Genomic DNA, 72,089 nt, shown 5'->3' with positions numbered 1-72,089 from the left:
CGTTAGCCCTGTGATTAAAGCTGCTGTTGTGGGAAACGGCCACATGGTGACAGCATTTCTCCATTCCAAATCTGGTTAGTAGGGCAGCAGAGCCTTCCTGAAAGTCGTGTTGCTAGGTTGTAAATTAGAATGGAATGTGCCAGGGAAAACCCCAGTAAGTTTATGTCTCATTGATTGTTGTTCCTGGGTTTAATTTTTTAAATTGGGGTAATGATTAGAATAGTGTTTGTCCTAGGTGGGCACAATCAGGTTCAATTGAACATCATATATATCTATACATGTACAGATCCTCTTCCCATGTAAATTACTATTTATTTTAATAGACTTATTTTATTTATTTATTTATTTTTGACTGAGTTGGATCTTCGTTGCTGCATGTGGGCTGTCTCTCGTTGCGGTGAGCGGGGGCTACTCTCCGTTGCACTGCACGGGCATCTAACTGCAGTGGCTTCTCTTGTTGTGGAGCACGTACTCTAGGCGTGCGGGCTTTAGTAGTTTTGGTGTGTGGGCTCAGTAGTCGTGGCTCGTGGGCTCTAGAGCGCAGGCTCAGTAGTTGTGGTGCACGGGCTTAGTTGCTCTGCGGCATGTGGGATCTTCCCGGACCAGGGATCGACGCCGTGTCCCCTGCATTGCCAGGGGGATTCTTAACCACGGCGCCACCCGGGAAGCCCCCGTGTAATTTATTACAGAGCGTTCAGTAGACCTCCCTTGGTATATGGTCGGTCTTTTTGATATATGTATTTAATATGTATTTGTACACGTATGGTAACCCTAATCTTAATGTATCCATGCCTCCCACCTTTCCTTGTAGATAAACATAGTTTGTTTTCTAAGTCTGTGAGTGTCTTTCTCTGTGGAAATATGTTCATTTGTGTCAGTTGTTAGGTAACACCTAGAAGTGATATCACAGGATATTTGTCATCTGCTTTCCGACTTACCTCATGTTCTCTGATTATCTCTAGGCTCATCTATGTTGCTGCAAAGAGCAGTGTTTCATTCTTTTCTATGCCGAATATTCCACTGTGTACATGGTCCACTTCTTCTTTGTGCATTCATCTGTTGATGGACGTTTTGGTTGCTTCCAACTCTTGGCTATGCTAAGTATTGATGCAGTGCAGGATTGCCAGCCTGTGTCTTTTTGATTCTGGTCTTCTCAAGGGATAGGCCCAGCAGTGGGCCTACTAGATCATATGGTAGCTCAATTTTTACCTTTCAACGCACCTCCATTCTGTTCTCACTACTGGCTGTTACCAGTTGACATCCCACCAGCAACTAGAGGGTACACAGTTCTCTAAAACCCCTTCAGCATTTATTGTTTGTAGATATTTTACTGATAGCATTTTGAGTGTTGGGTGGTGATACCTTTTGTAGTTTGGATTTGCATGCATCTAATACTTCCCTATATTGAGCTTTCACCCATGTCCATTTTCTTTTTTTTTTTAAGTAAAACAGAAAACCTTACCTCTTCAAACCGTTTCCTTGAAAAATTTGCCGTGTTCTGAATTCCTGTGGCCATTACCTACACCAGGACATTTTTTGAGGGCAGGTGTCATTTACAGACCTGTAGTAATTGTGAATATTAAGTGACCATTAGCGCTGGGTTTAAAGCTGCCTTTGCAGGAAACGACCAGAAGGCGGCAGCATTTCTATATTCCCAACTCTGGTTACTAGGGCAACAGGGCCTTCCTGGACGTCCTGGTTGTAGGTTGTAAATTAGAGTGGAATGTGCCAGGGCAAACCCCCCAGAAGTTATGTCCACTAACTTGTTGTTGGTATTCGTAGCTTAATTTTCATTTTTATCAGGGCAAATTTGATTGCAATGTTTTGCTTGTTCCAGGTGTACAGGATCTGTTTCATTGATACATTTATCTTTTCATTTTTGGATCCTGTTCCATATAGGTTATTACAGAATGTTGTGTAGACGTCTCTTGGTGTTCGGTATGTGTTTGGTGATTCTCTCTTTTAAAAGTATTAGCATATGTCTGTTAAACACAATATCCTCCGTTATACATTCCTCACACCTTTCCATCTGGTTCATCACAAGTTTGTTTCCTGAATACGTGAGTGTCCTTCTCTGTGGACATAAGTTGATTAATATCAATTTTTAGATAACACCTATACGTGATATCATAGGATATGTGTCTCTCGCTTTCTGACTTACTTCAAGTTGTGTGATTATCTCTAGCCTCATCTATGGTGCGGCAAACGGCGTTGTTTCTTTCCTTTCTGTGTCTAATATTCCATTGTGTACATTGACCTCTTTTTCGTACATTCATCTGATGATGGACATTTTTGTTGCTTCCATGTCTTGGCTATTGTAACTACTGCTGCAATACACGATTTTCCATCCCGTGTCTTTTTGATTCTGGCCTTCACAGGTGACAGGCCCAATAGTGGGCCTTCCGGATCATATGGTAACTCAATGCTTACCTTGAAATGCACTGCCGTTCTATTCCGATTATTGGCTGTTACCAGTTTACATCCCACTTAGACCTAGAGGTTACGCTATCCTCCACAACTTCTTCAACATCTGTTGTTTGTAGACTTTTTGCTGGTGGTCATTCTCACTGGTGAGAGGTGATACCTTTGGGTAGATTGGATTTGGATGCGTCTAGTAATTCCTGATGTTCAGCTTTTATCAATATCGTTTTTATTTTTTTTAAGAGTGAGTTAAACTTACAACTTCAAATTGCCTTCTTGAAAAGTTTGCCGCGTTTGAATTCTTTTGGCCATTGCCTACCCCAGGACATTTTTGGAGGGCGTGAGTCATTTACACCCCTGCAGTCCTTCTGAATGTTAGTGACCATTAGCAGTGGATTTAAAGCTGCTGTTTGAGGAAACGGCCTTAGGGTGGCGGCATTTCTACGTTACCAACTCTGCTTGCTAGGGAAACAGAACCTTCCTGCAAGTTGTGCTTTTAGGTTGCACATTAGAGTGGAATGTGGCAGGACAAACCCCCATAACTTTTAGCCTCCTTAATTCTTGTTTGTGTCTTTAATTTATAGTGTTTATCAGAGCCAATTTGACTTCAAACTGTCGTTTGTTCTAGGGGTACAGAATCTTGTTCATTTACACATATACATATATCTGTTGATCTTCGTGTCCTTTTCCATGTAGGTTATTACAGAGTGATGAGTAGACCACTCTTGGTATTCCATAGGTCTTTGGTGATTCTATATTTTATATGTATTAGTCTATGTGTGTTAATCCCAATATCCTAATTTCTCCATTCCTCACACCTTTTCATAGGCTTAACCATAAGTTTGTTTTCTCAATCTGAGATTCTCTTTCTCTCTGGCATTATGTTTATTTATATGAATTTTCAGATAACATAAGTGATCTCATAGGACATTTTTCTTTTCATTCTGACTTACTTCACGTTTTGTGGTTATCTCTAGGCTCATCTGTGGTGCTGCAAATGGCATTGTTTTATTTTTTTCATGGCTAATATTCCATTCTGTACATATACCACTTCTTCTTTGTCCATTCATCTGTTTTTGGACCTTTTTTTTTGCTTCCGTGTCTTGGCTATTTAAATATTGCTGCAGTGCACATTTGCCTGCCTCTGTCTTTCCGATTCTGGTGGTCGTAGGTTATAGACCCAGAAGGTGCCCTGCCGGATCATATGGTAGCTCAATTTTTACCTTTTAAAGCACCTGCATTCTGTTTTCATTAGTGCTGTTACCGCTTTACATCCCACCAGCAGCTAGAAGGTATACATTTCTCTAAAACCCCTTCAGCATTTATGGTTTGTAGACTTTTTGTGATTGTCACGTGATAGGTGTGAGGTGAAACCTTTTTGGAGGTTGGATTTTCATGCATCTAATAATTCCTTATACTGAGCTTTGGGTATGTCCTTTTTTTCTTTTTCTTTTTCTTAAAGAGTGAGTACAACTTCCCTCTTCATATTGACTTCTTGAAAATTTTGTCATGTGTTGAATTCTCTTGGCTATTCCCTACCCCAGGGCATATTCTGTGGGCACGTGTCATTTACAGCCCTGCATTCCTGTGAATATTAAGTGACCATAAGCACTGTGTTTAAAGCTGCTGTTGTGGGAAAGAGCCACAAGGCGGCAGCATTATTATGTCCTCAACTCTTGTTACTAGAGCAACAGAGTCTTCCTGGGCGTCGTGTTCCTCGGTTGTAAATTAGAGTGGAATGTGCTCAGACAAACCCTCAGAAGTTTATATCTCCTTACTTATGTTTGTTTTTTAAATTCAGTTTATATCTCTTATCGGAGTAAAATTTTTCTATTTTATTAAATAATTAATTTATTTATTTTTGCCCGTGTTAGGTCTGCGTTTCTGTGCGAGGGCTTTCTATAGCTGTGGCAAGCGGGGCCCACTCTTCATCGTGGTGCGCGGGCCTCTCACTATCGCGGCCTCTCTTGTTGCGGAGCACAGGCTCCAGACGCGCAGGCTCAGTAGTTTTGGCTCACGGGCCTAGTTGCTCCACGGCACGTGGAATCTTCCCATACCAGGGCTCGAACCCGTGTCCCCTGCATTGGCAGGCAGATTCTCAACCACTGCCACACCAGGGAAGCCCCTATCGGAGCAAATTTGATTAGAGTGTTGTGATTGTCTGGCTGTACAGAATCGGGTCAATTATACGTACATATATCTGTTCATCTTCGGATCCTGTTACCATGTTTGTTATTACAGAGTGTTGAGTAGACCTCCCTTGATATTTGGTAGGTGTTTGGTCATTATATATTTTATATGTATTGGTGATTAGATAATTCATATAGTTTATATGTTTATATACATTTAACATACCTTAGTATATGTATGTTACCCCCATAATCCCAATTTATCCGTCTTCCCACCTTTCATTTTGGTTAACCATTCATTTGTTTTCTAAATCTGTGAGCGTCCTTTTCTGTGGAAATATGTTCATTGGTAGCAATCTTAGGATAACATCTATAAATGATGTCATAGGATATTTGTCATTCCCTTTTGACTTATTTAACGTAGTATGATTATCTCTAGGCTCATCTGTAATCCTGAAAGCGGCATTGATCATATTTTTCTGAGGCTAACGTTCCATTCGGTACTTATACCACTTCTTCTTTGTCCATTTCTCTGTTGATGGACATTTTCTTTGCTTGCATGTCTTGGCTATTGTAAATATTGCTGTAGTGCATGTTTTCCTGTCTGTGTCTTTCCGATTCTGGTCTTCTTAGGTTATAGGCCCTTAAGGGGATCGGCCTCATCGTATGGTAGCTCAGTTTTCAGCTTTTAAACGCAGATCCGTTCTGTTCTCATGATTCGCTGTTACCAGTTTACATCCAACCAACAGCATAGTGGGTATGGATTTCTCGAGAAACCCGTCACCATTCATTGTTTGTATACTTTTTACTGATGTCATTTTGAATATTGGGTGGCGGACTCCTTTTGTAGTTTGGATTTGCATCCAACCAATAATTCCTGATATTGAGGTTTTATCCATGTTCTTCTATTTTTGTAAACAAAAGAGTGAGTACAACTTACCTCTTCAAATTGTTTTCTTGAAAACTTTTCCGTGTTGTGAACTTTTTTGACCATTACCTACCCCAGGACATTTTTTGAGGACACGTGTCATTTACAGCCCTACAATTACTGTGAATCTTAAGGGACCGTTAGCCCTGTGATTAAAGCTGCTGTTGTGGGAAACGGCCACATGGTGACAGCATTTCTCCATTCCAAATCTGGTTAGTAGGGCAGCAGAGCCTTCCTGAAAGTCGTGTTGCTAGGTTGTAAATTAGAATGGAATGTGCCAGGGAAAACCCCAGTAAGTTTATGTCTCATTGATTGTTGTTCCTGGGTTTAATTTTTTAAAGTGGGGTAATGATTAGAATAGTGTTTGTCCTAGGTGGGCACAATCAGGTTCAATTGAACATCATATATATCTATACATGTACAGATCCTCTTCCCATGTAAATTACTATTTATTTTAATAGACTTATTTTATTTATTTATTTATTTTTGACTGAGTTGGATCTTCGTTGCTGCATGTGGGCTGTCTCTCGTTGCGGTGAGCGGGGGCTACTCTCCGTTGCACTGCACGGGCATCTAACTGCAGTGGCTTCTCTTGTTGTGGAGCACGTACTCTAGGCGTGCGGGCTTTAGTAGTTTTGGTGTGTGGGCTCAGTAGTCGTGGCTCGTGGGCTCTAGAGCGCAGGCTCAGTAGTTGTGGTGCACGGGCTTAGTTGCTCTGCGGCATGTGGGATCTTCCCGGACCAGGGATCGACGCCGTGTCCCCTGCATTGCCAGGGGGATTCTTAACCACGGCGCCACCCGGGAAGCCCCCGTGTAATTTATTACAGAGCGTTCAGTAGACCTCCCTTGGTATATGGTCGGTCTTTTTGATATATGTATTTAATATGTATTTGTACACGTATGGTAACCCTAATCTTAATGTATCCATGCCTCCCACCTTTCCTTGTAGATAAACATAGTTTGTTTTCTAAGTCTGTGAGTGTCTTTCTCTGTGGAAATATGTTCATTTGTGTCAGTTGTTAGGTAACACCTAGAAGTGATATCACAGGATATTTGTCATCTGCTTTCCGACTTACCTCATGTTCTCTGATTATCTCTAGGCTCATCTATGTTGCTGCAAAGAGCAGTGTTTCATTCTTTTCTATGCCGAATATTCCACTGTGTACATGGTCCACTTCTTCTTTGTGCATTCATCTGTTGATGGACGTTTTGGTTGCTTCCAACTCTTGGCTATGCTAAGTATTGATGCAGTGCAGGATTGCCAGCCTGTGTCTTTTTGATTCTGGTCTTCTCAAGGGATAGGCCCAGCAGTGGGCCTACTAGATCATATGGTAGCTCAATTTTTACCTTTCAACGCACCTCCATTCTGTTCTCACTACTGGCTGTTACCAGTTGACATCCCACCAGCAACTAGAGGGTACACAGTTCTCTAAAACCCCTTCAGCATTTATTGTTTGTAGATATTTTACTGATAGCATTTTGAGTGTTGGGTGGTGATACCTTTTGTAGTTTGGATTTGCATGCATCTAATACTTCCCTATATTGAGCTTTCACCCATGTCCATTTTCTTTTTTTTTTTTAAGTAAAACAGAAAACCTTACCTCTTCAAACCGTTTCCTTGAAAAATTTGCCGTGTTCTGAATTCCTGTGGCCATTACCTACACCAGGACATTTTTTGAGGGCAGGTGTCATTTACAGACCTGTAGTAATTGTGAATATTAAGTGACCATTAGCGCTGGGTTTAAAGCTGCCTTTGCAGGAAACGACCAGAAGGCGGCAGCATTTCTATATTCCCAACTCTGGTTACTAGGGCAACAGGGCCTTCCTGGACGTCCTGGTTGTAGGTTGTAAATTAGAGTGGAATGTGCCAGGGCAAACCCCCCAGAAGTTATGTCCACTAACTTGTTGTTGGTATTCGTAGCTTAATTTTCATTTTTATCAGGGCAAATTTGATTGCAATGTTTTGCTTGTTCCAGGTGTACAGGATCTGTTTCATTGATACATTTATCTTTTCATTTTTGGATCCTGTTCCATATAGGTTATTACAGAATGTTGTGTAGACGTCTCTTGGTGTTCGGTATGTGTTTGGTGATTCTCTCTTTTAAAAGTATTAGCATATGTCTGTTAAACACAATATCCTCCGTTATACATTCCTCACACCTTTCCATCTGGTTCATCACAAGTTTGTTTCCTGAATACGTGAGTGTCCTTCTCTGTGGACATAAGTTGATTAATATCAATTTTTAGATAACACCTATACGTGATATCATAGGATATGTGTCTCTCGCTTTCTGACTTACTTCAAGTTGTGTGATTATCTCTAGCCTCATCTATGGTGCGGCAAACGGCGTTGTTTCTTTCCTTTCTGTGTCTAATATTCCATTGTGTACATTGACCTCTTTTTCGTCCATTCATCTGATGATGGACATTTTTGTTGCTTCCATGTCTTGGCTATTGTAACTACTGCTGCAATACACGATTTTCCATCCCGTGTCTTTTTGATTCTGGCCTTCACAGGTGACAGGCCCAATAGTGGGCCTTCCGGATCATATGGTAACTCAATGCTTACCTTGAAATGCACTGCCGTTCTATTCCGATTATTGGCTGTTACCAGTTTACATCCCACTTAGACCTAGAGGTTACGCTATCCTCCACAACTTCTTCAACATCTGTTGTTTGTAGACTTTTTGCTGGTGGTCATTCTCACTGGTGAGAGGTGATACCTTTGGGTAGATTGGATTTGGATGCGTCTAGTAATTCCTGATGTTCAGCTTTTATCAATATCGTTTTTATTTTTTTTAAGAGTGAGTTAAACTTACAACTTCAAATTGCCTTCTTGAAAAGTTTGCCGCGTTTGAATTCTTTTGGCCATTGCCTACCCCAGGACATTTTTGGAGGGCGTGAGTCATTTACACCCCTGCAGTCCTTCTGAATGTTAGTGACCATTAGCAGTGGATTTAAAGCTGCTGTTTGAGGAAACGGCCTTAGGGTGGCGGCATTTCTACGTTACCAACTCTGCTTGCTAGGGAAACAGAACCTTCCTGCAAGTTGTGCTTTTAGGTTGCACATTAGAGTGGAATGTGGCAGGACAAACCCCCATAACTTTTAGCCTCCTTAATTCTTGTTTGTGTCTTTAATTTATAGTGTTTATCAGAGCCAATTTGACTTCAAACTGTCGTTTGTTCTAGGGGTACAGAATCTTGTTCATTTACACATATACATATATCTGTTGATCTTCGTGTCCTTTTCCATGTAGGTTATTACAGAGTGATGAGTAGACCACTCTTGGTATTCCATAGGTCTTTGGTGATTCTATATTTTATATGTATTAGTCTATGTGTGTTAATCCCAATATCCTAATTTCTCCATTCCTCACACCTTTTCATAGGCTTAACCATAAGTTTGTTTTCTCAATCTGAGATTCTCTTTCTCTCTGGCATTATGTTTATTTATATGAATTTTCAGATAACATAAGTGATCTCATAGGACATTTTTCTTTTCATTCTGACTTACTTCACGTTTTGTGGTTATCTCTAGGCTCATCTGTGGTGCTGCAAATGGCATTGTTTTATTTTTTTCATGGCTAATATTCCATTCTGTACATATACCACTTCTTCTTTGTCCATTCATCTGTTTTTGGACCTTTTTTTTTGCTTCCGTGTCTTGGCTATTTAAATATTGCTGCAGTGCACATTTGCCTGCCTCTGTCTTTCCGATTCTGGTGGTCGTAGGTTATAGACCCAGAAGGTGCCCTGCCGGATCATATGGTAGCTCAAATTTTACCTTTTAAAGCACCTGCATTCTGTTTTCATTAGTGCTGTTACCGCTTTACATCCCACCAGCAGCTAGAAGGTATACATTTCTCTAAAACCCCTTCAGCATTTATGGTTTGTAGACTTTTTGTGATTGTCACGTGATAGGTGTGAGGTGAAACCTTTTTGGAGGTTGGATTTTCATGCATCTAATAATTCCTTATACTGAGCTTTGGGTATGTCCTTTTTTTCTTTTTCTTTTTCTTAAAGAGTGAGTACAACTTCCCTCTTCATATTGACTTCTTGAAAATTTTGTCATGTGTTGAATTCTCTTGGCTATTCCCTACCCCAGGGCATATTCTGTGGGCACGTGTCATTTACAGCCCTGCATTCCTGTGAATATTAAGTGACCATAAGCACTGTGTTTAAAGCTGCTGTTGTGGGAAAGAGCCACAAGGCGGCAGCATTATTATGTCCTCAACTCTTGTTACTAGAGCAACAGAGTCTTCCTGGGCGTCGTGTTCCTCGGTTGTAAATTAGAGTGGAATGTGCTCAGACAAACCCTCAGAAGTTTATATCTCCTTACTTATGTTTGTTTTTTAAATTCAGTTTATATCTCTTATCGGAGTAAAATTTTTCTATTTTATTAAATAATTAATTTATTTATTTTTGCCCGTGTTAGGTCTGCGTTTCTGTGCGAGGGCTTTCTATAGCTGTGGCAAGCGGGGCCCACTCTTCATCGTGGTGCGCGGGCCTCTCACTATCGCGGCCTCTCTTGTTGCGGAGCACAGGCTCCAGACGCGCAGGCTCAGTAGTTTTGGCTCACGGGCCTAGTTGCTCCACGGCACGTGGAATCTTCCCATACCAGGGCTCGAACCCGTGTCCCCTGCATTGGCAGGCAGATTCTCAACCACTGCCACACCAGGGAAGCCCCTATCGGAGCAAATTTGATTAGAGTGTTGTGATTGTCTGGCTGTACAGAATCGGGTCAATTATACGTACATATATCTGTTCATCTTCGGATCCTGTTACCATGTTTGTTATTACAGAGTGTTGAGTAGACCTCCCTTGATATTTGGTAGGTGTTTGGTCATTATATATTTTATATGTATTGGTGATTAGATAATTCATATAGTTTATATGTTTATATACATTTAACATACCTTAGTATATGTATGTTACCCCCATAATCCCAATTTATCCGTCTTCCCACCTTTCATTTTGGTTAACCATTCATTTGTTTTCTAAATCTGTGAGCGTCCTTTTCTGTGGAAATATGTTCATTGGTAGCAATCTTAGGATAACATCTATAAATGATGTCATAGGATATTTGTCATTCCCTTTTGACTTATTTAACGTAGTATGATTATCTCTAGGCTCATCTGTAATCCTGAAAGCGGCATTGATCATATTTTTCTGAGGCTAACGTTCCATTCGGTACTTATACCACTTCTTCTTTGTCCATTTCTCTGTTGATGGACATTTTCTTTGCTTGCATGTCTTGGCTATTGTAAATATTGCTGTAGTGCATGTTTTCCTGTCTGTGTCTTTCCGATTCTGGTCTTCTTAGGTTATAGGCCCTTAAGGGGATCGGCCTCATCGTATGGTAGCTCAGTTTTCAGCTTTTAAACGCAGATCCGTTCTGTTCTCATGATTCGCTGTTACCAGTTTACATCCAACCAACAGCATAGTGGGTATGGATTTCTCGAGAAACCCGTCACCATTCATTGTTTGTATACTTTTTACTGATGTCATTTTGAATATTGGGTGGCGGACTCCTTTTGTAGTTTGGATTTGCATCCAACCAATAATTCCTGATATTGAGGTTTTATCCATGTTCTTCTATTTTTGTAAACAAAAGAGTGAGTACAACTTACCTCTTCAAATTGTTTTCTTGAAAACTTTTCCGTGTTGTGAACTTTTTTGACCATTACCTACCCCAGGACATTTTTTGAGGACACGTGTCATTTACAGCCCTACAATTACTGTGAATCTTAAGGGACCGTTAGCCCTGTGATTAAAGCTGCTGTTGTGGGAAACGGCCACATGGTGACAGCATTTCTCCATTCCAAATCTGGTTAGTAGGGCAGCAGAGCCTTCCTGAAAGTCGTGTTGCTAGGTTGTAAATTAGATGGAATGTGCCAGGGAAAACCCCAGTAAGTTTATGTCTCATTGATTGTTGTTCCTGGGTTTAATTTTTTAAATTGGGGTAATGATTAGAATAGTGTTTGTCACTAGGTGGGCACAATCAGGTTCAATTGAACATCATATATATCTATACATGTACAGATCCTCTTCCCATGTAAATTACTATTTATTTTAATAGACTTATTTTATTTATTTATTTATTTTTGGCTGAGTTGGATCTTCGTTGCTGCATGTGGGCTGTCTCTCGTTGCGGTGAGCGGGGGCTACTCTCCGTTGCGCTGCACGGGCATCTAACTGCAGTGGCTTCTCTTGTTGTGGAGCACGTACTCTAGGCGTGCGGGCTTTAGTAGTTTTGGTGTGTGGGCTCAGTAGTCGTGGCTCGTGGGCTCTAGAGCGCAGGCTCAGTAGTTGTGGTGCACGGGCTTAGTTGCTCTGCGGCATGTGGGATCTTCCCGGACCAGGGATCGACGCCGTGTCCCCTGCATTGCCAGGGGGATTCTTAACCACGGCGCCACCCGGGAAGCCCCCGTGTAAATTATTACAGAGCGTTCAGTAGACCTCCCTTGGTATATGGTCGGTCTTTTTGATATATGTATTTAATATGTATTTGTACACGTATGGTAACCCTAATCTTAATGTATCCATGCCTCCCACCTTTCCTTGTAGATAAACATAGTTTGTTTTCTAAGTCTGTGGGTGTCTTTCTCTGTGGAAATATGTTCATTTCTGTCAGTTGTTAGGTAACACCTAGAAGTGATATCACAGGATAGTTGTCATCTGCTTTCCGACTTACCTCATGTTCTCTGATTATCTCTAGGCTCATCTATGTTGCTGCAAAGAGCAGTGTTTCATTCTTTTCTATGCCGAATATTCCATTGTGTACATGGTCCACTTCTTCTTTGTGCATTCATCTGTTGATGGAAGTTTTGGTTGCTTCCAACTCTTGGCTACGCTAAGTATTGATGCAGTGCAGGATTGCCAGCCTGTGTCTTTTTGATTCTGGTCTTCTCAAGGGATAGGCCCAGCAGTGGGCCTACTAGATCATATGGTAGCTCAATTTTTACCTTTCAACGCACCTCCATTCTGTTCTCACTACTGGCTGTTACCAGTTGACATCCCACCAGCAACTAGAGGGTACACAGTTCTCTAAAACCCCTTCAGCATTTATTGTTTGTAGATATTTTACTGATAGCATTTTGAGTGTTGGGTGGTGATACCTTTTGTAGTTTGGATTTGCATGCATCTAATACTTCCCTATATTGAGCTTTCACCCATGTCCATTTTCTTTTTTTTTTTAAGCAAAACAGAAAAACTTACCTCTTCAAACCGTTTCCTTGAAAAATTTGCCGTGTTCTGAATTCCTGTGGCCATTACCTACACCAGGACATTTTTTGAGGGCAGGTTTCATTTACAGACCTGTAGTAATTGTGAATATTAAGTGACCATTAGCGCTGGGTTTAAAGCTGCCTTTGCAGGAAACGACCACAAGGCGGCAGCATTTCTATATTCCCAACTCTGGTTACTAGGGCAACAGGGCCTTCCTGGATGTCCTGGTTGTAGGTTGTAAATTAGAGTGGAATGTGCCAGGGCAAACCCCCCAGAAGTTATGTCCACTAACTTGTTGTTGGTATTCGTAGCTTAATTTTCATTTTTATCAGGGCAAATTTGATTGCAATGTTTTGCTTGTTCCAGGTGTACAGAATCTGTTTCATTGATACATTTATCTTTTCATTTTTGGATTCTGTTCCTTATAGGTTATTACAGAATGTTGTGTAGACGTCTCTTGGTGTTTGGTATGTGTTTGGTGATTCTCTCTTTTAAAAGTATTAGCATATGTCTGTTAAACACAATATCCTCCGTTATACATTCCTCACACCTTTCCATCTGGTTCATCACAAGTTTGTTTCCTGAATACGTGAGTGTCCTTCTCTGTGGACATAAGTTGATTAATATCAATTTTTAGATAACACCTATACGTGATATCATAGGATATGTGTCTCTCGCTTTCTGACTTACTTCAAGTTGTGTGATTATCTCTAGCCTCATCTATGGTGCGGCAAACGGCGTTGTTTCTTTCCTTTCTGTGTCTAATATTCCATTGTGTACATTGACCTCTTTTTCGTCCATTCATCTGATGATGGACATTTTTGTTGCTTCCATGTCTTGGCTATTGTAACTACTGCTGCAATACACGATTTTCCATCCTGTGTCTTTTTGATTCTGGCCTTCACAGGTGACAGGCCCAATAGTGGGCCTTCCGGATCATATGGTAACTCAATGCTTACCTTGAAATGCACTGCCGTTCTATTCCGATTATTGGCTGTTACCAGTTTACATCCCACTTAGACCTAGAGGTTACGCTATCCTCCACAACTTCTTCAACATCTGTTGTTTGTAGACTTTTTGCTGGTGGTCATTCTCACTGGTGAGAGGTGATACCTTTGGGTAGATTGGATTTGCATGCGTCTAGTAATTCCTGATGTTCAGCTTTTATCAATATCCTTTTTATTTTTTTTAAGGGTGAGTTAAACTTACAACTTCAAATTGCCTTCTTGAAAAGTTTGCCGCGTTTGAATTCTTTTGGCCATTGCCTACCCCAGGACATTTTTGGAGGGCGTGAGTCATTTACACCCCTGCAGTCCTTCTGAATGTTAGTGACCATTAGCAGTGGATTTAAAGCTGCTGTTTGAGGAAACGGCCTTAGGGTGGCGGCATTTCTACGTTACCAACTCTGCTTGCTAGGGAAACAGAACCTTCCTGCATGTTGTGCTTTTAGGTTGCACATTAGAGTGGAATGTGGCAGGACAAACCCCCATAACTTTTAGCCTCCTTAATTCTTGTTTGTGTCTTTAATTTATAGTGTTTATCAGAGCCAATTTGACTTCAAACTGTCGTTTGTTCTAGGGGTACAGAATCTTGTTCATTTACACATATACATATATCTGTTGATCTTCGTGTCCTTTTCCATGTAGGTTATTACAGAGTGATGAGTAGACCACTCTTGGTATTCCATAGGTCTTTTGTGATTCTATATTTTATATGTGTTAGTCTATGTGTGTTAGTCCCAATATCCTAATTTCTCCATTCCTCACACCTTTTCGTAGGCTTAACCGTAAGTTTGTTTTCTCAATCTGAGATTCTCTTTCTCTCTGGCATTATGTTTATTTATATGAATTTTCAGATAACATAAGTGATCTCATAGGACATTTTTCTTTTCATTCTGACTTACTTCACGTTTTGTGGTTATCTCTAGGCTCATCTGTGGTGCTGCAAATGGCATTGTTTTATTTTTTTCATGGCTAATATTCCATTCTGTACATATACCACTTCTTCTTTGTCCATTCATCTGTTTTTGGACCTTTTTTTTTGCTTCCGTGTCTTGGCTATTTAAATATTGCTCCAGTGCACATTTGCCTGCCTCTGTCTTTCCGATTCTGGTGGTCGTAGGTTATAGACCCAGAAGGTGCCCTGCCGGATCATATGGTAGCTCAATTTTTACCTTTTCAAGCACCTGCATTCTGTTTTCATTAGTGCTGTTACCGCTTTACATCCCACCAGCAGCTAGAAGGTATACATTTCTCTAAAACCCCTTCAGCATTTATGCTTTGTAGACTTTTTGTGATTGTCACGTGATAGGTGTGAGGTGAAACCTTTTTGGAGGTTGGATTTTCATGCATCTAATAATTCCTTATACTGAGCTTTGGGTATGTCCTTTTTTTCTTTTTCTTTTTCTTAAAGAGTGAGTACAACTTCCCTCTTCATATTGACTTCTTGAAAATTTTGTCATGTGTTGAATTCTCTTGGCTATTCCCTACCCCAGGGCATATTCTGTGGGCACGTGTCATTTACAGCCCTGCATTCCTGTGAATATTAAGTGACCATAAGCACTGTGTTTAAAGCTGCTGTTGTGGGAAAGAGCCACAAGGCGGCAGCATTATTATGTCCTCAACTCTTGTTACTAGAGCAACAGAGTCTTCCTGGACGTCGTGTTCCTCGGTTGTAAATTAGAGTGGAATGTGCTCAGACAAACGCCCAGAAGTTTATATCTCCTTACTTATGTTTGTTTTTTAAATTCAGTTTATATCTCTTATCGGAGTAAAATTTTTTTATTTTATTAAATAATTAATTTATTTATTTTTGCCCGTGTTAGGTCTGCGTTTCTGTGCGAGGGCTTTCTATAGCTGTGGCAAGCGGGGCCCACTCTTCATCGTGGTGCGCGGGCCTCTCACTATCGCGGCCTCTCTTGTTGCGGAGCACAGGCTCCAGACGCGCAGGCTCAGTAGTTTTGGCTCACGGGCCTAGTTGCTCCGCGGCACGTGGAATCTTCCCATACCAGGGCTCGAACCCGTGTCCCCTGCATTGGCAGGCAGATTCTCAACCACTGCCACACCAGGGAAGCCCCTATCGGAGCAAATTTGATTAGAGTGTTGTGATTGTCTGGCTGTACAGAATCGGGTCAATTATACGTACATATATCTGTTCATCTTCGGATCCTGTTACCATGTATGTTATTACAGAGTGTTGAGTAGACCTCCCTTGATATTTGGTAGGTGTTTGGTCATTATATATTTTATATGTATTGGTGATTAGATAATTCATATAGTTTATATGTTTATATACATTTAACATACCTTAGTATATGTATGTTACCCCCATAATCCCAATTTATCCGTCTTCCCACCTTTCATTTTGGTTAACCATTCGTTTGTTTTCTAAATCTGTGAGCGTCCTTTTCTGTGGAAATATGTTCATTGGTAGCAATCTTAGGATAACATCTATAAATGATGTCATAGTATATTTGTCATTCCCTTTTGACTTACTTAACGTAGTATGATTATTTCTAGGCTCATCTGTAATCCTGAAAGCGGCATTGATCATATTTTTCTGAGGCTAACGTTCCATTCGGTACTTATACCACTTCTTCTTTGTCCATTTCTCTGTTGATGGACATTTTCTTTGCTTGCATGTCTTGGCTATTGTAAATATTGCTGTAGTGCATGTTTTCCTGTCTGTGTCTTTCCGATTCTGGTCTTCTTAGGTTATAGGCCCTTAAGGGGATCGGCCTCATCGTATGGTAGCTCAGTTTTCAGCTTTTAAACGCAGATCCGTTCTGTTCTCATGATTCGCTGTTACCAGTTTACATCCAACCAACAGCATAGTGGGTATGGATTTCTCGACAAACCCGTCACCATTCATTGTTTGTATACTTTTTACTGATGTCATTTTGAATATTGGGTGGCGGACTCCTTTTGTAGTTTGGATTTGCATCCAACCAATAATTCCTGATATTGAGGTTTTATCCATGTTCTTCTATTTTTGTAAACAAAAGAGTGAGTACAACTTACCTCTTCAAATTGTTTTCTTGAAAACTTTTCCGTGTTGTGAACTTTTTTGACCATTACCTACCCCAGGACATTTTTTGAGGACACGTGTCATTTACAGCCCTACAATTACTGTGAATCTTAAGGGACCGTTAGCCCTGTGATTAAAGCTGCTGTTGTGGGAAACGGCCACATGGTGACAGCATTTCTCCATTCCAAATCTGGTTGGTAGGGCAGCAGAGCCTTCCTGAAAGTCGTGTTGCTAGGTTGTAAATTAGAATGGAATGTGCCAGGGAAAACCCCAGTAAGTTTATGTCTCATTGATTGTTGTTCCTGGGTTTAATATTTTAAAGTGGGGTAATGATTAGAATAGTGTTTGTCCTAGGTGGGCACAATCAGGTTCAATTGAACATCATATATATCTATACATGTACAGATCCTCTTCCCATGTAAATTACTATTTATTTTAATAGACTTATTTTATTTATTTATTTATTTTTGGCTGAGTTGGATCTTCGTTGCTGCATGTGGGCTGTCTCTCGTTGCGGTGAGCGGGGGCTACTCTCCGTTGCGCTGCACGGGCATCTAACTGCAGTGGCTTCTCTTGTTGTGGAGCACGTACTCTAGGCGTGCGGGCTTTAGTAGTTTTGGTGTGTGGGCTCAGTAGTCGTGGCTCGTGGGCTCTAGAGCGCAGGCTCAGTAGTTGTGGTGCACGGGCTTAGTTGCTCTGCGGCATGTGGGATCTTCCCGGACCAGGGATCGACGCCGTGTCCCCTGCATTGCCAGGGGGATTCTTAACCACGGCGCCACCCGGGAAGCCCCCGTGTAAATTATTACAGAGCGTTCAGTAGACCTCCCTTGGTATATGGTCGGTCTTTTTGATATATGTATTTAATATGTATTTGTACACGTATGGTAACCCTAATCTTAATGTATCCATGCCTCCCACCTTTCCTTGTAGATAAACATAGTTTGTTTTCTAAGTCTGTGGGTGTCTTTCTCTGTGGAAATATGTTCATTTCTGTCAGTTGTTAGGTAACACCTAGAAGTGATATCACAGGATAGTTGTCATCTGCTTTCCGACTTACCTCATGTTCTCTGATTATCTCTAGGCTCATCTATGTTGCTGCAAAGAGCAGTGTTTCATTCTTTTCTATGCCGAATATTCCATTGTGTACATGGTCCACTTCTTCTTTGTGCATTCATCTGTTGATGGAAGTTTTGGTTGCTTCCAACTCTTGGCTACGCTAAGTATTGATGCAGTGCAGGATTGCCAGCCTGTGTCTTTTTGATTCTGGTCTTCTCAAGGGATAGGCCCAGCAGTGGGCCTACTAGATCATATGGTAGCTCAATTTTTACCTTTCAACGCACCTCCATTCTGTTCTCACTACTGGCTGTTACCAGTTGACATCCCACCAGCAACTAGAGGGTACACAGTTCTCTAAAACCCCTTCAGCATTTATTGTTTGTAGATATTTTACTGATAGCATTTTGAGTGTTGGGTGGTGATACCTTTTGTAGTTTGGATTTGCATGCATCTAATACTTCCCTATATTGAGCTTTCACCCATGTCCATTTTCTTTTTTTTTTTAAGCAAAACAGAAAAACTTACCTCTTCAAACCGTTTCCTTGAAAAATTTGCCGTGTTCTGAATTCCTGTGGCCATTACCTACACCAGGACATTTTTTGAGGGCAGGTTTCATTTACAGACCTGTAGTAATTGTGAATATTAAGTGACCATTAGCGCTGGGTTTAAAGCTGCCTTTGCAGGAAACGACCACAAGGCGGCAGCATTTCTATATTCCCAACTCTGGTTACTAGGGCAACAGGGCCTTCCTGGATGTCCTGGTTGTAGGTTGTAAATTAGAGTGGAATGTGCCAGGGCAAACCCCCCAGAAGTTATGTCCACTAACTTGTTGTTGGTATTCGTAGCTTAATTTTCATTTTTATCAGGGCAAATTTGATTGCAATGTTTTGCTTGTTCCAGGTGTACAGAATCTGTTTCATTGATACATTTATCTTTTCATTTTTGGATTCTGTTCCTTATAGGTTATTACAGAATGTTGTGTAGACGTCTCTTGGTGTTTGGTATGTGTTTGGTGATTCTCTCTTTTAAAAGTATTAGCATATGTCTGTTAAACACAATATCCTCCGTTATACATTCCTCACACCTTTCCATCTGGTTCATCACAAGTTTGTTTCCTGAATACGTGAGTGTCCTTCTCTGTGGACATAAGTTGATTAATATCAATTTTTAGATAACACCTATACGTGATATCATAGGATATGTGTCTCTCGCTTTCTGACTTACTTCAAGTTGTGTGATTATCTCTAGCCTCATCTATGGTGCGGCAAACGGCGTTGTTTCTTTCCTTTCTGTGTCTAATATTCCATTGTGTACATTGACCTCTTTTTCGTCCATTCATCTGATGATGGACATTTTTGTTGCTTCCATGTCTTGGCTATTGTAACTACTGCTGCAATACACGATTTTCCATCCTGTGTCTTTTTGATTCTGGCCTTCACAGGTGACAGGCCCAATAGTGGGCCTTCCGGATCATATGGTAACTCAATGCTTACCTTGAAATGCACTGCCGTTCTATTCCGATTATTGGCTGTTACCAGTTTACATCCCACTTAGACCTAGAGGTTACGCTATCCTCCACAACTTCTTCAACATCTGTTGTTTGTAGACTTTTTGCTGGTGGTCATTCTCACTGGTGAGAGGTGATACCTTTGGGTAGATTGGATTTGCATGCGTCTAGTAATTCCTGATGTTCAGCTTTTATCAATATCCTTTTTATTTTTTTTAAGGGTGAGTTAAACTTACAACTTCAAATTGCCTTCTTGAAAAGTTTGCCGTGTTTGAATTCTTTTGGCCATTGCCTACCCCAGGACATTTTTGGAGGGCGTGAGTCATTTACACCCCTGCAGTCCTTCTGAATGTTAGTGACCATTAGCAGTGGATTTAAAGCTGCTGTTTGAGGAAACGGCCTTAGGGTGGCGGCATTTCTACGTTACCAACTCTGCTTGCTAGGGAAACAGAACCTTCCTGCATGTTGTGCTTTTAGGTTGCACATTAGAGTGGAATGTGGCAGGACAAACCCCCATAACTTTTAGCCTCCTTAATTCTTGTTTGTGTCTTTAATTTATAGTGTTTATCAGAGCCAATTTGACTTCAAACTGTCGTTTGTTCTAGGGGTACAGAATCTTGTTCATTTACACATATACATATATCTGTTGATCTTCGTGTCCTTTTCCATGTAGGTTATTACAGAGTGATGAGTAGACCACTCTTGGTATTCCATAGGTCTTTGGTGATTCTATATTTTATATGTGTTAGTCTATGTGTGTTAGTCCCAATATCCTAATTTCTCCATTCCTCACACCTTTTCGTAGGCTTAACCGTAAGTTTGTTTTCTCAATCTGAGATTCTCTTTCTCTCTGGCATTATGTTTATTTATATGAATTTTCAGATAACATAAGTGATCTCATAGGACATTTTTCTTTTCATTCTGACTTACTTCACGTTTTGTGGTTATCTCTAGGCTCATCTGTGGTGCTGCAAATGGCATTGTTTGATTTTTTCATGGCTAATATTCCATTCTGTACATATACCACTTCTTCTTTGTCCATTCATCTGTTTTTGGACCTTTTTTTTTGCTTCCGTGTCTTGGCTATTTAAATATTGCTCCAGTGCACATTTGCCTGCCTCTGTCTTTCCGATTCTGGTGGTCGTAGGTTATAGACCCAGAAGGTGCCCTGCCGGATCATATGGTAGCTCAATTTTTACCTTTTCAAGCACCTGCATTCTGTTTTCATTAGTGCTGTTACCGCTTTACATCCCACCAGCAGCTAGAAGGTATACATTTCTCTAAAACCCCTTCAGCATTTATGGTTTGTAGACTTTTTGTGATTGTCACGTGATAGGTGTGAGGTGAAACCTTTTTGGAGGTTGGATTTTCATGCATCTAATAATTCCTTATACTGAGCTTTGGGTATGTCCTTTTTTTCTTTTTCTTTTTCTTCAAGAGTGAGTACAACTTCCCTCTTCATATTGACTTCTTGAAAATTTTGTCATGTGTTGAATTCTCTTGGCTATTCCCTACCCCAGGGCATATTCTGTGGGCACGTGTCATTTACAGCCCTGCATTCCTGTGAATATTAAGTGACCATAAGCACTGTGTTTAAAGCTGCTGTTGTGGGAAAGAGCCACAAGGCGGCAGCATTATTATGTCCTCAACTCTTGTTACTAGAGCAACAGAGTCTTCCTGGACGTCGTGTTCCTCGGTTGTAAATTAGAGTGGAATGTGCTCAGACAAACGCCCAGAAGTTTATATCTCCTTACTTATGTTTGTTTTTTAAATTCAGTTTATATCTCTTATCGGAGTAAAATTTTTTTATTTTATTAAATAATTAATTTATTTATTTTTGCCCGTGTTAGGTCTGCGTTTCTGTGCGAGGGCTTTCTATAGCTGTGGCAAGCGGGGCCCACTCTTCATCGTGGTGCGCGGGCCTCTCACTATCGCGGCCTCTCTTGTTGCGGAGCACAGGCTCCAGACGCGCAGGCTCAGTAGTTTTGGCTCACGGGCCTAGTTGCTCCGCGGCACGTGGAATCTTCCCATACCAGGGCTCGAACCCGTGTCCCCTGCATTGGCAGGCAGATTCTCAACCACTGCCACACCAGGGAAGCCCCTATCGGAGCAAATTTGATTAGAGTGTTGTGATTGTCTGGCTGTACAGAATCGGGTCAATTATACGTACATATATCTGTTCATCTTCGGATCCTGTTACCATGTATGTTATTACAGAGTGTTGAGTAGACCTCCCTTGATATTTGGTAGGTGTTTGGTCATTATATATTTTATATGTATTGGTGATTAGATAATTCATATAGTTTATATGTTTATATACATTTAACATACCTTAGTATATGTATGTTACCCCCATAATCCCAATTTATCCGTCTTCCCACCTTTCATTTTGGTTAACCATTCGTTTGTTTTCTAAATCTGTGAGCGTCCTTTTCTGTGGAAATATGTTCATTGGTAGCAATCTTAGGATAACATCTATAAATGATGTCATAGGATATTTGTCATTCCCTTTTGACTTACTTAACGTAGTATGATTATTTCTAGGCTCATCTGTAATCCTGAAAGCGGCATTGATCATATTTTTCTGAGGCTAACGTTCCATTCGGTACTTATACCACTTCTTCTTTGTCCATTTCTCTGTTGATGGACATTTTCTTTGCTTGCATGTCTTGGCTATTGTAAATATTGCTGTAGTGCATGTTTTCCTGTCTGTGTCTTTCCGATTCTGGTCTTCTTAGGTTATAGGCCCTTAAGGGGATCGGCCTCATCGTATGGTAGCTCAGTTTTCAGCTTTTAAACGCAGATCCGTTCTGTTCTCATGATTCGCTGTTACCAGTTTACATCCAACCAACAGCATAGTGGGTATGGATTTCTCGACAAACCCGTCACCATTCATTGTTTGTATACTTTTTACTGATGTCATTTTGAATATTGGGTGGCGGACTCCTTTTGTAGTTTGGATTTGCATCCAACCAATAATTCCTGATATTGAGGTTTTATCCATGTTCTTCTATTTTTGTAAACAAAAGAGTGAGTACAACTTACCTCTTCAAATTGTTTTCTTGAAAACTTTTCCGTGTTGTGAACTTTTTTGACCATTACCTACCCCAGGACATTTTTTGAGGACACGTGTCATTTACAGCCCTACAATTACTGTGAATCTTAAGGGACCGTTAGCCCTGTGATTAAAGCTGCTGTTGTGGGAAACGGCCACATGGTGACAGCATTTCTCCATTCCAAATCTGGTTAGTAGGGCAGCAGAGCCTTCCTGAAAGTCGTGTTGCTAGGTTGTAAATTAGAATGGAATGTGCCAGGGAAAACCCCAGTAAGTTTATGTCTCATTGATTGTTGTTCCTGGGTTTAATTTTTTAAAGTGGGGTAATGATTAGAATAGTGTTTGTCCTAGGTGGGCACAATCAGGTTCAATTGAACATCATATATATCTATACATGTACAGATCCTCTTCCCATGTAAATTACTATTTATTTTAATAGACTTATTTTATTTATTTATTTATTTTTGGCTGAGTTGGATCTTCGTTCCTGCATGTGGGCTGTCTCTCGTTGCGGTGAGCGGGGGCTACTCTCCGTTGCGCTGCACGGGCATCTAACTGCAGTGGCTTCTCTTGTTGTGGAGCACGTACTCTAGGCGTGCGGGCTTTAGTAGTTTTGGTGTGTGGGCTCAGTAGTCGTGGCTCGTGGGCTCTAGAGCGCAGGCTCAGTAGTTGTGGTGCACGGGCTTAGTTGCTCTGCGGCATGTGGGATCTTCCCGGACCAGGGATCGACGCCGTGTCCCCTGCATTGCCAGGGGGATTCTTAACCACGGTGCCACCCGGGAAGCCCCCGTGTAAATTATTACAGAGCGTTCAGTAGACCTCCCTTGGTATATGGTCGGTCTTTTTGATATATGTATTTAATATGTATTTGTACACGTATGGTAACCCTAATCTTAATGTATCCATGCCTCCCACCTTTCCTTGTAGATAAACATAGTTTGTTTTCTAAGTCTGTGAGTGTCTTTCTCTGTGGAAATATGTTCATTTGTGTCAGTTGTTAGGTAACACCTAGAAGTGATATCACAGGATATTTGTCATCTGCTTTCCGACTTACCTCATGTTCTCTGATTATCTCTAGGCTCATCTATGTTGCTGCAAAGAGCAGTGTTTCATTCTTTTCTATGCCGAATATTCCATTGTGTACATGGTCCACTTTTTCTTTATGCATTCATCTGTTGATGGACGTTTTGGTTGCTTCCAACTCTTGGCTACGCTAAATATTGATGCAGTGCAGGATTGCCAGCCTGTGTCTTTTTGATTCTGGTCTTCTCAAGGGATAGGCCCAGCAGTGGGCCTACTAGATCATATGGTAGCTCAATTTTTACCTTTCAACGCACCTCCATTCTGTTCTCACTACTGGCTGTTACCAGTTGACATCCCACCAGCAACTAGAGGGTACACAGTTCTCTAAAACCCCTTCAGCATTTATTGTTTGTAGATATTTTACTGATAGCATTTTGAGTGTTGGGTGGTGAAACCTTTTGTAGTTTGGATTTGCATGCATCTAATACTTCCCTATATTGAGCTTTCACCCATGTCCATTTTCTTTTTTTTTTTTTAAGTAAAACAGAAAACCTTACCTCTTCAAACCGTTTCCTTGAAAAATTTGCCGTGTTCTGAATTCCTGTGGCCATTACCTACACCAGGAAATTTTTTGAGGGCAGGTGTCATTTACAGACCTGTAGTAATTGTGAATATTAAGTGACCATTAGCGCTGGGTTTAAAGCTGCCTTTGCAGGAAACGACCACAAGGCGGCAGCATTTCTATATTCCCAACTCTGGTTACTAGGGCAACAGGGCCTTCCTGGACGTCCTGGTTGTAGGTTGTAAATTAGAGTGGAATGTGCCAGGGCAAACCCCCCAGAAGTTATGTCCACTAACTTGTTGTTGGTATTCGTAGCTTTATTTTCATTTTTATCAGGGCAAATTTGATTGCAATGTTTTGCTTGTTCCAGGTGTACAGGATCTTTTTCATTGATACATTTATCTTTTCATTTTTGGATCCTGTTCCATATAGGTTATTACAGAATGTTGTGTAGACGTCTCTTGGTGTTCGGTATGTGTTTGGTGATTCTCTCTTTTAAAAGTATTAGCATATGTCTGTTAAACACAATATCCTCCGTTATACATTCCTCACACCTTTCCATCTGGTTCATCACAAGTTTGTTTCCTGAATACATGAGTGTCCTTCTCTGTGGACATAAGTTGATTAATATCAATTTTTAGATAACACCTATACGTGATATCATAGGATATGTGTCTCTCGCTTTCTGACTTACTTCAAGTTGTGTGATTATCTCTAGCCTCATCTATGGTGCGGCAAACGGCGTTGTTTCTTTCCTTTCTGTGTCTAATATTCCATTGTGTACATTGACCTCTTTTTCGTCCATTCATCTGATGATGGACATTTTTGTTGCTTCCATGTCTTGGCTATTGTAACTACTGCTGCAATACACGATTTTCCATCCTGTGTCTTTTTGATTCTGGCCTTCACAGGTGACAGGCCCAATAGTGGGCCTTCCGGATCATATGGTAACTCAATGCTTACCTTGAAATGCACTGCCGTTCTATTCCGATTATTGGCTGTTACCAGTTTACATCCCACTTAGACCTAGAGGTTACGCTATCCTCCACAACTTCTTCAACATCTGTTGTTTGTAGACTTTTTGCTGGTGGTCATTCTCACTGGTGAGAGGTGATACCTTTGGGTAGATTGGATTTGCATGCGTCTAGTAATTCCTGATGTTCAGCTTTTATCAATATCCTTTTTATTTTTTTTAAGAGTGAGTTAAACTTACAACTTCAAATTGCCTTCTTGAAAAGTTTGCCGCGTTTGAATTCTTTTGGCCATTGCCTACCCCAGGACATTTTTGGAGGGCGTGAGTCATTTACACCCCTGCAGTCCTTCTGAATGTTAGTGACCATTAGCAGTGGATTTAAAGCTGCTGTTTGAGGAAACGGCCTTAGGGTGGCGGCATTTCTACGTTACCAACTCTGCTTGCTAGGGAAACAGAACCTTCCTGCATGTTGTGCTTTTAGGTTGCACATTAGAGTGGAATGTGGCAGGACAAACCCCCATAACTTTTAGCCTCCTTAATTCTTGTTTGTGTCTTTAATTTATAGTGTTTATCAGAGCCAATTTGACTTCAAACTGTCGTTTGTTCTAGGGGTACAGAATCTTGTTCATTTACACATATACATATATCTGTTGATCTTCGTGTCCTTTTCCATGTAGGTTATTACAGAGTGATGAGTAGACCACTCTTGGTATTCCATAGGTCTTTGGTGATTCTATATTTTATATGTGTTAGTCTATGTGTGTTAATCCCAATATCCTAATTTCTCCATTCCTCACACCTTTTCGTAGGCTTAACCGTAAGTTTGTTTTCTCAATCTGAGATTCTCTTTCTCTCTGGCATTATGTTTATTTATATGAATTTTCAGATAACATAAGTGATCTCATAGGACATTTTTCTTTTCATTCTGACTTACTTCACGTTTTGTGGTTATCTCTAGGCTCATCTGTGGTGCTGCAAATGGCATTGTTTTATTTTTTTCATGGCTAATATTCCATTCTGTACATATACCACTTCTTCTTTGTCCATTCATCTGTTTTTGGACCTTTTTTTTTGCTTCCGTGTCTTGGCTATTTAAATATTGCTCCAGTGCACATTTGCCTGCCTCTGTCTTTCCGATTCTGGTGGTCGTAGGTTATAGACCCAGAAGGTGCCCTGCCGGATCATATGGTAGCTCAATTTTTACCTTTTAAAGCACCTGCATTCTGTTTTCATTAGTGCTGTTACCGCTTTACATCCTACCAGCAGCTAGAAGGTATACATTTCTCTAAAACCCCTTCAGCATTTATGCTTTGTAGACTTTTTGTGATTGTCACGTGATAGGTGTGAGGTGAAACCTTTTTGGAGGTTGGATTTTCATGCATCTAATAATTCCTTATACTGAGCTTTGGGTATGTCCTTTTTTTCTTTTTCTTTTTCTTCAAGAGTGAGTACAACTTCCCTCTTCATATTGACTTCTTGAAAATTTTGTCATGTGTTGAATTCTCTTGGCTATTCCCTACCCCAGGGCATATTCTGTGGGCACGTGTCATTTACAGCCCTGCATTCCTGTGAATATTAAGTGACCATAAGCACTGTGTTTAAAGCTGCTGTTGTGGGAAAGAGCCACAAGGCGGCAGCATTATTATGTCCTCAACTCTTGTTACTAGAGCAACAGAGTCTTCCTGGACGTCGTGTTCCTCGGTTGTAAATTAGAGTGGAATGTGCTCAGACAAACGCCCAGAAGTTTATATCTCCTTACTTATGTTTGTTTTTTAAATTCAGTTTATATCTCTTATCGGAGTAAAATTTTTTTATTTTATTAAATAATTAATTTATTTATTTTTGCCCGTGTTAGGTCTGCGTTTCTGTGCGAGGGCTTTCTATAGCTGTGGCAAGCGGGGCCCACTCTTCATCGTGGTGCGTGGGCCTCTCACTATCGCGGCCTCTCTTGTTGCGGAGCACAGGCTCCAGACGCGCAGGCTCAGTAGTTTTGGCTCACGGGCCTAGTTGCTCCGCGGCACGTGGAATCTTCCCATACCAGGGCTCGAACCCGTGTCCCCTGCGTTGGCAGGCAGATTCTCAACCACTGCCACACCAGGGAAGCCCCTATCGGAGCAAATTTGATTAGAGTGTTGTGATTGTCTGGCTGTACAGAATCGGGTCAATTATACGTACATATATCTGTTCATCTTCGGATCCTGTTACCATGTATGTTATTACAGAGTGTTGAGTAGACCTCCCTTGATATTTGGTAGGTGTTTGGTCATTATATATTTTATATGTATTGGTGATTAGATAATTCATATAGTTTATATGTTTATATACATTTAACATACCTTAGTATATGTATGTTACCCCCATAATCCCAATTTATCCGTCTTCCCACCTTTCATTTTGGTTAACCATTCGTTTGTTTTCTAAATCTGTGAGCGTCCTTTTCTGTGGAAATATGTTCATTGGTAGCAATCTTAGGATAACATCTATAAATGATGTCATAGGATATTTGTCATTCCCTTTTGACTTACTTAACGTAGTATGATTATTTCTAGGCTCATCTGTAATCCTGAAAGCGGCATTGATCATATTTTTCTGAGGCTAACGTTCCATTCGGTACTTATACCACTTCTTCTTTGTCCATTTCTCTGTTGATGGACATTTTCTTTGCTTGCATGTCTTGGCTATTGTAAATATTGCTGTAGTGCATGTTTTCCTGTCTGTGTCTTTCCGATTCTGGTCTTCTTAGGTTATAGGCCCTTAAGGGGATCGGCCTCATCGTATGGTAGCTCAGTTTTCAGCTTTTAAACGCAGATCCGTTCTGTTCTCATGATTCGCTGTTACCAGTTTACATCCAACCAACAGCATAGTGGGTATGGATTTCTCGACAAACCCGTCACCATTCATTGTTTGTATACTTTTTACTGATGTCATTTTGAATATTGGGTGGCGGACTCCTTTTGTAGTTTGGATTTGCATCCAACCAATAATTCCTGATATTGAGGTTTTATCCATGTTCTTCTATTTTTGTAAACAAAAGAGTGAGTACAACTTACCTCTTCAAATTGTTTTCTTGAAAACTTTTCCGTGTTGTGAACTTTTTTGACCATTACCTACCCCAGGACATTTTTTGAGGACACGTGTCATTTACAGCCCTACAATTACTGTGAATCTTAAGGGACCGTTAGCCCTGTGATTAAAGCTGCTGTTGTGGGAAACGGCCACATGGTGACAGCATTTCTCCATTCCAAATCTGGTTAGTAGGGCAGCAGAGCCTTCCTGAAAGTCGTGTTGCTAGGTTGTAAATTAGAATGGAATGTGCCAGGGAAAACCCCAGTAAGTTTATGTCTCATTGATTGTTGTTCCTGGGTTTAATTTTTTAAAGTGGGGTAATGATTAGAATAGTGTTTGTCCTAGGTGGGCACAATCAGGTTCAATTGAACATCATATATATCTATACATGTACAGATCCTCTTCCCATGTAAATTACTATTTATTTTAATAGACTTATTTTATTTATTTATTTATTTTTGGCTGAGTTGGATCTTCGTTGCTGCATGTGGGCTGTCTCTCGTTGCGGTGAGCGGGGGCTACTCTCCGTTGCGCTGCACGGGCATCTAACTGCAGTGGCTTCTCTTGTTGTGGAGCACGTACTCTAGGCGTGTGGGCTTTAGTAGTTTTGGTGTGTGGGCTCAGTAGTCGTGGCTCGTGGGCTCTAGAGCGCAGGCTCAGTAGTTGTGGTGCACGGGCTTAGTTGCTCTGCGGCATGTGGGATCTTCCCGGACCAGGGATCGACGCCGTGTCCCCTGCATTGCCAGGGGGATTCTTAACCACGGCGCCACCCGGGAAGCCCCCGTGTAAATTATTACAGAGCGTTCAGTAGACCTCCCTTGGTATATGGTCGGTCTTTTTGATATATGTATTTAATATGTATTTGTACACGTATGGTAACCCTAATCTTAATGTATCCATGCCTCCCACCCTTCCTTGTAGATAAACATAGTTTGTTTTCTAAGTCTGTGAGTGTCTTTCTCTGTGGAAATATGTTCATTTGTGTCAGTTGTTAGGTAACACCTAGAAGTGATATCACCGGATATTTGTCATCTGCTTTCCGACTTACCTCATGTTCTCTGATTATCTCTAGGCTCATCTATGTTGCTGCAAAGAGCAGTGTTTCATTCTTTTCTATGCCGAATATTCCATTGTGTACATGGTCCACTTCTTCTTTGTGCATTCATCTGTTGATGGACGTTTTGGTTGCTTCCAACTCTTGGCTACGCTAAATATTGATGCAGTGCAGGAATGCCAGCCTGTGTCTTTTTGATTCTGGTCTTCTCAAGGGATAGGCCCAGCAGTGGGCCTACTAGATCATATGGTAGCTCAATTTTTACCTTTCAATGCACCTCCATTCTGTTCTCACTACTGGCTGTTACCAGTTGACATCCCACCAGCAACTAGAGGGTACACAGTTCTCTAAAACCCCTTCAGCATTTATTGTTTGTAGATATTTTACTGATAGCATTTTGAGTGTTGGGTGGTGATACCTTATGTAGTTTGGATTTGCATGCATCTAATACTTCCCTATATTGAGCTTTCACCCATGTCCATTTTCTTGTTTTTTTTTAAGTAAAACAGAAAACCTTACCTCTTCAAACCGTTTCCTTGAAAAATTTGCCGTGTTCTGAATTCCTGTGGCCATTACCTACACCAGGACATTTTTTGAGGGCAGGTGTCATTTACAGACCTGTAGTAATTGTGAATATTAAGTGACCATTAGCGCTGGGTTTAAAGCTGCCTTTGCAGGAAACGACCACAAGGCGGCAGCATTTCTATATTCCCAACTCTGGTTACTAGGGCAACAGGGCCTTCCTGGACGTCCTGGTTGTAGGTTGTAAATTAGAGTGGAATGTGCCAGGGCAAACCCCCCAGAAGTTATGTCCACTAACTTGTTGTTGGTATTCGTAGCTTAATTTTCATTTTTATCAGGGCAAATTTGATTGCAATGTTTTGCTTGTTCCAGGTGTACAGGATCTGTTTCATTGATACATTTATCTTTTCATTTTTGGATCCTGTTCCATATAGGTTATTACAGAATGTTGTGTAGACGTCTCTTGGTGTTTGGTATGTGTTTGGTGATTCTCTCTTTTAAAAGTATTAGCATATGTCTGTTAAACACAATATCCTCCGTTATACATTCCTCACACCTTTCCATCTGGTTCATCACAAGTTTGTTTCCTGAATACGTGAGTGTCCTTCTCTGTGGACATAAGTTGATTAATATCAATTTTTAGATAACACCTATACGTGATATCATAGGATATGTGTCTCTCGCTTTCTGACTTACTTCAAGTTGTGTGATTATCTCTAGCCTCATCTATGGTGCGGCAAACGGCGTTGTTTCTTTCCTTTCTGTGTCTAATATTCCATTGTGTACATTGACCTCTTTTTCGTCCATTCATCTGATGATGGACATTTTTGTTGCTTCCATGTCTTGGCTATTGTAACTACTGCTGCAATACACGATTTTCCATCCTGTGTCTTTTTGATTCTGGCCTTCACAGGTGACAGGCCCAATAGTGGGCCTTCCGGATCATATGGTAACTCAATGCTTACCTTGAAATGCACTGCCGTTCTATTCCGATTATTGGCTGTTACCAGTTTACATCCCACTTAGACCTAGAGGTTACGCTATCCTCCACAACTTCTTCAACATCTGTTGTTTGTAGACTTTTTGCTGGTGGTCATTCTCACTGGTGAGAGGTGATACCTTTGGGTAGATTGGATTTGCATGCGTCTAGTAATTCCTGATGTTCAGCTTTTATCAATATCCTTTTTATTTTTTTTAAGAGTGAGTTAAACTTACAACTTCAAATTGCCTTCTTGAAAAGTTTGCCGCGTTTGAATTCTTTTGGCCATTGCCTACCCCAGGACATTTTTGGAGGGCGTGAGTCATTTACACCCCTGCAGTCCTTCTGAATGTTAGTGACCATTAGCAGTGGATTTAAAGCTGCTGTTTGAGGAAACGGCCTTAGGGTGGCGGCATTTCTACGTTACCAACTCTGCTTGCTAGGGAAACAGAACCTTCCTGCATGTTGTGCTTTTAGGTTGCACATTAGAGTGGAATGTGGCAGGACAAACCCCCATAACTTTTAGCCTCCTTAATTCTTGTTTGTGTCTTTAATTTATAGTGTTTATCAGAGCCAATTTGACTTCAAACTGTCGTTTGTTCTAGGGGTACAGAATCTTGTTCATTTACACATATACATATATCTGTTGATCTTCGTGTCCTTTTCCATGTAGGTTATTACAGAGTGATGAGTAGACCACTCTTGGTATTCCATAGGTCTTTGGTGATTCTATATTTTATATGTGTTAGTCTATGTGTGTTAATCCCAATATCCTAATTTCTCCATTCCTCACACCTTTTCGTAGGCTTAACCGTAAGTTTGTTTTCTCAATCTGAGATTCTCTTTCTCTCTGGCATTATGTTTATTTATATGAATTTTCAGATAACATAAGTGATCTCATAGGACATTTTTCTTTTCATTCTGACTTACTTCACGTTTTGTGGTTATCTCTAGGCTCATCTGTGGTGCTGCAAATGGCATTGTTTTATTTTTTTCATGGCTAATATTCCATTCTGTACATATACCACTTCTTCTTTGTCCATTCATCTGTTTTTGGACCTTTTTTTTTGCTTCCGTGTCTTGGCTATTTAAATATTGCTCCAGTGCACATTTGCCTGCCTCTGTCTTTCCGATTCTGGTGGTCGTAGGTTATAGACCCAGAAGGTGCCCTGCCGGATCATATGGTAGCTCAATTTTTACCTTTTCAAGCACCTGCATTCTGTTTTCATTAGTGCTGTTACCGCTTTACATCCCACCAGCAGCTAGAAGGTATACATTTCTCTAAAACCCCTTCAGCATTTATGGTTTGTAGACTTTTTGTGATTGTCACGTGATAGGTGTGAGGTGAAACCTTTTTGGAGGTTGGATTTTCATGCATCTAATAATTCCTTATACTGAGCTTTGGGTATGTCCTTTTTTTCTTTTTCTTTTTCTTCAAGAGTGAGTACAACTTCCCTCTTCATATTGACTTCTTGAAAATTTTGTCATGTGTTGAATTCTCTTGGCTATTCCCTACCCCAGGGCATATTCTGTGGGCACGTGTCATTTACAGCCCTGCATTCCTGTGAATATTAAGTGACCATAAGCACTGTGTTTAAAGCTGCTGTTGTGGGAAAGAGCCACAAGGCGGCAGCATTATTATGTCCTCAACTCTTGTTACTAGAGCAACAGAGTCTTCCTGGACGTCGTGTTCCTCGGTTGTAAATTAGAGTGGAATGTGCTCAGACAAACGCCCAGAAGTTTATATCTCCTTACTTATGTTTGTTTTTTAAATTCAGTTTATATCTCTTATCGGAGTAAAATTTTTTTATTTTATTAAATAATTAATTTATTTATTTTTGCCCGTGTTAGGTCTGCGTTTCTGTGCGAGGGCTTTCTATAGCTGTGGCAAGCGGGGCCCACTCTTCATCGTGGTGCGCGGGCCTCTCACTATCGCGGCCTCTCTTGTTGCGGAGCACAGGCTCCAGACGCGCAGGCTCAGTAGTTTTGGCTCACGGGCCTAGTTGCTCCGCGGCACGTGGAATCTTCCCATACCAGGGCTCGAACCCGTGTCCCCTGCATTGGCAGGCAGATTCTCAACCACTGCCACACCAGGGAAGCCCCTATCGGAGCAAATTTGATTAGAGTGTTGTGATTGTCTGGCTGTACAGAATCGGGTCAATTATACGTACATATATCTGTTCATCTTCGGATCCTGTTACCATGTATGTTATTACAGAGTGTTGAGTAGACCTCCCTTGATATTTGGTAGGTGTTTGGTCATTATATATTTTATATGTATTGGTGATTAGATAATTCATATAGTTTATATGTTTATATACATTTAACATACCTTAGTATATGTATGTTACCCCCATAATCCCAATTTATCCGTCTTCCCACCTTTCATTTTGGTTAACCATTCGTTTGTTTTCTAAATCTGTGAGCGTCCTTTTCTGTGGAAATATGTTCATTGGTAGCAATCTTAGGATAACATCTATAAATGATGTCATAGGATATTTGTCATTCCCTTTTGACTTACTTAACGTAGTATGATTATTTCTAGGCTCATCTGTAATCCTGAAAGCGGCATTGATCATATTTTTCTGAGGCTAACGTTCCATTCGGTACTTATACCACTTCTTCTTTGTCCATTTCTCTGTTGATGGACATTTTCTTTGCTTGCATGTCTTGGCTATTGTAAATATTGCTGTAGTGCATGTTTTCCTGTCTGTGTCTTTCCGATTCTGGTCTTCTTAGGTTATAGGCCCTTAAGGGGATCGGCCTCATCGTATGGTAGCTCAGTTTTCAGCTTTTAAACGCAGATCCGTTCTGTTCTCATGATTCGCTGTTACCAGTTTACATCCAACCAACAGCATAGTGGGTATGGATTTCTCGAGAAACCCGTCACCATTCATTGTTTGTATACTTTTTACTGATGTCATTTTGAATATTGGGTGGCGGACTCCTTTTGTAGTTTGGATTTGCATCCAACCAATAATTCCTGATATTGAGGTTTTATCCATGTTCTTCTATTTTTGTAAACAAAAGAGTGAGTACAACTTACCTCTTCAAATTGTTTTCTTGAAAACTTTTCCGTGTTGTGAACTTTTTTGACCATTACCTACCCCAGGACATTTTTTGAGGACACGTGTCATTTACAGCCCTACAATTACTGTGAATCTTAAGGGACCGTTAGCCCTGTGATTAAAGCTGCTGTTGTGGGAAACGGCCACATGGTGACAGCATTTCTCCATTCCAAATCTGGTTGGTAGGGCAGCAGAGCCTTCCTGAAAGTCGTGTTGCTAGGTTGTAAATTAGAATGGAATGTGCCAGGGAAAACCCCAGTAAGTTTATGTCTCATTGATTGTTGTTCCTGGGTTTAATATTTTAAAGTGGGGTAATGATTAGAATAGTGTTTGTCCTAGGTGGGCACAATCAGGTTCAATTGAACATCATATATATCTATACATGTACAGATCCTCTTCCCATGTAAATTACTATTTATTTTAATAGACTTATTTTATTTATTTATTTATTTTTGGCTGAGTTGGATCTTCGTTGCTGCATGTGGGCTGTCTCTCGTTGCGGTGAGCGGGGGCTACTCTCCGTTGCGCTGCACGGGCATCTAACTGCAGTGGCTTCTCTTGTTGTGGAGCACGTACTCTAGGCGTGCGGGCTTTAGTAGTTTTGGTGTGTGGGCTCAGTAGTCGTGGCTCGTGGGCTCTAGAGCGCAGGCTCAGTAGTTGTGGTGCACGGGCTTAGTTGCTCTGCGGCATGTGGGATCTTCCCGGACCAGGGATCGACGCCGTGTCCCCTGCATTGCCAGGGGGATTCTTAACCACGGCGCCACCCGGGAAGCCCCCGTGTAAATTATTACAGAGCGTTCAGTAGACCTCCCTTGGTATATGGTCGGTCTTTTTGATATATGTATTTAATATGTATTTGTACACGTATGGTAACCCTAATCTTAATGTATCCATGCCTCCCACCTTTCCTTGTAGATAAACATAGTTTGTTTTCTAAGTCTGTGGGTGTCTTTCTCTGTGGAAATATGTTCATTTCTGTCAGTTGTTAGGTAACACCTAGAAGTGATATCACAGGATAGTTGTCATCTGCTTTCCGACTTACCTCATGTTCTCTGATTATCTCTAGGCTCATCTATGTTGCTGCAAAGAGCAGTGTTTCATTCTTTTCTATGCCGAATATTCCATTGTGTACATGGTCCACTTCTTCTTTGTGCATTCATCTGTTGATGGAAGTTTTGGTTGCTTCCAACTCTTGGCTACGCTAAGTATTGATGCAGTGCAGGATTGCCAGCCTGTGTCTTTTTGATTCTGGTCTTCTCAAGGGATAGGCCCAGCAGTGGGCCTACTAGATCATATGGTAGCTCAATTTTTACCTTTCAACGCACCTCCATTCTGTTCTCACTACTGGCTGTTACCAGTTGACATCCCACCAGCAACTAGAGGGTACACAGTTCTCTAAAACCCCTTCAGCATTTATTGTTTGTAGATATTTTACTGATAGCATTTTGAGTGTTGGGTGGTGATACCTTTTGTAGTTTGGATTTGCATGCATCTAATACTTCCCTATATTGAGCTTTCACCCATGTCCATTTTCTTTTTTTTTTTAAGCAAAACAGAAAAACTTACCTCTTCAAACCGTTTCCTTGAAAAATTTGCCGTGTTCTGAATTCCTGTGGCCATTACCTACACCAGGACATTTTTTGAGGGCAGGTTTCATTTACAGACCTGTAGTAATTGTGAATATTAAGTGACCATTAGCGCTGGGTTTAAAGCTGCCTTTGCAGGAAACGACCACAAGGCGGCAGCATTTCTATATTCCCAACTCTGGTTACTAGGGCAACAGGGCCTTCCTGGATGTCCTGGTTGTAGGTTGTAAATTAGAGTGGAATGTGCCAGGGCAAACCCCCCAGAAGTTATGTCCACTAACTTGTTGTTGGTATTCGTAGCTTAATTTTCATTTTTATCAGGGCAAATTTGATTGCAATGTTTTGCTTGTTCCAGGTGTACAGAATCTGTTTCATTGATACATTTATCTTTTCATTTTTGGATTCTGTTCCTTATAGGTTATTACAGAATGTTGTGTAGACGTCTCTTGGTGTTTGGTATGTGTTTGGTGATTCTCTCTTTTAAAAGTATTAGCATATGTCTGTTAAACACAATATCCTCCGTTATACATTCCTCACACCTTTCCATCTGGTTCATCACAAGTTTGTTTCCTGAATACGTGAGTGTCCTTCTCTGTGGACATAAGTTGATTAATATCAATTTTTAGATAACACCTATACGTGATATCATAGGATATGTGTCTCTCGCTTTCTGACTTACTTCAAGTTGTGTGATTATCTCTAGCCTCATCTATGGTGCGGCAAACGGCGTTGTTTCTTTCCTTTCTGTGTCTAATATTCCATTGTGTACATTGACCTCTTTTTCGTCCATTCATCTGATGATGGACATTTTTGTTGCTTCCATGTCTTGGCTATTGTAACTACTGCTGCAATACACGATTTTCCATCCTGTGTCTTTTTGATTCTGGCCTTCACAGGTGACAGGCCCAATAGTGGGCCTTCCGGATCATATGGTAACTCAATGCTTACCTTGAAATGCACTGCCGTTCTATTCCGATTATTGGCTGTTACCAGTTTACATCCCACTTAGACCTAGAGGTTACGCTATCCTCCACAACTTCTTCAACATCTGTTGTTTGTAGACTTTTTGCTGGTGGTCATTCTCACTGGTGAGAGGTGATACCTTTGGGTAGATTGGATTTGCATGCGTCTAGTAATTCCTGATGTTCAGCTTTTATCAATATCCTTTTTATTTTTTTTAAGGGTGAGTTAAACTTACAACTTCAAATTGCCTTCTTGAAAAGTTTGCCGCGTTTGAATTCTTTTGGCCATTGCCTACCCCAGGACATTTTTGGAGGGCGTGAGTCATTTACACCCCTGCAGTCCTTCTGAATGTTAGTGACCATTAGCAGTGGATTTAAAGCTGCTGTTTGAGGAAACGGCCTTAGGGTGGCGGCATTTCTACGTTACCAACTCTGCTTGCTAGGGAAACAGAACCTTCCTGCATGTTGTGCTTTTAGGTTGCACATTAGAGTGGAATGTGGCAGGACAAACCCCCATAACTTTTAGCCTCCTTAATTCTTGTTTGTGTCTTTAATTTATAGTGTTTATCAGAGCCAATTTGACTTCAAACTGTCGTTTGTTCTAGGGGTACAGAATCTTGTTCATTTACACATATACATATATCTGTTGATCTTCGTGTCCTTTTCCATGTAGGTTATTACAGAGTGATGAGTAGACCACTCTTGGTATTCCATAGGTCTTTTGTGATTCTATATTTTATATGTGTTAGTCTATGTGTGTTAGTCCCAATATCCTAATTTCTCCATTCCTCACACCTTTTCGTAGGCTTAACCGTAAGTTTGTTTTCTCAATCTGAGATTCTCTTTCTCTCTGGCATTATGTTTATTTATATGAATTTTCAGATAACATAAGTGATCTCATAGGACATTTTTCTTTTCATTCTGACTTACTTCACGTTTTGTGGTTATCTCTAGGCTCATCTGTGGTGCTGCAAATGGCATTGTTTTATTTTTTTCATGGCTAATATTCCATTCTGTACATATACCACTTCTTCTTTGTCCATTCATCTGTTTTTGGACCTTTTTTTTTGCTTCCGTGTCTTGGCTATTTAAATATTGCTCCAGTGCACATTTGCCTGCCTCTGTCTTTCCGATTCTGGTGGTCGTAGGTTATAGACCCAGAAGGTGCCCTGCCGGATCATATGGTAGCTCAATTTTTACCTTTTCAAGCACCTGCATTCTGTTTTCATTAGTGCTGTTACCGCTTTACATCCCACCAGCAGCTAGAAGGTATACATTTCTCTAAAACCCCTTCAGCATTTATGGTTTGTAGACTTTTTGTGATTGTCACGTGATAGGTGTGAGGTGAAACCTTTTTGGAGGTTGGATTTTCATGCATCTAATAATTCCTTATACTGAGCTTTGGGTATGTCCTTTTTTTCTTTTTCTTTTTCTTCAAGAGTGAGTACAACTTCCCTCTTCATATTGACTTCTTGAAAATTTTGTCATGTGTTGAATTCTCTTGGCTATTCCCTACCCCAGGGCATATTCTGTGGGCACGTGTCATTTACAGCCCTGCATTCCTGTGAATATTAAGTGACCATAAGCACTGTGTTTAAAGCTGCTGTTGTGGGAAAGAGCCACAAGGCGGCAGCATTATTATGTCCTCAACTCTTGTTACTAGAGCAACAGAGTCTTCCTGGACGTCGTGTTCCTCGGTTGTAAATTAGAGTGGAATGTGCTCAGACAAACGCCCAGAAGTTTATATCTCCTTACTTATGTTTGTTTTTTAAATTCAGTTTATATCTCTTATCGGAGTAAAATTTTTTTATTTTATTAAATAATTAATTTATTTATTTTTGCCCGTGTTAGGTCTGCGTTTCTGTGCGAGGGCTTTCTATAGCTGTGGCAAGCGGGGCCCACTCTTCATCGTGGTGCGCGGGCCTCTCACTATCGCGGCCTCTCTTGTTGCGGAGCACAGGCTCCAGACGCGCAGGCTCAGTAGTTTTGGCTCACGGGCCTAGTTGCTCCGCGGCACGTGGAATCTTCCCATACCAGGGCTCGAACCCGTGTCCCCTGCATTGGCAGGCAGATTCTCAACCACTGCCACACCAGGGAAGCCCCTATCGGAGCAAATTTGATTAGAGTGTTGTGATTGTCTGGCTGTACAGAATCGGGTCAATTATACGTACATATATCTGTTCATCTTCGGATCCTGTTACCATGTATGTTATTACAGAGTGTTGAGTAGACCTCCCTTGATATTTGGTAGGTGTTTGGTCATTATATATTTTATATGTATTGGTGATTAGATAATTCATATAGTTTATATGTTTATATACATTTAACATACCTTAGTATATGTATGTTACCCCCATAATCCCAATTTATCCGTCTTCCCACCTTTCATTTTGGTTAACCATTCGTTTGTTTTCTAAATCTGTGAGCGTCCTTTTCTGTGGAAATATGTTCATTGGTAGCAATCTTAGGATAACATCTATAAATGATGTCATAGGATATTTGTCATTCCCTTTTGACTTACTTAACGTAGTATGATTATTTCTAGGCTCATCTGTAATCCTGAAAGCGGCATTGATCATATTTTTCTGAGGCTAACGTTCCATTCGGTACTTATACCACTTCTTCTTTGTCCATTTCTCTGTTGATGGACATTTTCTTTGCTTGCATGTCTTGGCTATTGTAAATATTGCTGTAGTGCATGTTTTCCTGTCTGTGTCTTTCCGATTCTGGTCTTCTTAGGTTATAGGCCCTTAAGGGGATCGGCCTCATCGTATGGTAGCTCAGTTTTCAGCTTTTAAACGCAGATCCGTTCTGTTCTCATGATTCGCTGTTACCAGTTTACATCCAACCAACAGCATAGTGGGTATGGATTTCTCGAGAAACCCGTCACCATTCATTGTTTGTATACTTTTTACTGATGTCATTTTGAATATTGGGTGGCGGACTCCTTTTGTAGTTTGGATTTGCATCCAACCAATAATTCCTGATATTGAGGTTTTATCCATGTTCTTCTATTTTTGTAAACAAAAGAGTGAGTACAACTTACCTCTTCAAATTGTTTTCTTGAAAACTTTTCCGTGTTGTGAACTTTTTTGACCATTACCTACCCCAGGACATTTTTTGAGGACACGTGTCATTTACAGCCCTACAATTACTGTGAATCTTAAGGGACCGTTAGCCCTGTGATTAAAGCTGCTGTTGTGGGAAACGGCCACATGGTGACAGCATTTCTCCATTCCAAATCTGGTTGGTAGGGCAGCAGAGCCTTCCTGAAAGTCGTGTTGCTAGGTTGTAAATTAGAATGGAATGTGCCAGGGAAAACCCCAGTAAGTTTATGTCTCATTGATTGTTGTTCCTGGGTTTAATATTTTAAAGTGGGGTAATGATTAGAATAGTGTTTGTCCTAGGTGGGCACAATCAGGTTCAATTGAACATCATATATATCTATACATGTACAGATCCTCTTCCCATGTAAATTACTATTTATTTTAATAGACTTATTTTATTTATTTATTTATTTTTGGCTGAGTTGGATCTTCGTTGCTGCATGTGGGCTGTCTCTCGTTGCGGTGAGCGGGGGCTACTCTCCGTTGCGCTGCACGGGCATCTAACTGCAGTGGCTTCTCTTGTTGTGGAGCACGTACTCTAGGCGTGCGGGCTTTAGTAGTTTTGGTGTGTGGGCTCAGTAGTCGTGGCTCGTGGGCTCTAGAGCGCAGGCTCAGTAGTTGTGGTGCACGGGCTTAGTTGCTCTGCGGCATGTGGGATCTTCCCGGACCAGGGATCGACGCCGTGTCCCCTGCATTGCCAGGGGGATTCTTAACCACGGCGCCACCCGGGAAGCCCCCGTGTAAATTATTACAGAGCGTTCAGTAGACCTCCCTTGGTATATGGTCGGTCTTTTTGATATATGTATTTAATATGTATTTGTACACGTATGGTAACCCTAATCTTAATGTATCCATGCCTCCCACCTTTCCTTGTAGATAAACATAGTTTGTTTTCTAAGTCTGTGGGTGTCTTTCTCTGTGGAAATATGTTCATTTCTGTCAGTTGTTAGGTAACACCTAGAAGTGATATCACAGGATAGTTGTCATCTGCTTTCCGACTTACCTCATGTTCTCTGATTATCTCTAGGCTCATCTATGTTGCTGCAAAGAGCAGTGTTTCATTCTTTTCTATGCCGAATATTCCATTGTGTACATGGTCCACTTCTTCTTTGTGCATTCATCTGTTGATGGAAGTTTTGGTTGCTTCCAACTCTTGGCTACGCTAAGTATTGATGCAGTGCAGGATTGCCAGCCTGTGTCTTTTTGATTCTGGTCTTCTCAAGGGATAGGCCCAGCAGTGGGCCTACTAGATCATATGGTAGCTCAATTTTTACCTTTCAACGCACCTCCATTCTGTTCTCACTACTGGCTGTTACCAGTTGACATCCCACCAGCAACTAGAGGGTACACAGTTCTCTAAAACCCCTTCAGCATTTATTGTTTGTAGATATTTTACTGATAGCATTTTGAGTGTTGGGTGGTGATACCTTTTGTAGTTTGGATTTGCATGCATCTAATACTTCCCTATATTGAGCTTTCACCCATGTCCATTTTCTTTTTTTTTTTAAGCAAAACAGAAAAACTTACCTCTTCAAACCGTTTCCTTGAAAAATTTGCCGTGTTCTGAATTCCTGTGGCCATTACCTACACCAGGACATTTTTTGAGGGCAGGTTTCATTTACAGACCTGTAGTAATTGTGAATATTAAGTGACCATTAGCGCTGGGTTTAAAGCTGCCTTTGCAGGAAACGACCACAAGGCGGCAGCATTTCTATATTCCCAACTCTGGTTACTAGGGCAACAGGGCCTTCCTGGATGTCCTGGTTGTAGGTTGTAAATTAGAGTGGAATGTGCCAGGGCAAACCCCCCAGAAGTTATGTCCACTAACTTGTTGTTGGTATTCGTAGCTTAATTTTCATTTTTATCAGGGCAAATTTGATTGCAATGTTTTGCTTGTTCCAGGTGTACAGAATCTGTTTCATTGATACATTTATCTTTTCATTTTTGGATTCTGTTCCTTATAGGTTATTACAGAATGTTGTGTAGACGTCTCTTGGTGTTTGGTATGTGTTTGGTGATTCTCTCTTTTAAAAGTATTAGCATATGTCTGTTAAACACAATATCCTCCGTTATACATTCCTCACACCTTTCCATCTGGTTCATCACAAGTTTGTTTCCTGAATACGTGAGTGTCCTTCTCTGTGGACATAAGTTGATTAATATCAATTTTTAGATAACACCTATACGTGATATCATAGGATATGTGTCTCTCGCTTTCTGACTTACTTCAAGTTGTGTGATTATCTCTAGCCTCATCTATGGTGCGGCAAACGGCGTTGTTTCTTTCCTTTCTGTGTCTAATATTCCATTGTGTACATTGACCTCTTTTTCGTCCATTCATCTGATGATGGACATTTTTGTTGCTTCCATGTCTTGGCTATTGTAACTACTGCTGCAATACACGATTTTCCATCCTGTGTCTTTTTGATTCTGGCCTTCACAGGTGACAGGCCCAATAGTGGGCCTTCCGGATCATATGGTAACTCAATGCTTACCTTGAAATGCACTGCCGTTCTATTCCGATTATTGGCTGTTACCAGTTTACATCCCACTTAGACCTAGAGGTTACGCTATCCTCCACAACTTCTTCAACATCTGTTGTTTGTAGACTTTTTGCTGGTGGTCATTCTCACTGGTGAGAGGTGATACCTTTGGGTAGATTGGATTTGCATGCGTCTAGTAATTCCTGATGTTCAGCTTTTATCAATATCCTTTTTATTTTTTTTAAGGGTGAGTTAAACTTACAACTTCAAATTGCCTTCTTGAAAAGTTTGCCGCGTTTGAATTCTTTTGGCCATTGCCTACCCCAGGACATTTTTGGAGGGCGTGAGTCATTTACACCCCTGCAGTCCTTCTGAATGTTAGTGACCATTAGCAGTGGATTTAAAGCTGCTGTTTGAGGAAACGGCCTTAGGGTGGCGGCATTTCTACGTTACCAACTCTGCTTGCTAGGGAAACAGAACCTTCCTGCATGTTGTGCTTTTAGGTTGCACATTAGAGTGGAATGTGGCAGGACAAACCCCCATAACTTTTAGCCTCCTTAATTCTTGTTTGTGTCTTTAATTTATAGTGTTTATCAGAGCCAATTTGACTTCAAACTGTCGTTTGTTCTAGGGGTACAGAATCTTGTTCATTTACACATATACATATATCTGTTGATCTTCGTGTCCTTTTCCATGTAGGTTATTACAGAGTGATGAGTAGACCACTCTTGGTATTCCATAGGTCTTTTGTGATTCTATATTTTATATGTGTTAGTCTATGTGTGTTAGTCCCAATATCCTAATTTCTCCATTCCTCACACCTTTTCGTAGGCTTAACCGTAAGTTTGTTTTCTCAATCTGAGATTCTCTTTCTCTCTGGCATTATGTTTATTTATATGAATTTTCAGATAACATAAGTGATCTCATAGGACATTTTTCTTTTCATTCTGACTTACTTCACGTTTTGTGGTTATCTCTAGGCTCATCTGTGGTGCTGCAAATGGCATTGTTTTATTTTTTTCATGGCTAATATTCCATTCTGTACATATACCACTTCTTCTTTGTCCATTCATCTGTTTTTGGACCTTTTTTTTTGCTTCCGTGTCTTGGCTATTTAAATATTGCTCCAGTGCACATTTGCCTGCCTCTGTCTTTCCGATTCTGGTGGTCGTAGGTTATAGACCCAGAAGGTGCCCTGCCGGATCATATGGTAGCTCAATTTTTACCTTTTCAAGCACCTGCATTCTGTTTTCATTAGTGCTGTTACCGCTTTACATCCCACCAGCAGCTAGAAGGTATACATTTCTCTAAAACCCCTTCAGCATTTATGGTTTGTAGACTTTTTGTGATTGTCACGTGATAGGTGTGAGGTGAAACCTTTTTGGAGGTTGGATTTTCATGCATCTAATAATTCCTTATACTGAGCTTTGGGTATGTCCTTTTTTTCTTTTTCTTTTTCTTCAAGAGTGAGTACAACTTCCCTCTTCATATTGACTTCTTGAAAATTTTGTCATGTGTTGAATTCTCTTGGCTATTCCCTACCCCAGGGCATATTCTGTGGGCACGTGTCATTTACAGCCCTGCATTCCTGTGAATATTAAGTGACCATAAGCACTGTGTTTAAAGCTGCTGTTGTGGGAAAGAGCCACAAGGCGGCAGCATTATTATGTCCTCAACTCTTGTTACTAGAGCAACAGAGTCTTCCTGGACGTCGTGTTCCTCGGTTGTAAATTAGAGTGGAATGTGCTCAGACAAACGCCCAGAAGTTTATATCTCCTTACTTATGTTTGTTTTTTAAATTCAGTTTATATCTCTTATCGGAGTAAAATTTTTTTATTTTATTAAATAATTAATTTATTTATTTTTGCCCGTGTTAGGTCTGCGTTTCTGTGCGAGGGCTTTCTATAGCTGTGGCAAGCGGGGCCCACTCTTCATCGTGGTGCGCGGGCCTCTCACTATCGCGGCCTCTCTTGTTGCGGAGCACAGGCTCCAGACGCGCAGGCTCAGTAGTTTTGGCTCACGGGCCTAGTTGCTCCGCGGCACGTGGAATCTTCCCATACCAGGGCTCGAACCCGTGTCCCCTGCATTGGCAGGCAGATTCTCAACCACTGCCACACCAGGGAAGCCCCTATCGGAGCAAATTTGATTAGAGTGTTGTGATTGTCTGGCTGTACAGAATCGGGTCAATTATACGTACATATATCTGTTCATCTTCGGATCCTGTTACCATGTATGTTATTACAGAGTGTTGAGTAGACCTCCCTTGATATTTGGTAGGTGTTTGGTCATTATATATTTTATATGTATTGGTGATTAGATAATTCATATAGTTTATATGTTTATATACATTTAACATACCTTAGTATATGTATGTTACCCCCATAATCCCAATTTATCCGTCTTCCCACCTTTCATTTTGGTTAACCATTCGTTTGTTTTCTAAATCTGTGAGCGTCCTTTTCTGTGGAAATATGTTCATTGGTAGCAATCTTAGGATAACATCTATAAATGATGTCATAGGATATTTGTCATTCCCTTTTGACTTACTTAACGTAGTATGATTATTTCTAGGCTCATCTGTAATCCTGAAAGCGGCATTGATCATATTTTTCTGAGGCTAACGTTCCATTCGGTACTTATACCACTTCTTCTTTGTCCATTTCTCTGTTGATGGACATTTTCTTTGCTTGCATGTCTTGGCTATTGTAAATATTGCTGTAGTGCATGTTTTCCTGTCTGTGTCTTTCCGATTCTGGTCTTCTTAGGTTATAGGCCCTTAAGGGGATCGGCCTCATCGTATGGTAGCTCAGTTTTCAGCTTTTAAACGCAGATCCGTTCTGTTCTCATGATTCGCTGTTACCAGTTTACATCCAACCAACAGCATAGTGGGTATGGATTTCTCGACAAACCCGTCACCATTCATTGTTTGTATACTTTTTACTGATGTCATTTTGAATATTGGGTGGCGGACTCCTTTTGTAGTTTGGATTTGCATCCAACCAATAATTCCTGATATTGAGGTTTTATCCATGTTCTTCTATTTTTGTAAACAAAAGAGTGAGTACAACTTACCTCTTCAAATTGTTTTCTTGAAAACTTTTCCGTGTTGTGAACTTTTTTGACCATTACCTACCCCAGGACATTTTTTGAGGACACGTGTCATTTACAGCCCTACAATTACTGTGAATCTTAAGGGACCGTTAGCCCTGTGATTAAAGCTGCTGTTGTGGGAAACGGCCACATGGTGACAGCATTTCTCCATTCCAAATCTGGTTGGTAGGGCAGCAGAGCCTTCCTGAAAGTCGTGTTGCTAGGTTGTAAATTAGAATGGAATGTGCCAGGGAAAACCCCAGTAAGTTTATGTCTCATTGATTGTTGTTCCTGGGTTTAATATTTTAAAGTGGGGTAATGATTAGAATAGTGTTTGTCCTAGGTGGGCACAATCAGGTTCAATTGAACATCATATATATCTATACATGTACAGATCCTCTTCCCATGTAAATTACTATTTATTTTAATAGACTTATTTTATTTATTTATTTATTTTTGGCTGAGTTGGATCTTCGTTGCTGCATGTGGGCTGTCTCTCGTTGCGGTGAGCGGGGGCTACTCTCCGTTGCGCTGCACGGGCATCTAACTGCAGTGGCTTCTCTTGTTGTGGAGCACGTACTCTAGGCGTGCGGGCTTTAGTAGTTTTGGTGTGTGGGCTCAGTAGTCGTGGCTCGTGGGCTCTAGAGCGCAGGCTCAGTAGTTGTGGTGCACGGGCTTAGTTGCTCTGCGGCATGTGGGATCTTCCCGGACCAGGGATCGACGCCGTGTCCCCTGCATTGCCAGGGGGATTCTTAACCACGGCGCCACCCGGGAAGCCCCCGTGTAAATTATTACAGAGCGTTCAGTAGACCTCCCTTGGTATATGGTCGGTCTTTTTGATATATGTATTTAATATGTATTTGTACACGTATGGTAACCCTAATCTTAATGTATCCATGCCTCCCACCTTTCCTTGTAGATAAACATAGTTTGTTTTCTAAGTCTGTGGGTGTCTTTCTCTGTGGAAATATGGTCATTTCTGTCAGTTGTTAGGTAACACCTAGAAGTGATATCACAGGATAGTTGTCATCTGCTTTCCGACTTACCTCATGTTCTCTGATTATCTCTAGGCTCATCTATGTTGCTGCAAAGAGCAGTGTTTCATTCTTTTCTATGCCGAATATTCCATTGTGTACATGGTCCACTTCTTCTTTGTGCATTCATCTGTTGATGGAAGTTTTGGTTGCTTCCAACTCTTGGCTACGCTAAGTATTGATGCAGTGCAGGATTGCCAGCCTGTGTCTTTTTGATTCTGGTCTTCTCAAGGGATAGGCCCAGCAGTGGGCCTACTAGATCATATGGTAGCTCAATTTTTACCTTTCAACGCACCTCCATTCAGTTCTCACTACTGGCTGTTACCAGTTGACATCCCACCAGCAACTAGAGGGTACACAGTTCTCTAAAACCCCTTCAGCATTTATTGTTTGTAGATATTTTACTGATAGCATTTTGAGTGTTGGGTGGTGATACCTTTTGTAGTTTGGATTTGCATGCATCTAATACTTCCCTATATTGAGCTTTCACCCATGTCCATTTTCTTTTTTTTTTTAAGCAAAACAGAAAAACTTACCTCTTCAAACCGTTTCCTTGAAAAATTTGCCGTGTTCTGAATTCCTGTGGCCATTACCTACACCAGGACATTTTTTGAGGGCAGGTTTCATTTACAGACCTGTAGTAATTGTGAATATTAAGTGACCATTAGCGCTGGGTTTAAAGCTGCCTTTGCAGGAAACGACCACAAGGCGGCAGCATTTCTATATTCCCAACTCTGGTTACTAGGGCAACAGGGCCTTCCTGGATGTCCTGGTTGTAGGTTGTAAATTAGAGTGGAATGTGCCAGGGCAAACCCCCCAGAAGTTATGTCCACTAACTTGTTGTTGGTATTCGTAGCTTAATTTTCATTTTTATCAGGGCAAATTTGATTGCAATGTTTTGCTTGTTCCAGGTGTACAGAATCTGTTTCATTGATACATTTATCTTTTCATTTTTGGATTCTGTTCCTTATAGGTTATTACAGAATGTTGTGTAGACGTCTCTTGGTGTTTGGTATGTGTTTGGTGATTCTCTCTTTTAAAAGTATTAGCATATGTCTGTTAAACACAATATCCTCCGTTATACATTCCTCACACCTTTCCATCTGGTTCAACACAAGTTTGTTTCCTGAATACGTGAGTGTCCTTCTCTGTGGACATAAGTTGATTAATATCAATTTTTAGATAACACCTATACGTGATATCATAGGATATGTGTCTCTCGCTTTCTGACTTACTTCAAGTTGTGTGATTATCTCTAGCCTCATCTATGGTGCGGCAAACGGCGTTGTTTCTTTCCTTTCTGTGTCTAATATTCCATTGTGTACATTGACCTCTTTTTCGTCCATTCATCTGATGATGGACATTTTTGTTGCTTCCATGTCTTGGCTATTGTAACTACTGCTGCAATACACGATTTTCCATCCTGTGTCTTTTTGATTCTGGCCTTCACAGGTGACAGGCCCAATAGTGGGCCTTCCGGATCATATGGTAACTCAATGCTTACCTTGAAATGCACTGCCGTTCTATTCCGATTATTGGCTGTTACCAGTTTACATCCCACTTAGACCTAGAGGTTACGCTATCCTCCACAACTTCTTCAACATCTGTTGTTTGTAGACTTTTTGCTGGTGGTCATTCTCACTGGTGAGAGGTGATACCTTTGGGTAGATTGGATTTGCATGCGTCTAGTAATTCCTGATGTTCAGCTTTTATCAATATCCTTTTTATTTTTTTTAAGGGTGAGTTAAACTTACAACTTCAAATTGCCTTCTTGAAAAGTTTGCCGTGTTTGAATTCTTTTGGCCATTGCCTACCCCAGGACATTTTTGGAGGGCGTGAGTCATTTACACCCCTGCAGTCCTTCTGAATGTTAGTGACCATTAGCAGTGGATTTAAAGCTGCTGTTTGAGGAAACGGCCTTAGGGTGGCGGCATTTCTACGTTACCAACTCTGCTTGCTAGGGAAACAGAACCTTCCTGCATGTTGTGCTTTTAGGTTGCACATTAGAGTGGAATGTGGCAGGACAAACCCCCATAACTTTTAGCCTCCTTAATTCTTGTTTGTGTCTTTAATTTATAGTGTTTATCAGAGCCAATTTGACTTCAAACTGTCGTTTGTTCTAGGGGTACAGAATCTTGTTCATTTACACATATACATATATCTGTTGATCTTCGTGTCCTTTTCCATGTAGGTTATTACAGAGTGATGAGTAGACCACTCTTGGTATTCCATAGGTCTTTGGTGATTCTATATTTTATATGTGTTAGTCTATGTGTGTTAGTCCCAATATCCTAATTTCTCCATTCCTCACACCTTTTCGTAGGCTTAACCGTAAGTTTGTTTTCTCAATCTGAGATTCTCTTTCTCTCTGGCATTATGTTTATTTATATGAATTTTCAGATAACATAAGTGATCTCATAGGACATTTTTCTTTTCATTCTGACTTACTTCACGTTTTGTGGTTATCTCTAGGCTCATCTGTGGTGCTGCAAATGGCATTGTTTGATTTTTTCATGGCTAATATTCCATTCTGTACATATACCACTTCTTCTTTGTCCATTCATCTGTTTTTGGACCTTTTTTTTTGCTTCCGTGTCTTGGCTATTTAAATATTGCTCCAGTGCACATTTGCCTGCCTCTGTCTTTCCGATTCTGGTGGTCGTAGGTTATAGACCCAGAAGGTGCCCTGCCGGATCATATGGTAGCTCAATTTTTACCTTTTCAAGCACCTGCATTCTGTTTTCATTAGTGCTGTTACCGCTTTACATCCCACCAGCAGCTAGAAGGTATACATTTCTCTAAAACCCCTTCAGCATTTATGGTTTGTAGACTTTTTGTGATTGTCACGTGATAGGTGTGAGGTGAAACCTTTTTGGAGGTTGGATTTTCATGCATCTAATAATTCCTTATACTGAGCTTTGGGTATGTCCTTTTTTTCTTTTTCTTTTTCTTAAAGAGTGAGTACAACTTCCCTCTTCATATTGACTTCTTGAAAATTTTGTCATGTGTTGAATTCTCTTGGCTATTCCCTACCCCAGGGCATATTCTGTGGGCACGTGTCATTTACAGCCCTGCATTCCTGTGAATATTAAGTGACCATAAGCACTGTGTTTAAAGCTGCTGTTGTGGGAAAGAGCCACAAGGCGGCAGCATTATTATGTCCTCAACTCTTGTTACTAGAGCAACAGAGTCTTCCTGGACGTCGTGTTCCTCGGTTGTAAATTAGAGTGGAATGTGCTCAGACAAACGCCCAGAAGTTTATATCTCCTTACTTATGTTTGTTTTTTAAATTCAGTTTATATCTCTTATCGGAGTAAAATTTTTTTATTTTATTAAATAATTAATTTATTTATTTTTGCCCGTGTTAGGTCTGCGTTTCTGTGCGAGGGCTTTCTATAGCTGTGGCAAGCGGGGCCCACTCTTCATCGTGGTGCGCGGGCCTCTCACTATCGCGGCCTCTCTTGTTGCGGAGCACAGGCTCCAGACGCGCAGGCTCAGTAGTTTTGGCTCACGGGCCTAGTTGCTCCGCGGCACGTGGAATCTTCCCATACCAGGGCTCGAACCCGTGTCCCCTGCATTGGCAGGCAGATTCTCAACCACTGCCACACCAGGGAAGCCCCTATCGGAGCAAATTTGATTAGAGTGTTGTGATTGTCTGGCTGTACAGAATCGGGTCAATTATACGTACATATATCTGTTCATCTTCGGATCCTGTTACCATGTATGTTATTACAGAGTGTTGAGTAGACCTCCCTTGATATTTGGTAGGTGTTTGGTCATTATATATTTTATATGTATTGGTGATTAGATAATTCATATAGTTTATATGTTTATATACATTTAACATACCTTAGTATATGTATGTTACCCCCATAATCCCAATTTATCCGTCTTCCCACCTTTCATTTTGGTTAACCATTCGTTTGTTTTCTAAATCTGTGAGCGTCCTTTTCTGTGGAAATATGTTCATTGGTAGCAATCTTAGGATAACATCTATAAATGATGTCATAGGATATTTGTCATTCCCTTTTGACTTACTTAACGTAGTATGATTATTTCTAGGCTCATCTGTAATCCTGAAAGCGGCATTGATCATATTTTTCTGAGGCTAACGTTCCATTCGGTACTTATACCACTTCTTCTTTGTCCATTTCTCTGTTGATGGACATTTTCTTTGCTTGCATGTCTTGGCTATTGTAAATATTGCTGTAGTGCATGTTTTCCTGTCTGTGTCTTTCCGATTCTGGTCTTCTTAGGTTATAGGCCCTTAAGGGGATCGGCCTCATCGTATGGTAGCTCAGTTTTCAGCTTTTAAACGCAGATCCGTTCTGTTCTCATGATTCGCTGTTACCAGTTTACATCCAACCAACAGCATAGTGGGTATGGATTTCTCGACAAACCCGTCACCATTCATTGTTTGTATACTTTTTACTGATGTCATTTTGAATATTGGGTGGCGGACTCCTTTTGTAGTTTGGATTTGCATCCAACCAATAATTCCTGATATTGAGGTTTTATCCATGTTCTTCTATTTTTGTAAACAAAAGAGTGAGTACAACTTACCTCTTCAAATTGTTTTCTTGAAAACTTTTCCGTGTTGTGAACTTTTTTGACCATTACCTACCCCAGGACATTTTTTGAGGACACGTGTCATTTACAGCCCTACAATTACTGTGAATCTTAAGGGACCGTTAGCCCTGTGATTAAAGCTGCTGTTGTGGGAAACGGCCACATGGTGACAGCATTTCTCCATTCCAAATCTGGTTAGTAGGGCAGCAGAGCCTTCCTGAAAGTCGTGTTGCTAGGTTGTAAATTAGAATGGAATGTGCCCGGGAAAACCCCAGTAAGTTTATGTCTCATTGATTGTTGTTCCTGGGTTTAATTTTTTAAAGTGGGGTAATGATTAGAATAGTGTTTGTCCTAGGTGGGCACAATCAGGTTCAATTGAACATCATATATATCTATACATGTACAGATCCTCTTCCCATGTAAATTACTATTTATTTTAATAGACTTATTTTATTTATTTATTTATTTTTGGCTGAGTTGGATCTTCGTTGCTGCATGTGGGCTGTCTCTCGTTGCGGTGAGCGGGGGCTACTATCCGTTGCGCTGCACGGGCATCTAACTGCAGTGGCTTCTCTTGTTGTGGAGCACGTACTCTAGGCGTGTGGGCTTTAGTAGTTTTGGTGTGTGGGCTCAGTAGTCGTGGCTCGTGGGCTCTAGAGCGCAGGCTCAGTAGTTGTGGTGCACGGGCTTAGTTGCTCTGCGGCATGTGGGATCTTCCCGGACCAGGGATCGACGCCGTGTCCCCTGCATTGCCAGGGGGATTCTTAACCACGGCGCCACCCGGGAAGCCCCCGTGTAAATTATTACAGAGCGTTCAGTAGACCTCCCTTGGTATATGGTCGGTCTTTTTGATATATGTATTTAATATGTATTTGTACACGTATGGTAACCCTAATCTTAATGTATCCATGCCTCCCACCCTTCCTTGTAGATAAACATAGTTTGTTTTCTAAGTCTGTGAGTGTCTTTCTCTGTGGAAATATGTTCATTTGTGTCAGTTGTTAGGTAACACCTAGAAGTGATATCACCGGATATTTGTCATCTGCTTTCCGACTTACCTCATGTTCTCTGATTATCTCTAGGCTCATCTATGTTGCTGCAAAGAGCAGTGTTTCATTCTTTTCTATGCCGAATATTCCATTGTGTACATGGTCCACTTCTTCTTTGTGCATTCATCTGTTGATGGACGTTTTGGTTGCTTCCAACTCTTGGCTACGCTAAATATTGATGCAGTGCAGGAATGCCAGCCTGTGTCTTTTTGATTCTGGTCTTCTCAAGGGATAGGCCCAGCAGTGGGCCTACTAGATCATATGGTAGCTCAATTTTTACCTTTCAATGCACCTCCATTCTGTTCTCACTACTGGCTGTTACCAGTTGACATCCCACCAGCAACTAGAGGGTACACAGTTCTCTAAAACCCCTTCAGCATTTATTGTTTGTAGATATTTTACTGATAGCATTTTGAGTGTTGGGTGGTGATACCTTATGTAGTTTGGATTTGCATGCATCTAATACTTCCCTATATTGAGCTTTCACCCATGTCCATTTTCTTGTTTTTTTTTAAGTAAAACAGAAAACCTTACCTCTTCAAACCGTTTCCTTGAAAAATTTGCCGTGTTCTGAATTCCTGTGGCCATTACCTACACCAGGACATTTTTTGAGGGCAGGTGTCATTTACAGACCTGTAGTAATTGTGAATATTAAGTGACCATTAGCGCTGGGTTTAAAGCTGCCTTTGCAGGAAACGACCACAAGGCGGCAGCATTTCTATATTCCCAACTCTGGTTACTAGGGCAACAGGGCCTTCCTGGACGTCCTGGTTGTAGGTTGTAAATTAGAGTGGAATGTGCCAGGGCAAACCCCCCAGAAGTTATGTCCACTAACTTGTTGTTGGTATTCGTAGCTTAATTTTCATTTTTATCAGGGCAAATTTGATTGCAATGTTTTGCTTGTTCCAGGTGTACAGGATCTGTTTCATTGATACATTTATCTTTTCATTTTTGGATCCTGTTCCATATAGGTTATTACAGAATGTTGTGTAGACGTCTCTTGGTGTTTGGTATGTGTTTGGTGATTCTCTCTTTTAAAAGTATTAGCATATGTCTGTTAAACACAATATCCTCCGTTATACATTCCTCACACCTTTCCATCTGGTTCATCACAAGTTTGTTTCCTGAATACGTGAGTGTCCTTCTCTGTGGACATAAGTTGATTAATATCAATTTTTAGATAACACCTATACGTGATATCATAGGATATGTGTCTCTCGCTTTCTGACTTACTTCAAGTTGTGTGATTATCTCTAGCCTCATCTATGGTGCGGCAAACGGCGTTGTTTCTTTCCTTTCTGTGTCTAATATTCCATTGTGTACATTGACCTCTTTTTCGTCCATTCATCTGATGATGGACATTTTTGTTGCTTCCATGTCTTGGCTATTGTAACTACTGCTGCAATACACGATTTTCCATCCTGTGTCTTTTTGATTCTGGCCTTCACAGGTGACAGGCCCAATAGTGGGCCTTCCGGATCATATGGTAACTCAATGCTTACCTTGAAATGCACTGCCGTTCTATTCCGATTATTGGCTGTTACCAGTTTACATCCCACTTAGACCTAGAGGTTACGCTATCCTCCACAACTTCTTCAACATCTGTTGTTTGTAGACTTTTTGCTGGTGGTCATTCTCACTGGTGAGAGGTGATACCTTTGGGTAGATTGGATTTGCATGCGTCTAGTAATTCCTGATGTTCAGCTTTTATCAATATCCTTTTTATTTTTTTTAAGAGTGAGTTAAACTTACAACTTCAAATTGCCTTCTTGAAAAGTTTGCCGCGTTTGAATTCTTTTGGCCATTGCCTACCCCAGGACATTTTTGGAGGGCGTGAGTCATTTACACCCCTGCAGTCCTTCTGAATGTTAGTGACCATTAGCAGTGGATTTAAAGCTGCTGTTTGAGGAAACGGCCTTAGGGTGGCGGCATTTCTACGTTACCAACTCTGCTTGCTAGGGAAACAGAACCTTCCTGCATGTTGTGCTTTTAGGTTGCACATTAGAGTGGAATGTGGCAGGACAAACCCCCATAACTTTTAGCCTCCTTAATTCTTGTTTGTGTCTTTAATTTATAGTGTTTATCAGAGCCAATTTGACTTCAAACTGTCGTTTGTTCTAGGGGTACAGAATCTTGTTCATTTACACATATACATATATCTGTTGATCTTCGTGTCCTTTTCCATGTAGGTTATTACAGAGTGATGAGTAGACCACTCTTGGTATTCCATAGGTCTTTGGTGATTCTATATTTTATATGTGTTAGTCTATGTGTGTTAATCCCAATATCCTAATTTCTCCATTCCTCACACCTTTTCGTAGGCTTAACCGTAAGTTTGTTTTCTCAATCTGAGATTCTCTTTCTCTCTGGCATTATGTTTATTTATATGAATTTTCAGATAACATAAGTGATCTCATAGGACATTTTTCTTTTCATTCTGACTTACTTCACGTTTTGTGGTTATCTCTAGGCTCATCTGTGGTGCTGCAAATGGCATTGTTTTATTTTTTTCATGGCTAATATTCCATTCTGTACATATACCACTTCTTCTTTGTCCATTCATCTGTTTTTGGACCTTTTTTTTTGCTTCCGTGTCTTGGCTATTTAAATATTGCTCCAGTGCACATTTGCCTGCCTCTGTCTTTCCGATTCTGGTGGTCGTAGGTTATAGACCCAGAAGGTGCCCTGCCGGATCATATGGTAGCTCAATTTTTACCTTTTCAAGCACCTGCATTCTGTTTTCATTAGTGCTGTTACCGCTTTACATCCCACCAGCAGCTAGAAGGTATACATTTCTCTAAAACCCCTTCAGCATTTATGCTTTGTAGACTTTTTGTGATTGTCACGTGATAGGTGTGAGGTGAAACCTTTTTGGAGGTTGGATTTTCATGCATCTAATAATTCCTTATACTGAGCTTTGGGTATGTCCTTTTTTTCTTTTTCTTTTTCTTCAAGAGTGAGTACAACTTCCCTCTTCATATTGACTTCTTGAAAATTTTGTCATGTGTTGAATTCTCTTGGCTATTCCCTACCCCAGGGCATATTCTGTGGGCACGTGTCATTTACAGCCCTGCATTCCTGTGAATATTAAGTGACCATAAGCACTGTGTTTAAAGCTGCTGTTGTGGGAAAGAGCCACAAGGCGGCAGCATTATTATGTCCTCAACTCTTGTTACTAGAGCAACAGAGTCTTCCTGGACGTCGTGTTCCTCGGTTGTAAATTAGAGTGGAATGTGCTCAGACAAACGCCCAGAAGTTTATATCTCCTTACTTATGTTTGTTTTTTAAATTCAGTTTATATCTCTTATCGGAGTAAAATTTTTTTATTTTATTAAATAATTAATTTATTTATTTTTGCCCGTGTTAGGTCTGCGTTTCTGTGCGAGGGCTTTCTATAGCTGTGGCAAGCGGGGCCCACTCTTCATCGTGGTGCGCGGGCCTCTCACTATCGCGGCCTCTCTTGTTGCGGAGCACAGGCTCCAGACGCGCAGGCTCAGTAGTTTTGGCTCACGGGCCTAGTTGCTCCGCGGCACGTGGAATCTTCCCATACCAGGGCTCGAACCCGTGTCCCCTGCATTGGCAGGCAGATTCTCAACCACTGCCACACCAGGGAAGCCCCTATCGGAGCAAATTTGATTAGAGTGTTGTGATTGTCTGGCTGTACAGAATCGGGTCAATTATACGTACATATATCTGTTCATCTTCGGATCCTGTTACCATGTATGTTATTACAGAGTGTTGAGTAGACCTCCCTTGATATTTGGTAGGTGTTTGGTCATTATATATTTTATATGTATTGGTGATTAGATAATTCATATAGTTTATATGTTTATATACATTTAACATACCTTAGTATATGTATGTTACCCCCATAATCCCAATTTATCCGTCTTCCCACCTTTCATTTTGGTTAACCATTCGTTTGTTTTCTAAATCTGTGAGCGTCCTTTTCTGTGGAAATATGTTCATTGGTAGCAATCTTAGGATAACATCTATAAATGATGTCATAGGATATTTGTCATTCCCTTTTGACTTACTTAACGTAGTATGATTATTTCTAGGCTCATCTGTAATCCTGAAAGCGGCATTGATCATATTTTTCTGAGGCTAACGTTCCATTCGGTACTTATACCACTTCTTCTTTGTCCATTTCTCTGTTGATGGACATTTTCTTTGCTTGCATGTCTTGGCTATTGTAAATATTGCTGTAGTGCATGTTTTCCTGTCTGTGTCTTTCCGATTCTGGTCTTCTTAGGTTATAGGCCCTTAAGGGGATCGGCCTCATCGTATGGTAGCTCAGTTTTCAGCTTTTAAACGCAGATCCGTTCTGTTCTCATGATTCGCTGTTACCAGTTTACATCCAACCAACAGCATAGTGGGTATGGATTTCTCGACAAACCCGTCACCATTCATTGTTTGTATACTTTTTACTGATGTCATTTTGAATATTGGGTGGCGGACTCCTTTTCTAGTTTGGATTTGCATCCAACCAATAATTCCTGATATTGAGGTTTTATCCATGTTCTTCTATTTTTGTAAACAAAAGAGTGAGTACAACTTACCTCTTCAAATTGTTTTCTTGAAAACTTTTCCGTGTTGTGAACTTTTTTGACCATTACCTACCCCAGAACATTTTTTGAGGACACGTGTCATTTACAGCCCTACAATTACTGTGAATCTTAAGGGACCGTTAGCCCTGTGATTAAAGCTGCTGTTGTGGGAAACGGCCACATGGTGACAGCATTTCTCCATTCCAAATCTGGTTAGTAGGGCAGCAGAGCCTTCCTGAAAGTCGTGTTGCTAGGTTGTAAATTAGAATGGAATGTGCCAGGGAAAACCCCAGTAAGTTTATATCTCATTGATTGTTGTTCCTGGGTTTAATTTTTTAAAGTGGGGTAATGATTAGAATAGTGTTTCTCCTAGGTGGGCACCATCAGGTTCAATTGAACATCATATATATCGATACATGTACAGATCCTCTTCCCATGTAAATTACTATTTATTTTAATAGACTTATTTTATTTATTTATTTATTTTTGGCTGAGTTGGATCTTCGTTGCTGCATGTGGGCTGTCTCTCGTTGCGGTGAGCGGGGGCTACTCTCCGTTGCGCTGCACGGGCATCTAACTGCAGTGGCTTCTCTTGTTGTGGAGCACGTACTCTAGGCGTGCGGGCTTTAGTAGTTTTGGTGTGTGGGCTCAGTTGTCGTGGCTCGTGGGCTCTAGAGCGCAGGCTCAGTAGTTGTGGTGCACGGGCTTAGTTGCTCTGCGGCATGTGGGATCTTCCCGGACCAGGGATCGACGCCGTGTCCCCTGCATTGCCAGGGGGATTCTTAACCACGGTGCCACCCGGGAAACCCCCGTGTAAATTATTGCAGAGCGTTCAGTAGACCTCCCTTGGTATATGGTCGGTCTTTTTGATATATGTATTTAATATGTATTTGTACACGTATGGTAACCCTAATCTTAATGTATCCATGCCTCCCACCTTTCCTTGTAGATAAACATAGTTTGTTTTCTAAGTCTGTGAGTGTCTTTCTCTGTGGAAATATGTTCATTTGTGTCAGTTGTTAGGTAACACCTAGAAGTGATATCACAGGATATTTGTCATCTGCTTTCCGACTTACCTCATGTTCTCTGATTATCTCTAGGCTCATCTATGTTGCTGCAAAGAGCAGTGTTTCATTCTTTTCTATGCCGAATATTCCATTGTGTACATGGTCCACTTCTTCTTTTTGCATTCATCTGTTGATGGACGTTTTGGTTGCTTCCAACTCTTGGCTATGCTAAGTATTGATGCAGTGCAGGATTGCCAGCCTGTGTCTTTTTGATTCTGGTCTTCTCAAGGGATAGGCCCAGCAGTGGGCCTACTAGATCATATGGTAGCTCAATTTTTACCTTTCAACGCACCTCCATTCTGTTCTCACTACTGGCTGTTACCAGTTGACATCCCACCAGCAACTAGAGGGTACACAGTTCTCTAAAACCCCTTCAGCATTTATTGTTTGTAGATATTTTACTGATAGCATTTTGAGTGTTGGGTGGTGATACCTTTTGTAGTTTGGATTTGCATGCATCTAATACTTCCCTATATTGAGCTTTCACCCATGTCCATTTTCTTTTTTTTTTTTAAGTAAAACAGAAAACCTTACCTCTTCAAACCGTTTCCTTGAAAAATTTGCCGTGTTCTGAATTCCTGTGGCCATTACCTACACCAGGACATTTTTTGAGGGCAGGTGTCATTTACAGACCTGTAGTAATTGTGAATATTAAGTGACCATTAGCGCTGGGTTTAAAGCTGCCTTTGCAGGAAACGACCAGAAGGCGGCAGCATTTCTATATTCCCAACTCTGGTTACTAGGGCAACAGGGCCTTCCTGGACGTCCTGGTTGTAGGTTGTAAATTAGAGTGGAATGTGCCAGGGCAAACCCCCCAGAAGTTATGTCCACTAACTTGTTGTTGGTATTCGTAGCTTAATTTTCATTTTTATCAGGGCAAATTTGATTGCAATGTTTTGCTTGTTCCAGGTGTACAGGATCTGTTTCATTGATACATTTATCTTTTCATTTTTGGATCCTGTTCCATATAGGTTATTACAGAATGTTGTGTAGACGTCTCTTGGTGTTCGGTATGTGTTTGGTGATTCTCTCTTTTAAAAGTATTAGCATATGTCTGTTAAACACAATATCCTCCGTTATACATTCCTCACACCTTTCCATCTGGTTCATCACAAGTTTGTTTCCTGAATACGTGAGTGTCCTTCTCTGTGGACATAAGTTGATTAATATCAATTTTTAGATAACACCTATACGTGATATCATAGGATATGTGTCTCTCGCTTTCTGACTTACTTCAAGTTGTGTGATTATCTCTAGCCTCATCTATGGTGCGGCAAACGGCGTTGTTTCTTTCCTTTCTGTGTCTAATATTCCATTGTGTACATTGACCTCTTTTTCGTCCATTCATCTGATGATGGACATTTTTGTTGCTTCCATGTCTTGGCTATTGTAACTACTGCTGCAATACACGATTTTCCATCCTGTGTCTTTTTGATTCTGGCCTTCACAGGTGACAGGCCCAATAGTGGGCCTTCCGGATCATATGGTAACTCAATGCTTACCTTGAAATGCACTGCCGTTCTATTCCGATTATTGGCTGTTACCAGTTTACATCCCACTTAGACCTAGAGGTTACGCTATCCTCCACAACTTCTTCAACATCTGTTGTTTGTAGACTTTTTGCTGGTGGTCATTCTCACTGGTGAGAGGTGATACCTTTGGGTAGATTGGATTTGCATGCGTCTAGTAATTCCTGATGTTCAGCTTTTATCAATATCCTTTTTATTTTTTTTAAGAGTGAGTTAAACTTACAACTTCAAATTGTCTTCTTGAAAAGTTTGCCGCGTTTGAATTCTTTTGGCCATTGCCTACCCCAGGACATTTTTGGAGGGCGTGAGTCATTTACACCCCTGCAGTCCTTCTGAATGTTAGTGACCATTAGCAGTGGATTTAAAGCTGCTGTTTGAGGAAACGGCCTTAGGGTGGCGGCATTTCTACGTTACCAACTCTGCTTGCTAGGGAAACAGAACCTTCCTGCAAGTTGTGCTTTTAGGTTGCACATTAGAGTGGAATGTGGCAGGACAAACCCCCATAACTTTTAGCCTCCTTAATTCTTGTTTGTGTCTTTAATTTATAGTGTTTATCAGAGCCAATTTGACTTCAAACTGTCGTTTGTTCTAGGGGTACAGAATCTTGTTCATTTACACATATACATATATCTGTTGATCTTCGTGTCCTTTTCCATGTAGGTTATTACAGAGTGATGAGTAGACCACTCTTGGTATTCCATAGGTCTTTGGTGATTCTATATTTTATATGTGTTAGTCTATGTGTGTTAATCCCAATATCCTAATTTCTCCATTCCTCACACCTTTTCGTAGGCTTAACCGTAAGTTTGTTTTCTCAATCTGAGATTCTCTTTCTCTCTGGCATTATGTTTATTTATATGAATTTTCAGATAACATAAGTGATCTCATAGGACATTTTTCTTTTCATTCTGACTTACTTCACGTTTTGTGGTTATCTCTAGGCTCATCTGTGGTGCTGCAAATGGCATTGTTTTATTTTTTTCATGGCTAATATTCCATTCTGTACATATACCACTTCTTCTTTGTCCATTCATCTGTTTTTGGACCTTTTTTTTTGCTTCCGTGTCTTGGCTATTTAAATATTGCTCCAGTGCACATTTGCCTGCCTCTGTCTTTCCGATTCTGGTGGTCGTAGGTTATAGACCCAGAAGGTGCCCTGCCGGATCATATGGTAGCTCAATTTTTACCTTTTAAAGCACCTGCATTCTGTTTTCATTAGTGCTGTTACCGCTTTACATCCCACCAGCAGCTAGAAGGTATACATTTCTCTAAAACCCCTTCAGCATTTATGGTTTGTAGACTTTTTGTGATTGTCACGTGATAGGTGTGAGGTGAAACCTTTTTGGAGGTTGGATTTTCATGCATCTAATAATTCCTTATACTGAGCTTTGGGTATGTCCTTTTTTTCTTTTTCTTTTTCTTAAAGAGTGAGTACAACTTCCCTCTTCATATTGACTTCTTGAAAATTTTGTCATGTGTTGAATTCTCTTGGCTATTCCCTACCCCAGGGCATATTCTGTGGGCACGTGTCATTTACAGCCCTGCATTCCTGTGAATATTAAGTGACCATAAGCACTGTGTTTAAAGCTGCTGTTGTGGGAAAGAGCCACAAGGCGGCAGCATTATTATGTCCTCAACTCTTGTTACTAGAGCAACAGAGTCTTCCTGGACGTCGTGTTCCTCGGTTGTAAATTAGAGTGGAATGTGCTCAGACAAACGCCCAGAAGTTTATATCTCCTTACTTATGTTTGTTTTTTAAATTCAGTTTATATCTCTTATCGGAGTAAAATTTTTTTATTTTATTAAATAATTAATTTATTTATTTTTGCCCGTGTTAGGTCTGCGTTTCTGTGCGAGGGCTTTCTATAGCTGTGGCAAGCGGGGCCCACTCTTCATCGTGGTGCGCGGGCCTCTCACTATCGCGGCCTCTCTTGTTGCGGAGCACAGGCTCCAGACGCGCAGGCTCAGTAGTTTTGGCTCACGGGCCTAGTTGCTCCGCGGCACGTGGAATCTTCCCATACCAGGGCTCGAACCCGTGTCCCCTGCATTGGCAGGCAGATTCTCAACCACTGCCACACCAGGGAAGCCCCTATCGGAGCAAATTTGATTAGAGTGCTGTGATTGTCTGGCTGTACAGAATCGGGTCAATTATACGTACATATATCTGTTCATCTTCGGATCCTGTTACCATGTATGTTATTACAGAGTGTTGAGTAGACCTCCCTTGATATTTGGTAGGTGTTTGGTCATTATATATTTTATATGTATTGGTGATTAGATAATTCATATAGTTTATATGTTTATATACATTTAACATACCTTAGTATATGTATGTTACCCCCATAATCCCAATTTATCCGTCTTCCCACCTTTCATTTTGGTTAACCATTCGTTTGTTTTCTAAATCTGTGAGCGTCCTTTTCTGTGGAAATATGTTCATTGGTAGCAATCTTAGGATAACATCTATAAATGATGTCATAGGATATTTGTCATTCCCTTTTGACTTACTTAACGTAGTATGATTATTTCTAGGCTCATCTGTAATCCTGAAAGCGGCATTGATCATATTTTTCTGAGGCTAACGTTCCATTCGGTACTTATACCACTTCTTCTTTGTCCATTTCTCTGTTGATGGACATTTTCTTTGCTTGCATGTCTTGGCTATTGTAAATATTGCTGTAGTGCATGTTTTCCTGTCTGTGTCTTTCCGATTCTGGTCTTCTTAGGTTATAGGCCCTTAAGGGGATCGGCCTCATCGTATGGTAGCTCAGTTTTCAGCTTTTAAACGCAGATCCGTTCTGTTCTCATGATTCGCTGTTACCAGTTTACATCCAACCAACAGCATAGTGGGTATGGATTTCTCGACAAACCCGTCACCATTCATTGTTTGTATACTTTTTACTGATGTCATTTTGAATATTGGGTGGCGGACTCCTTTTCTAGTTTGGATTTGCATCCAACCAATAATTCCTGATATTGAGGTTTTATCCATGTTCTTCTATTTTTGTAAACAAAAGAGTGAGTACAACTTACCTCTTCAAATTGTTTTCTTGAAAACTTTTCCGTGTTGTGAACTTTTTTGACCATTACCTACCCCAGGACATTTTTTGAGGACACGTGTCATTTACAGCCCTACAATTACTGTGAATCTTAAGGGACCGTTAGCCCTGTGATTAAAGCTGCTGTTGTGGGAAACGGCCACATGGTGACAGCATTTCTCCATTCCAAATCTGGTTGGTAGGGCAGCAGAGCCTTCCTGAAAGTCGTGTTGCTAGGTTGTAAATTAGAATGGAATGTGCCAGGGAAAACCCCAGTAAGTTTATGTCTCATTGATTGTTGTTCCTGGGTTTAATATTTTAAAGTGGGGTAATGATTAGAATAGTGTTTGTCCTAGGTGGGCACAATCAGGTTCAATTGAACATCATATATATATCTATACATGTACAGATCCTCTTCCCATGTAAATTACTATTTATTTTAATAGACTTATTTTATTTATTTATTTATTTTTGGCTGAGTTGGATCTTCGTTGCTGCATGTGGGCTGTCTCTCGTTGCGGTGAGCGGGGGCTACTCTCCGTTGCGCTGCACGGGCATCTAACTGCAGTGGCTTCTCTTGTTGTGGAGCACGTACTCTAGGTGTGCGGGCTTTAGTAGTTTTGGTGTGTGGGCTCAGTAGTCGTGGCTCGTGGGCTCTAGAGCGCAGGCTCAGTAGTTGTGGTGCACGGGCTTAGTTGCTCTGCGGCATGTGGGATCTTCCCGGACCAGGGATCGACGCCGTGTCCCCTGCATTGCCAGGGGGATTCTTAACCACGGCACCACCCGGGAAGCCCCCGTGTAAATTATTACAGAGCGTTCAGTAGACCTCCCTTGGTATATGGTCGGTCTTTTTGATATATGTATTTAATATGTATTTGTACACGTATGGTAACCCTAATCTTAATGTATCCATGCCTCCCACCTTTCCTTGTAGATAAACATAGTTTGTTTTCTAAGTCTGTGAGTGTCTTTCTCTGTGGAAATATGTTCATTTGTGTCAGTTGTTAGGTAACACCTAGAAGTGATATCACAGGATATTTGTCATCTGCTTTCCGACTTACCTCATGTTCTCTGATTATCTCTAGGCTCATCTATGTTGCTGCAAAGAGCAGTGTTTCATTCTTTTCTATGCCGAATATTCCATTGTGTACATGGTCCACTTCTTCTTTGTGCATTCATCTGTTGATGGACGTTTTGGTTGCTTCCAACTCTTGGCTATGCTAAGTATTGATGCAGTGCAGGATTGCCAGCCTGTGTCTTTTTGATTCTGGTCTTCTCAAGGGATAGGCCCAGCAGTGGGCCTACTAGATCATATGGTAGCTCAATTTTTACCTTTCAACGCACCTCCATTCTGTTCTCACTACTGGCTGTTACCAGTTGACATCCCACCAGCAACTAGAGGGTACACAGTTCTCTAAAACCCCTTCAGCATTTATTGTTTGTAGATATTTTACTGATAGCATTTTGAGTGTTGGGTGGTGATACCTTTTGTAGTTTGGATTTGCATGCATCTAATACTTCCCTATATTGAGCTTTCACCCATGTCCATTTTCTTTTTTTCTTTAAGCAAAACAGAAAAACTTACCTCTTCAAACCGTTTCCTTGAAAAATTTGCCGTGTTCTGAATTCCTGTGGCCATTACCTACACCAGGACATTTTTTGAGGGCAGGTGTCATTTACAGACCTGTAGTAATTGTGAATATTAAGTGACCATTAGCGCTGGGTTTAAAGCTGCCTTTGCAGGAAACGACCAGAAGGCGGCAGCATTTCTATATTCCCAACTCTGGTTACTAGGGCAACAGGGCCTTCCTGGACGTCCTGGTTGTAGGTTGTAAATTAGAGTGGAATGTGCCAGGGCAAACCCCCCAGAAGTTATGTCCACTAACTTGTTGTTGGTATTCGTAGCTTAATTTTCATTTTTATCAGGGCAAATTTGATTGCAATGTTTTGCTTGTTCCAGGTGTACAGGATCTGTTTCATTGATACATTTATCTTTTCATTTTTGGATCCTGTTCCATATAGGTTATTACAGAATGTTGTGTAGACGTCTCTTGGTGTTCGGTATGTGTTTGGTGATTCTCTCTTTTAAAAGTATTAGCATATGTCTGTTAAACACAATATCCTCCGTTATACATTCCTCACACCTTTCCATCTGGTTCATCACAAGTTTGTTTCCTGAATACGTGAGTGTCCTTCTCTGTGGACATAAGTTGATTAATATCAATTTTTAGATAACACCTATACGTGATATCATAGGATATGTGTCTCTCGCTTTCTGACTTACTTCAAGTTGTGTGATTATCTCTAGCCTCATCTATGGGGCGGCAAACGGCGTTGTTTCTTTCCTTTCTGTGTCTAATATTCCATTGTGTACATTGACCTCTTTTTCGTCCATTCATCTGATGATGGACATTTTTGTTGCTTCCATGTCTTGGCTATTGTAACTACTGCTGCAATACACGATTTTCCATCCTGTGTCTTTTTGATTCTGGCCTTCACAGGTGACAGGCCCAATAGTGGGCCTTCCGGATCATATGGTAACTCAATGCTTACCTTGAAATGCACTGCCGTTCTATTCCGATTATTGGCTGTTACCAGTTTACATCCCACTTAGACCTAGAGGTTACGCTATCCTCCACAACTTCTTCAACATCTGTTGTTTGTAGACTTTTTGCTGGTGGTCATTCTCACTGGTGAGAGGTGATACCTTTGGGTAGATTGGATTTGCATGCGTCTAGTAATTCCTGATGTTCAGCTTTTATCAATATCCTTTTTATTTTTTTTAAGAGTGAGTTAAACTTACAACTTCAAATTGCCTTCTTGAAAAGTTTGCCACGTTTGAATTCTTTTGGCCATTGCCTACCCCAGGACATTTTTGGAGGGCGTGAGTCATTTACACCCCTGCAGTCCTTCTGAATGTTAGTGACCATTAGCAGTGGATTTAAAGCTGCTGTTTGAGGAAACGGCCTTAGGGTGGCGGCATTTCTACGTTACCAACTCTGCTTGCTAGGGAAACAGAACCTTCCTGCATGTTGTGCTTTTAGGTTGCACATTAGAGTGGAATGTGGCAGGACAAACCCCCATAACTTTTAGCCTCCTTAATTCTTGTTTGTGTCTTTAATTTATAGTGTTTATCAGAGCCAATTTGACTTCAAACTGTCGTTTGTTCTAGGGGTACAGAATCTTGTTCATTTACACATATACATATATCTGTTGATCTTCGTGTCCTTTTCCATGTAGGTTATTACAGAGTGATGAGTAGACCACTCTTGGTATTCCATAGGTCTTTGGTGATTCTATATTTTATATGTGTTAGTCTATGTGTGTTAATCCCAATATCCTAATTTCTCCATTCCTCACACCTTTTCGTAGGCTTAACCGTAAGTTTGTTTTCTCAATCTGAGATTCTCTTTCTCTCTGGCATTATGTTTATTTATATGAATTTTCAGATAACATAAGTGATCTCATAGGACATTTTTCTTTTCATTCTGACTTACTTCACGTTTTGTGGTTATCTCTAGGCTCATCTGTGGTGCTGCAAATGGCATTGTTTTATTTTTTTCATGGCTAATATTCCATTCTGTACATATACCACTTCTTCTTTGTCCATTCATCTGTTTTTGGACCTTTTTTTTTGCTTCCGTGTCTTGGCTATTTAAATATTGCTCCAGTGCACATTTGCCTGCCTCTGTCTTTCCGATTCTGGTGGTCGTAGGTTATAGACCCAGAAGGTGCCCTGCCGGATCATATGGTAGCTCAATTTTTACCTTTTAAAGCACCTGCATTCTGTTTTCATTAGTGCTGTTACCGCTTTACATCCCACCAGCAGCTAGAAGGTATACATTTCTCTAAAACCCCTTCAGCATTTATGGTTTGTAGACTTTTTGTGATTGTCACGTGATAGGTGTGAGGTGAAACCTTTTTGGAGGTTGGATTTTCATGCATCTAATAATTCCTTATACTGAGCTTTGGGTATGTCCTTTTTTTCTTTTTCTTTTTCTTAAAGAGTGAGTACAACTTCCCTCTTCATATTGACTTCTTGAAAATTTTGTCATGTGTTGAATTCTCTTGGCTATTCCCTACCCCAGGGCATATTCTGTGGGCACGTGTCATTTACAGCCCTGCATTCCTGTGAATATTAAGTGACCATAAGCACTGTGTTTAAAGCTGCTGTTGTGGGAAAGAGCCACAAGGCGGCAGCATTATTATGTCCTCAACTCTTGTTACTAGAGCAACAGAGTCTTCCTGGACGTCGTGTTCCTCGGTTGTAAATTAGAGTGGAATGTGCTCAGACAAACGCCCAGAAGTTTATATCTCCTTACTTATGTTTGTTTTTTAAATTCAGTTTATATCTCTTATCGGAGTAAAATTTTTTTATTTTATTAAATAATTAATTTATTTATTTTTGCCCGTGTTAGGTCTGCGTTTCTGTGCGAGGGCTTTCTATAGCTGTGGCAAGCGGGGCCCACTCTTCATCGTGGTGCGCGGGCCTCTCACTATCGCGGCCTCTCTTGTTGCGGAGCACAGGCTCCAGACGCGCAGGCTCAGTAGTTTTGGCTCACGGGCCTAGTTGCTCCGCGGCACGTGGAATCTTCCCATACCAGGGCTCGAACCCGTGTCCCCTGCATTGGCAGGCAGATTCTCAACCACTGCCACACCAGGGAAGCCCCTATCGGAGCAAATTTGATTAGAGTGTTGTGATTGTCTGGCTGTACAGAGTCGGGTCAATTATACGTACATATATCTGTTCATCTTCGGATCCTGTTACCATGTATGTTATTACAGAGTGTTGAGTAGACCTCCCTTGATATTTGGTAGGTGTTTGGTCATTATATATTTTATATGTATTGGTGATTAGATAATTCATATAGTTTATATGTTTATATACATTTAACATACCTTAGTATATGTATGTTACCCCCATAATCCCAATTTATCCGTCTTCCCACCTTTCATTTTGGTTAACCATTCGTTTGTTTTCTAAATCTGTGAGCGTCCTTTTCTGTGGAAATATGTTCATTGGTAGCAATCTTAGGATAACATCTATAAATGATGTCATAGGATATTTGTCATTCCCTTTTGACTTACTTAACGTAGTATGATTATTTCTAGGCTCATCTGTAATCCTGAAAGCGGCATTGATCATATTTTTCTGAGGCTAACGTTCCATTCGGTACTTATACCACTTCTTCTTTGTCCATTTCTCTGTTGATGGACATTTTCTTTGCTTGCATGTCTTGGCTATTGTAAATATTGCTGTAGTGCATGTTTTCCTGTCTGTGTCTTTCCGATTCTGGTCTTCTTAGGTTATAGGCCCTTAAGGGGATCGGCCTCATCGTATGGTAGCTCAGTTTTCAGCTTTTAAACGCAGATCCGTTCTGTTCTCATGATTCGCTGTTACCAGTTTACATCCAACCAACAGCATAGTGGGTATGGATTTCTCGACAAACCCGTCACCATTCATTGTTTGTATACTTTTTACTGATGTCATTTTGAATATTGGGTGGCGGACTCCTTTTGTAGTTTGGATTTGCATCCAACCAATAATTCCTGATATTGAGGTTTTATCCATGTTCTTCTATTTTTGTAAACAAAAGAGTGAGTACAACTTACCTCTTCAAATTGTTTTCTTGAAAACTTTTCCGTGTTGTGAACTTTTTTGACCATTACCTACCCCAGGACATTTTTTGAGGACACGTGTCATTTACAGCCCTACAATTACTGTGAATCTTAAGGGACCGTTAGCCCTGTGATTAAAGCTGCTGTTGTGGGAAACGGCCACATGGTGACAGCATTTCTCCATTCCAAATCTGGTTAGTAGGGCAGCAGAGCCTTCCTGAAAGTCGTGTTGCTAGGTTGTAAATTAGAATGGAATGTGCCAGGGAAAACCCCAGTAAGTTTATATCTCATTGATTGTTGTTCCTGGGTTTAATTTTTTAAAGTGGGGTAATGATTAGAATAGTGTTTGTCCTAGGTGGGCACCATCAGGTTCAATTGAACATCATATATATCTATACATGTACAGATCCTCTTCCCATGTAAATTACTATTTATTTTAATAGACTTATTTTATTTATTTATTTATTTTTGGCTGAGTTGGATCTTCGTTGCTGCATGTGGGCTGTCTCTCGTTGCGGTGAGCGGGGGCTACTCTCCGTTGCGCTGCACGGGCATCTAACTGCAGTGGCTTCTCTTGTTGTGGAGCACGTACTCTAGGCGTGCGGGCTTTAGTAGTTTTGGTGTGTGGGCTCAGTTGTCGTGGCTCGTGGGCTCTAGAGCGCAGGCTCAGTAGTTGTGGTGCACGGGCTTAGTTGCTCTGCGGCATGTGGGATCTTCCCGGACCAGGGATCGACGCCGTGTCCCCTGCATTGCCAGGGGGATTCTTAACCACGGTGCCACCCGGGAAGCCCCCGTGTAAATTATTGCAGAGCGTTCAGTAGACCTCCCTTGGTATATGGTCGGTCTTTTTGATATATGTATTTAATATGTATTTGTACACGTATGGTAACCCTAATCTTAATGTATCCATGCCTCCCACCTTTCCTTGTAGATAAACATAGTTTGTTTTCTAAGTCTGTGAGTGTCTTTCTCTGTGGAAATATGTTCATTTGTGTCAGTTGTTAGGTAACACCTAGAAGTGATATCACAGGATATTTGTCATCTGCTTTCCGACTTACCTCATGTTCTCTGATTATCTCTAGGCTCATCTATGTTGCTGCAAAGAGCAGTGTTTCATTCTTTTCTATGCCGAATATTCCATTGTGTACATGGTCCACTTCTTCTTTGTGCATTCATCTGTTGATGGACGTTTTGGTTGCTTCCAACTCTTGGCTATGCTAAGTATTGATGCAGTGCAGGATTGCCAGCCTGTGTCTTTTTGATTCTGGTCTTCTCAAGGGATAGGCCCAGCAGTGGGCCTACTAGATCATATGGTAGCTCAATTTTTACCTTTCAACGCACCTCCATTCTGTTCTCACTACTGGCTGTTACCAGTTGACATCCCACCAGCAACTAGAGGGTACACAGTTCTCTAAAACCCCTTCAGCATTTATTGTTTGTAGATATTTTACTGATAGCATTTTGAGTGTTGGGTGGTGATACCTTTTGTAGTTTGGATTTGCATGCATCTAATACTTCCCTATATTGAGCTTTCACCCATGTCCATTTTCTTTTTTTTTTAAGTAAAACAGAAAACCTTACCTCTTCAAACCGTTTCCTTGAAAAATTTGCCGTGTTCTGAATTCCTGTGGCCATTACCTACACCAGGACATTTTTTGAGGGCAGGTGTCATTTACAGACCTGTAGTAATTGTGAATATTAAGTGACCATTAGCGCTGGGTTTAAAGCTGCCTTTGCAGGAAACGACCAGAAGGCGGCAGCATTTCTATATTCCCAACTCTGGTTACTAGGGCAACAGGGCCTTCCTGGACGTCCTGGTTGTAGGTTGTAAATTAGAGTGGAATGTGCCAGGGCAAACCCCCCAGAAGTTATGTCCACTAACTTGTTGTTGGTATTCGTAGCTTAATTTTCATTTTTATCAGGGCAAATTTGATTGCAATGTTTTGCTTGTTCCAGGTGTACAGGATCTGTTTCATTGATACATTTATCTTTTCATTTTTGGATCCTGTTCCATATAGGTTATTACAGAATGTTGTGTAGACGTCTCTTGGTGTTCGGTATGTGTTTGGTGATTCTCTCTTTTAAAAGTATTAGCATATGTCTGTTAAACACAATATCCTCCGTTATACATTCCTCACACCTTTCCATCTGGTTCATCACAAGTTTGTTTCCTGAATACGTGAGTGTCCTTCTCTGTGGACATAAGTTGATTAATATCAATTTTTAGATAACACCTATACGTGATATCATAGGATATGTGTCTCTCGCTTTCTGACTTACTTCAAGTTGTGTGATTATCTCTAGCCTCATCTATGGTGCGGCAAACGGCGTTGTTTCTTTCCTTTCTGTGTCTAATATTCCATTGTGTACATTGACCTCTTTTTCGTCCATTCATCTGATGATGGACATTTTTGTTGCTTCCATGTCTTGGCTATTGTAACTACTGCTGCAATACACGATTTTCCATCCTGTGTCTTTTTGATTCTGGCCTTCACAGGTGACAGGCCCAATAGTGGGCCTTCCGGATCATATGGTAACTCAATGCTTACCTTGAAATGCACTGCCGTTCTATTCCGATTATTGGCTGTTACCAGTTTACATCCCACTTAGACCTAGAGGTTACGCTATCCTCCACAACTTCTTCAACATCTGTTGTTTGTAGACTTTTTGCTGGTGGTCATTCTCACTGGTGAGAGGTGATACCTTTGGGTAGATTGGATTTGCATGCGTCTAGTAATTCCTGATGTTCAGCTTTTATCAATATCCTTTTTATTTTTTTTAAGAGTGAGTTAAACTTACAACTTCAAATTGCCTTCTTGAAAAGTTTGCCACGTTTGAATTCTTTTGGCCATTGCCTACCCCAGGACATTTTTGGAGGGCGTGAGTCATTTACACCCCTGCAGTCCTTCTGAATGTTAGTGACCATTAGCAGTGGATTTAAAGCTGCTGTTTGAGGAAACGGCCTTAGGGTGGCGGCATTTCTACGTTACCAACTCTGCTTGCTAGGGAAACAGAACCTTCCTGCATGTTGTGCTTTTAGGTTGCACATTAGAGTGGAATGTGGCAGGACAAACCCCCATAACTTTTAGCCTCCTTAATTCTTGTTTGTGTCTTTAATTTATAGTGTTTATCAGAGCCAATTTGACTTCAAACTGTCGTTTGTTCTAGGGGTACAGAATCTTGTTCATTTACACATATACATATATCTGTTGATCTTCGTGTCCTTTTCCATGTAGGTTATTACAGAGTGATGAGTAGACCACTCTTGGTATTCCATAGGTCTTTGGTGATTCTATATTTTATATGTGTTAGTCTATGTGTGTTAATCCCAATATCCTAATTTCTCCATTCCTCACACCTTTTCGTAGGCTTAACCGTAAGTTTGTTTTCTCAATCTGAGATTCTCTTTCTCTCTGGCATTATGTTTATTTATATGAATTTTCAGATAACATAAGTGATCTCATAGGACATTTTTCTTTTCATTCTGACTTACTTCACGTTTTGTGGTTATCTCTAGGCTCATCTGTGGTGCTGCAAATGGCATTGTTTTATTTTTTTCATGGCTAATATTCCATTCTGTACATATACCACTTCTTCTTTGTCCATTCATCTGTTTTTGGACCTTTTTTTTTGCTTCCGTGTCTTGGCTATTTAAATATTGCTCCAGTGCACATTTGCCTGCCTCTGTCTTTCCGATTCTGGTGGTCGTAGGTTATAGACCCAGAAGGTGCCCTGCCGGATCATATGGTAGCTCAATTTTTACCTTTTAAAGCACCTGCATTCTGTTTTCATTAGTGCTGTTACCGCTTTACATCCCACCAGCAGCTAGAAGGTATACATTTCTCTAAAACCCCTTCAGCATTTATGGTTTGTAGACTTTTTGTGATTGTCACGTGATAGGTGTGAGGTGAAACCTTTTTGGAGGTTGGATTTTCATGCATCTAATAATTCCTTATACTGAGCTTTGGGTATGTCCTTTTTTTCTTTTTCTTTTTCTTAAAGAGTGAGTACAACTTCCCTCTTCATATTGACTTCTTGAAAATTTTGTCATGTGTTGAATTCTCTTGGCTATTCCCTACCCCAGGGCATATTCTGTGGGCACGTGTCATTTACAGCCCTGCATTCCTGTGAATATTAAGTGACCATAAGCACTGTGTTTAAAGCTGCTGTTGTGGGAAAGAGCCACAAGGCGGCAGCATTATTATGTCCTCAACTCTTGTTACTAGAGCAACAGAGTCTTCCTGGACGTCGTGTTCCTCGGTTGTAAATTAGAGTGGAATGTGCTCAGACAAACGCCCAGAAGTTTATATCTCCTTACTTATGTTTGTTTTTTAAATTCAGTTTATATCTCTTATCGGAGTAAAATTTTTTTATTTTATTAAATAATTAATTTATTTATTTTTGCCCGTGTTAGGTCTGCGTTTCTGTGCGAGGGCTTTCTATAGCTGTGGCAAGCGGGGCCCACTCTTCATCGTGGTGCGCGGGCCTCTCACTATCGCGGCCTCTCTTGTTGCGGAGCACAGGCTCCAGACGCGCAGGCTCAGTAGTTTTGGCTCACGGGCCTAGTTGCTCCGCGGCACGTGGAATCTTCCCATACCAGGGCTCGAACCCGTGTCCCCTGCATTGGCAGGCAGATTCTCAACCACTGCCACACCAGGGAAGCCCCTATCGGAGCAAATTTGATTAGAGTGCTGTGATTGTCTGGCTGTACAGAATCGGGTCAATTATACGTACATATATCTGTTCATCTTCGGATCCTGTTACCATGTATGTTATTACAGAGTGTTGAGTAGACCTCCCTTGATATTTGG

Source organism: Eschrichtius robustus, chromosome 1 (genome assembly GCF_028021215.1).
Source record: "Eschrichtius robustus isolate mEscRob2 chromosome 1, mEscRob2.pri, whole genome shotgun sequence".
Classification (NCBI taxonomy): domain Eukaryota; kingdom Metazoa; phylum Chordata; class Mammalia; order Artiodactyla; family Eschrichtiidae; genus Eschrichtius; species Eschrichtius robustus.
Note: the sequence above shows the minus strand (reverse complement) of the source record.